This window comes from Chanos chanos, chromosome 10, assembly GCF_902362185.1.
Source record: "Chanos chanos chromosome 10, fChaCha1.1, whole genome shotgun sequence".
NCBI lineage: Eukaryota > Metazoa > Chordata > Actinopteri > Gonorynchiformes > Chanidae > Chanos > Chanos chanos.
The window spans coordinates 28521868-28593956 of NC_044504.1; the positions used below are offsets into that span (position 1 = coordinate 28521868).

At 39.8% G+C, this 72089-nt stretch overlaps 2 protein-coding genes across 4 annotated transcripts; one reads left to right on the forward strand and one right to left on the reverse strand.

The window, feature by feature from the left end:
• Window positions 1-4033: 4033 nt before the first annotated feature.
• klf12b (Kruppel like factor 12b) lies at window positions 4034-40646 on the forward strand. 3 transcript variants are annotated; one of them, XM_030787027.1, is made up of 6 exons: window positions 4034-4126; window positions 23268-23350; window positions 28488-28992; window positions 34196-34322; window positions 39462-39619; window positions 40220-40646. In XM_030787027.1, exons 2-6 carry the CDS (start codon window positions 23285-23287, stop codon window positions 40399-40401), a joined length of 1038 nt encoding a protein of 345 aa, XP_030642887.1. In that variant the 5' UTR covers window positions 4034-4126; window positions 23268-23284; the 3' UTR covers window positions 40402-40646. The 3 variants fall into 3 exon arrangements, with proteins under 3 accessions (XP_030642887.1, XP_030642888.1, XP_030642889.1); XM_030787028.1 differs by lacking the exon at window positions 4034-4126 and adding an exon at window positions 4973-5097; XM_030787029.1 differs by lacking the exon at window positions 4034-4126 and having other exon boundaries at window positions 23202-23350; window positions 28488-28991; window positions 34186-34322.
• Window positions 40647-51555: 10909 nt separating this feature from the next.
• On the reverse strand, window positions 51556-54396 carry klf5b (Kruppel like factor 5b). Its single transcript, XM_030787137.1, has 4 exons — window positions 54355-54396; window positions 52755-53574; window positions 52081-52140; window positions 51556-51734 (listed from the first exon to the last, which is right to left on the reverse strand). Exons 2-4 carry the CDS (start codon window positions 53572-53574, stop codon window positions 51556-51558), a joined length of 1059 nt encoding a protein of 352 aa, XP_030642997.1. The 5' UTR covers window positions 54355-54396.
• Window positions 54397-72089: the final 17693 nt, after the last annotated feature.

Genomic DNA, 72089 nt, shown 5'->3' on the forward strand with positions numbered 1-72089 from the left:
CATTGCATTTATACTGAACTTGCACCGTTCATTTGCAAACTATTTGGCCACTTTCACAGAGCAGAGAACTTGGTGATGCAAAAAAGTTCCTTGTGAGGTACAAAGGCTCTAGCAGCATTCAGTTCCTAACTTTTTTTTAATACTGGGATTAGGGTAAATGAAGGAAAAGTAAAGAGCAGAATCGCCTGGTGTGTGATGCAGTCATCTGTAACACAGCCCTCCAGATTTCTTTGAGATTACGTGGCACCCCTGTTACTTGTAAAGTCAAAGTCATTTTGCAAACTGGATGATTTTTTTTTTTTTAACTCAACAAGAAGGAGCCTTTGGTATTTTAACTGACTGTTTCTTATTAAACAACATGTAGGTTTGGTTCAGATAAACAGGACGTCTAACTACAGAATAAATTTGATCAGTGCATACATTGAGGATATCTGCAAACTTCAGCATTAGTTACAATTAATTCGTGAGTTTACAGTGTACAGAGCAGACATATTTGTATACAGTTGCTTTGAAGCTGTGCATTTTGAAAGCGAAAACTCAACACTACACACCTGATAAACATTTGAATGTACCATCCGTTCGAGATGTATTGTTTGAGATTATGCATTCACAAAACCAACATTCACATCTACTGTAATAGATATTTGATTCACCCTGCTCTCAAACCCTGCTCTGTCTTTGTGTGAGGCATTTTGTTTGAGCTCATGCGAAAGAAAGACACTAGCAAATTTGCACATTTCGTTTCAGTATGATAAAGGTACATCAGACTGGTGACATCGTGTTACATCAGAAATAACAGAATTTTGCTGAGTCTATATCAAATGCATTTTATGTTTTATATCAAAAAGAGAGGTTGCAGGGTATGTCACACCAACAATGGATATAAACGAACAGACCACTGTTTATTGATTCTCAGCAACATCATTAGCAATATTGATATGTAAAAGTTATGATCCCCACCTTGACAGTATGTCAAAGAACGCCTCATTACTTTACAAAGCAAAGTGAGTCCCACTGAATATCTTACGGCATTCTGCTGCTAAGCCTTTTACAATTCATTCAAATTGTGAAAATAGTTTCTTTCTAAAAGAACTTTTCCGCACACAAGTTGAGTAACCGTAAAAGAGTTGCCTTCCACACACCCCCTCCCCCACCCACCCTCCTTTTTATTTTAACCAAAAAGGATTCATTCCTTAATGTTACAAACTATACTTAGAGAAATACACATCAGGGGCATTTGCAAAATATTCACATTATTCATAATACACAACTCTTAAAAGAAAAAAAAACAAAAAAAAAAACAAAGATTAATTTCTGGTTAGTCCTCATCTTTGGTCTGTAATGTGCTGTGCTGTGCTGGTGGCCAGACAACAGGAAATCACTTGTTTTTGGAGTGTGACGGTAACACTCTAAGGTAATGTCTGTGCTTTATATCCTATGGAAGCATTTGTCCACAACTCTTTTCACCCGCCTCATTTCATTCACACTGTTAAAATGATTTAGCCGACACTTTGCAAAACGGGGCCTCGACATGCCGATGTTGGGAAAGATTTGTACTGTATTCTTTTGTTTTTGGGGTCATATGCTCTGTTTCTTGTGTTAAAAATGATAGATTTTAAAATAATATTAGAAATACTGAAATATAAAAGGAGGCATCTCATTTTGTGTTTTTCCACAAAAACACAAGTGAGGTTTACAGACCCTTTCCTCTTGTGGTATAAGTGAAATGTTGCTTGTCCAAACACAGCTTTATCCAAACACAGTTGTTCTAGTTTTCAAAATGAATCATGCTGCCCTCTGTACAGGGACATATGAGAGAAATTTATAAAACCTTACTGATGAATCTTTGTACTTCGTTACTGTATTACTTTATTAAGTTACTGACTGGCTTCCACTCCATTAAGACTCCTGCTACACACTCCATAATGAGGTGTTGTCTGTGCTGATGGGTGCTCAGTTATATGTTGTTAAGGACATGATGTTTCTTGATGGATATTTCTCAATTCAGCAACCTGGAGACACTTATTATTCTGAATCAGCCATTTCATGCTACATGGTCAGTTCTGTGTGTAAACCTTAGCGTCTGGCTTAAATTACCTTTAGATCCACTCTCACTGAGTAGATTCAACCTTCATCTCTCTCTCTCTGCTTCTCTCCTTCTCTGTAGAGGGAATGTATCAGGGCTGCCTAAGGATGGGGTCTTGGTGCTGGTGATTCTTTCACAGACTCTGCTGGGGATGCAGGAAGAGGCAGGGAAGCCTGGCACTGATCCACACATGAGCTTCCCTCCTGTCTGCTCCAATCCAGCGCAGCTCTTTACAAGACTTGCCAAGATCCTTTGTGAGCCAGTCGGAGAGCTCAGTTCTAGCAATGGCTCTCCTCGAGATGTCATTATTTTGGGGGTGGAAATTGCAGCTCTTGTTCGTAGCTGCAGCTGGACAGTTTGTGTGCTCTAAGGCAGAGTCATCAGGGAGAACTGGTGGGAGCAAAAGGCTACACAGAACAGACATGAAAAGACTCTTTTGTCACACGAGGTGCCACCATTTTTGTGTCATGTTGTTGTAACAATGATCATTCCATATGTCATGAAATCACAGGTTTTCCAGTGATGTTCATTTGACATTGTCACATGATTTTCATGATTCTAAAAATAAAAATATTGAGACGATTTTGTGTAGTGTAAAATGCTCTGATCAAAATGTTCACCTACATCCTAAAAATCAAATTTAAGATGTCTTTTATTGTATTTTGATGCCCTATTACGTAGAGGCAGACTTCAAAATCACAAAATACTTTCAATATGTATTTAAATAGTTTCTTCAGAGTGGTAATTTGAAGATGCTTTAGCACCAGCAGAGAATATAATTTGATCATTTGCAGGGGATCGCTAAATTGTCTGACCAGTCTCCTATGAATATTCACAGGTGTTTCAGTGGATGGGAGATTGTGTTGTCAGTTCAACCTTCAAATCATCCATGGAAATCCTATCAGTTAGACTCTACACAGATAGATTTTAGAGGGATGCAAATTAGCTCAGCTTCCGATACATTAATTAGATTTCCCAGAGGAACTGGACAGCTTTCTTCTCAATGATGATCCCCAGGACTTTGGAGCATTTCCATGTGCAATTATAAACGTATAACAGATTTGAGCCCAATGTATACCTGAAATCCTGAGATACATTTGTTACTTACGAGAAAACACTGGAATGAAAGACTGATCTAAGTCAATTAATGATAAACAAAATACATTGGAACAGCATGCTACATTTGACTAGGGTACGCTTTAGATACATTTGACTCTAACTGTAATCAAGTGACATACATCTCCTTAAGACGATTTTAAAAGACACTTCTAAAAAAAAAAGAAAAAAGAAAGAAAGAAAAAAAAAAAGCAAAGCGTTGTAACATCCTCACACATAAATACGCGCACAAACGGACTCAAACAAATAACAGCAACAAGAACAGCTATTAAAAATGACAAAACAAACCAACTGGACCCTGAGCAGAATGTTAGACCCTGCATACCCCCATCTTCTTATCTTGATTGTCAACTGGGGGCTTTTAACATGTTTTGTATCACAGAGAGCGTCATTTCGAACAAGTTCAGCACACTTTTTGGAGTCAGAATCACTGAGGGTCTGTGCCTTCCTCCCTTACGCTCCCCTCCCCTCAGAACGGAGAGGTACTCTACCGCTCTCCCCACTGCTCCGACAGGAAGACCACAGCTAACCCGACGTGTCGGAAACCTCCCACGAGGGGCCCCGTGTAATTCGATGCATGCTGTTAAAGCTTAGAGTATATTGTCTTCTCTTGCTTATGAAGCCTCCACCCACTGGCCCACCCTACATTTAAAGGATCATGTGACCGCGGTAAGTCATTTGCAAGTACAACAGTTCTCTGTGAGCTTCCATTCATTTCCTGAGAACTGCCCAGAGCAGCTGAGAAGTGGAGAGGGGAGGGAGTCACAGAGAGAGTGAGAGAGAGAGAGGCAGAACGAGCGAAAGAGAGAGAGCGCTGAGGGGGACAGGGAGAGAGAGAGAGAGAGAAAGAGAGAGAGAGAGAGAGAGAGAGAGAGAGGACTGTATAAGGAAAACAGTTTCCTCCGCTCTGCAGCTCCTGACAAGGTCTGTACATTTTTCTCACGTTCCTGTTTTGCTCTTCAGTTGTGTGACTGCTCTTAATTCTCTCGTTATGTATTTTCGATTTGCGTGTCTAGCTCAGCTGTCATTGAGGTGTCATGTCAAATGACAAGCCCTCTCACCTCTCTCACACACCGTTGCTCACGCTTCTGTCGCTGCTCTGTATTCCTGTTCATGAACAATACTGTGCAGGTGGTTTTTGAGACGGTGACATCCCGTTGTTTAACAGAGTCTGTCTGAAGTGTCCGCGCGGTGACAGATATTCGTGGACGTCTCGCTCGTAGCATCACAGTACTTCCGTTGGACTTCAGCCGCTTGCACATCACTTACGCGTCCAGTGAATACTAGAGATATCTATTGCCACACTAAAATGAACTTGCTTCTCTTGACTGTCGAAAGGCAGAAAATGTTTTCCTGAGTTAAATATTGACCCACTGTCGGAGAGGTGCGCTGAGAGTGCGCTGGGGGTGGGAGGGGGTATACTGCTGGAGAGAGGGTGGTAAAGGTTCATCTTGAGGTCTTGCTAGAAAAGTTTTGTCATTGTTTATTGTCATGCAGCCACTTGCATAGATTTGCGTGTGCGTAAGCGTATGAAAATGGGTGCTTGTTTTTGTATGTCAAGTTGTCTGCGTGCATTTCCTAGGCAGTGACAGGCAAGCTTGGTATTGAAGTTGCCTTGGCGACACATGGGTTAAAGATTTGGAAGCCTGGGTGGTGGTGTTGGTGGAAGGACACCGGGGAGGGGGCGTGGGAGGTGTGTGGGGGTGGAGGGGGGCGTTGCAGGGGTGGTGTCTTGGATGTCATGTGCGCCGCTCTCGCACTTTCAGTGGAACAGTCATTGGTACTGATGGCTGGCTGTCAGCAGCCAGCTCACTCAGGCTCTGCTAGTGGCTGAGAGGCTGGCCCATGGCTGTTCTTTTCAATTAAAGAGGACCTGGTTAGAGTTGACAGAAAAGGTATTCACATGCAGGGAGGGTTGGGGGTGGTGTCCCTGTGTGTGTGAGTGTGTGTGTGTGTGTGTGTGTGTGTGTGTGTGTGTGTGTGTGTTTGTGTGCATGCACACGCAAGTATGTCTATGTGTGCATTTCGGGATTTTATGAGTATGTTTCTCAGCGTGTTTGTTTCTATGTGAGGCTCTGTGCACATAGATGATTGCATGTGTGTGCAAGTTTCCTCGTATGACATAATTATATTTTTGTGGACATATGTGTTTATACATCTAGGCTCTGTAGTTGAATTTGTGTGTGTATTTGTGCATGTTTCTGCATGCGTGACTGTGTGTGTGTGTGTGTGTGTGTGTGTGTGTTCAGGCAAGCAGGATTCTGGTTCATAAATTGAGTGGTCTGCTGTGTAAGCTGAGAGCTGATACATGTGACTGTAGGATGTGCTAATAGTGAGCCCCTCCTTTACCTGTGTTGCAACCTGGTCTTCAGCTGCCCTCCTGCTTCTCAAGGGCTACTCAGCCAGGAGGAGTAGGTCCAACTGAACCCTTCCTCACACTGCATTTTACACTGCACAGACTCTCTCTCAGGGACACCTGTATGTTTGTGCATGGGCATGTGTGTTTGAGTGTGTATGTGTGACACAACAAACACTGTCTGGATTAACAATACACCCATGCGCTGTAAACTAATTTTAACTAGTTATAATGTAAATGAATTTATTATTCACAGGATTCTCACGAATGTACACACCCACACACACACACACACACATGCTGGTATATAGTTGCTTTCATACAATCAGTGCATTTGAGGGGAAAAAATGGTTTAAGCATGTCATAGAAACAGCTTGCTAAAAGGACTGCGACGTTTGCTTTGACAAATGCAGATTCACAGATAGAATAACTAGCCTATTCCATTTGATTTTGATTTATTAAAAAAAAGAAGAGAGAGAAAACATTACTCCTGTTTTTGATTCCCGGTGGCCATCAGGAATCCGTTAAAGGATTTTGTTCCTAGGCTCTAAGATTGCTATCAACCGGGAACCAATCATTGGGAGGACAGCCTATCTGCTTATCAGCAAGCTTTAGACCCGGTCCATTAAATTGCACTGGAGGATTCCATTAAAACGGCTGTCTTTTTCCACCATATTGAGCCTTGATGTGTCAAGTAGGGGGTGCTTAAGGTTAGCACACATAACTACCTGATATCTAGAGAGCGACACAGGTGGGCTGAGAAGGTCCAAATTCTTGATGTTTTTTTTGTTTTTTTTTTCCCATGGCTGTATTGTGATCAGTTGATGTCACAGATACGCTGAAACCTTCTTCCAATCTCAGCTAACTGACTCTGTGGTAAATATAAGGTGGGTGAGCCCTGGACCAGTCCTTTCTGAGTTGGTTTTGACCCCATCTTGGACCAAAGGAAAACTAGTCTTCACAACTGTTGGTTGCAACCCTACGTACGAGCAGTGGAGTAAAACCGTTTCACAAAAGAGCACGTCACATACAGAGTAGATGTACAAATAGTTGACTGTAAAATCTAACTGTCTCAGATTTATGTGTTAATCCTAAATAGGATTGAGTCAGGACTGTATTATGCTATGTAGAGGAGCCAGAGAATCTATCTCAAAATATTTTTATCCTCCCATCTCGTCATATTTATCCTTTCTACCCGAAAAGTGTTATGGCGAAAGTTTATTGTAATGTAAGTTATTTGTTAAATATTTTGAAATTGCAAAACATTGTACTTTTTCTTTTTACACGCAAAACGTTTGAGTCAGACATTTTTGGAGTGTGGCTCAGAGAGTGATCTCATGTTTGTTGTGTCTTGGTGAACATCTGAAAGATTTCCTCAGAGGTAGATGGAGACTCATTGTGTATAATCACTCTGAAACAACTTGAAAAAGGACTAAAATGTAGCTGTGATGGTTAGTTTTGGAAGTTTGTTTCAAAGCAACAGACCTTACAGGTTTACTCTGGGAGCGGGATTCACTTTAGACAGATTCTCTAATACTAATGTAATTACATATTAGAAGCTTAAGTACAGTAGGTACAGTCTTATCTCTGGGTACTAATGGCCCCTATTGTTACATACTTACAAAAAAATTATTTATTATGACAGCTCATTAGTGATCACACGCATTTGTACAGTGTACAAGTGCAGTCATTATGTAAACTGAATAACAGGACCATAAAGTAAAGTGCAGTCTTAATGGAAAAGTTATTTTAATGTCTCTCCTTTACAAAGGATAGTTTGAAATAACATAGCAGATATGTAATCACATTGGTCTACATCCAAAGTATAAAAAAAAAAAACCTTTGAGTTTTGTGCGTAACAAATTCACTCATTACATGAACCCTGATGATGTTCATATTGTCTCACTCTGGTTGAATGTGGGATACCATAAGAACTCTTAGAGTCAATTTCATTCAGGTTCATTTACTGCATGCTGTGTGTATTATGTATACAAAGATGCTGCAACTTCAGGCTATGTCACTGGATTACAGGTTAAGGTTGGTGAAGAGTAACATTTGTGTAAGTTCTCTCTGTCCTTCAGTGTTTCAACATTTTCATTAAGTTGACAGAATCTTATGTCCTCTGGTGTATTCAACCCTTGACCCCAGTGTCCATCTCCTGCATGTTTACTAAGGCAGTGTTTACTGTGTACATGGAGGAAGAGGGGATTGTGCAAACTCCAACAGAGCTTGCAAATGGGTGGGGGTGGGTATGGGGGGAGTGGGGGTAGTGGTGGTGGTGGTGGTGGTCTGTATTCCCTGCAAATGTAGTTTAGCTTACTGTCTGTCCAAGTAGTGTTACTTTTAAATTATTTTACATGTCTACCCTTTGAGTCCTTAGGCACTAATTAGAAACGCTCACCATGCAGCTTAGAAGGTTATTTCCATAAAATGAAGTAAATCCAAATGGTGTAAGAATTTGTTGTTTGAGGAGTATTCAGGGCAGTTTGCAGTAGGTTTAAGTTTAGACCCAGGTTTATTTAGCATTGTTAAACACATGATTCACACCCTAAATTGTGTTGCCATACAACTAATCAATATAGTTAAAATAAACAGATAAAACAATTAAATGGCACTTTGACCTACTATGGAGAGTTCATCATTAATTCTAGAGGTGGCCAAATAATACAACACACGGATGAATAAATAACATGACCTACTTGCACAAGTTAAGAGGTCTTGTTGGAATGATTTCTGGTGTGTGACAGTATGGCTCGTATAGGCTTTATTTTCTTATTTAAAATGAAGCAGTTTATATATTTTTTTTTTCTTTTCTTTTTGGTTCCTGCAAAAACCTCGCTGTCTGTGATATATCGACTCTTTGATGCGTGGGGTCATCTAAGGCTTCTCTTAGTGGTTACTTTGTTTTTCTTCATGGAGAAGCGTGAGTGCAGCACTGACTGCATCACAGAGGTCAGTCCATGTACCTGCTCCTCAGAGTGTTGTTTTGCATACGCAGTTGAAAATGCCTGGAGATCAAGTGCTTAGACCAAATGGTGTGAAGTTGTCAGCAGTTACACTGTCTTTTGTAAACGTCCTGTTTCGAAACCTAGGTGCAGAGATGTAAAAAAGAGCAGAGACAAGGCAGTTCAGACCATGAGGAAGGTGTGTGTGTGGGGGGGTCTCATCCAGAACTACAACTCTGCAATCCTCAAACTGATGAAGTATTTTTCTGCTTGATGAAGCTGATGAAGTCTGTAGCTGTCAGTGTAAAAGTCTGTCGCACTTCTCTGACCCATTGGTAAAGATTATACCCTAGGAGTAGGAACGCAGCAGCCAAGTGGGCTTGTATTCCTCACACCTTTGTCGCTACACTAAATATACAGCCACTGGTTTTTGCCGCTCTTAACAATTCATCAGTGTTATTTAAAGAAAGCAAACTTAGATTGGAAAATATGAAATTAGGCACAGAGGGCTTACATATAGTAGTAACAGAAGAAACTGAGATCTCACATCTCAGGTTCTGTCATGCTTTATTTCTATCGGGTACGCGTAGGCGTGAACCTGTCAGTACTGGGGTGTGGTGATGGGAAGACTCTATTCCCGCTGTACAGCAGCAATCATGTAGTAAATTATGCCAACTGAAGGCTCTCTCTTCAGGTATTTATTAGAATGTAAGTCATAATTAGGCCTACTTCTTCGGTTAGAGCATTTTTTTTATATCTCTGCACAGAGGTGTGAAGGTATGGCATGCAACAGGCCTGAAACCTCAGGGAAGCTAGCTTTGACTTTGAACAGTGCTGTTTTATTAAATCATCAGTAAATAATGCTGATTGATATGTTTGTAGTAAAAATGTGTGGATGGATCTTTTAGTCAAACAAGATGAAAGTTGACATTATAAGTCTATGCGGTTACTTAGAAAACAGCAAAGCAGCCATTATGTTGACTCAACCCTCACATTTCACAAGGTACATTCCACCCAATCAAAATCTTCCAAGTAAGATTTTGATCAGCTTCCTACTGTTATACACTGTATATGTCATTTTAACTGTAGGAAATATCACAGACAAATAAAGAGCCTTTTCCTCCGTTGGTCGTCATGACAACACCATCAGAGCACCTGAATCTGAGGTGTCCACAGTCCTTAAATGACTCCTTGAAAGCTATAGGACATCATGCTCTGTAGTCATGGGAACTCTTGTCAATTCGTGGGCTGTCCAACAGTTAAACCAACAGTATTGTATTTTAAGTGAGTCCTACTAGTGGTCAGTGTTTCTGCAATTTGCCTGTGCTAAACAACAACTCAGATGAGTGTGAACTTTGTCTCCAGTTGTAGGTCAAGCATGGGGGTGGGTTGGGGGGGGGTGTATGCAAACATGTGGAATCAATTTGGCATACCGTAAGATAGCTCAATGTCTTTTTTCCCCTTTTCTTCTTCTTCTTCTTCTTCTTCTTCTTCTTCTTCTTCTTCTTCTTCTTCTTCTTCTTTTCAAATGCCCCAGTCACATTAATGTATAATCTCACCATGGACCAAAATTTCTCCCTGTTAGTTAGCTAAGTTTTGACATGGCACTTCAGGCTGAAGTTCAGCTGAAAATGGGGAAAAACACATACCTAAACCAGACAGCCAGTGTATGTGAAGCATGAATGTAAACACAGCTGCTTATTCTATTAAGTGGGCTATGAGTGCTGGATTGGGTCAGATTTCAGTTTAAAAATACCCTCAAAAGGACATCCTGTATTACTTAGCGTTTCAGTGCTGTGCATAGATATTTGTTTTAATGCTTGTTTGTCTGATTTACCAGTTTAAATACAGTTCATGCCCGGTGAAGGGATGGTCTGTAACTGTTAAAAGGCTATTCGAGTGAGCAATCCCTGAAAACTGTGTGTGAGACAGTCTGAATGTTTGTGCGCATCTCTCTCTCTCTCTCTCTCTCTCTCTCTCTCTCTCTCTCTCTCTCTCTCTCTCTCTCTCTCTGTCTCTTTCTCTCTCTCTCTCTTTCTCTCTCTCTCACTCGCTCTGTCTCTTTGTCTCTCTCAGTCTTTCTCCCTTTTTCTGTGTGCGATTGTGTGTGTTAGAGACCACATGCACATCAGGGTTTGTAAATGTGAAGTTTTGTGTTTATGGGCATTAATTTGTATGCTTATATAGTGTGTAAACAGTTCAGTCTGTGGTTTGCATGTCTAGGTGTACAGTGTGAATGTCAGACTGCAGAACGGACATACAAATGTGCATGTTTTCACATAGTGTGAATAAATATGTGCTTGCATTTAACTGTGATTTTGTTCTAGAGTTCTCTGCTCTAGAATTGTTCACACTGAATGAAACCAGTAGTATGAGGCTCTGTTTTAGAACTGTGTATATATATATATATATATGTGTGTGTGTGTGTGTGTGTGTGTGTGTGTGTGTATGTATATATGTGTATGTATGTATGTATGTGTGTGTGTGTGTGTATATATATACACACACACACACACATGCATATATGTGTATGTGTTGTGTATATAACTTACTAGATATACTTATTCCTATATATGTGGGAATGCCCAGGCTTATCTGAGGCTGAGAATGAGAATGAATGGGAGATATGAGTGTGAGAGAGAGAGAGGCTGTGGGAGGCTAAGACTGCCTGCTTTAAGAATCGCTGCATTAGGACTGGAGGATGGAGCCTGGCCCTAGGGACTGAAGAGTGGGTTATTGTACTGATGATAATGCACTCCTCTACCATCACCTCCACCTCCCACTGACCCCTGGTCTTAGTCTCTACAGTCGCTCACCACAAACCACCTTCACGTATGCACACTTTCAAACGTAGCAGTCCTCACGATTTTTTCATTTTAAAAGTGAAATGAACTCCTGGAGATAAACAGAAAGGCTGCACTGTCACTGTGTGTTTTATGTGATAGCATGTCTTGCTACTGACTGAGCATACTGAATGGCACATCTGACGTTTGAATTTCAGGAGATGTATACGTGCACGTACTTACTGAATGTGCTGGCAGCCCACCTCATGTAACTATGTGATTTACAAAAGCAATATGTACAATTACAACAATTTATTTTTTATCAGTAAATAATAATAAACAACAATAATAACTATTATAGATAATAATAAGGAGTACAGTGTAAATGCGATGTAAATAATAATACCTACTTATATATGCAGGTATGTACAACTCACGAGTGCAACGGGAGTTTTAACTTACCATATTTCATAACCATATGAAAACCATTTCCTAACCTCTTTTATTAAACATTTGAGATGCTAGAAGAGTATTTTTGTTTGCTACATCTGTGGTCTGAGGTCATATTGTCTTTGGAGAGAAATTGTACTTTCTGAGCAAAAAAGAATCCCCTGCAGTCTACAGCTGGTACTCACACACAGATGGCTCCTAAAAAGTTTGCTTTGGCCACTTTTAAATGGATCCAGTTAAAAGTAGAGGGACAGCTGTGATATCCAAACAGTTCTATCAGAGTTTACCCCGCCTGGCCAACAGATATGCCTCTCAACTGTCAGTCAAGCAGTGGAAGCGGTTGTAGTTGGGTAGCTGATGGCATATGGGTTACAAATCAAAATAGCTGCATTTTGTTATGGCTGTTGGGGACAGGCTTTCAATCGAGCAAAATGGGAAAGAACATTTGTTTTGCCCATGGGTAATGTAAATCTATGTGAATACAACTGTTGTAACAGACAAAAGACTCGCCTTCTAACTGCGGTGGCACCTTTGAGATGTGTTGGACACTTGAGAACATATGACAAAAATGACAACAAACACTACCAGAGCTTGAGCATGTTAATGACATGACTAATGACTATACGATTACTTCAATAAAGAATGATTAATGACATGTGAATTAGGATATTAAGAACCTGCTCGTTAGTCACTATGATTTGGGAAAAAAAAAATTGCAATTCAAATGCAGCAATGAAACTTGTCGCATCTGCTTAAGGTTCCCAGGCCTACACAGTAACCAGACTGTCATAGGTGTCTTTGCCTGGCTTGTGTGTCTGTGATCCATTTTGCCACTTTGAGAACCATAGACTGCCGTAGTGGCGGCTGCAAACCATTTCTACAGTGATGGAAAAAAGGTGACAGTGACATTTGACCAATTTTTTCTTCTTTCGCCATAATAGTATTCACCTATTTCATGAACAAATGATAGGCTTTCAGTTAACGTTTTACTGACTTTTAAAATGAGTGTGAAAAATATGTGGTCTACAATATTTTTAATTTTCCTTTTAGACAATAATAGACTACGAGTAAAATGATTTCTAATGTTGCTGCACGTTTAATATGCCTCGCTAAGGCTACAAAGTGCCTTGATTCTTCAGACGCAGTTTTGGCTGACTGTCTGATCTGCAAGATTATTTATGCAAAAATATGTTTTCTGCGTCGACAAATGCATATTACGACCCAGGATGGAGGGCCGTCTCTCTGAGTGACTGTCTCATGCGTCAAACCCAGGGTGGAATTGTGCTCCAAAAAACAAAACTCTTTACAATGAATTAGGTGTTGATGCTCAACTCACTTAACGTGGGAGAGAACAGATTCAAGGTTGTTATTATATGTGTTATTTTTCTGTTGTTATTATGACCTGAGGGTGGTGTACCATGTACGTGTGTGTGTGTGTGTGCGCGCAGGCATGTGCACATGTGTTTGTGCTTATCACATTTTAAAAACATCCCAGGAGAGGGTAGTGGTAGGAAGTCTTAACAAACATTATTGTCAGGGCTGTTGGTTGAAAAGTTTGAGAACCAGTGCTCTGCATCGCCCGATTCAAGTACAGGTATTCTATGTTTATTTATATACTTATCACTTATTTAGATTTTCTAAATACACACGTTTTAGACACTTAAGAACATGCGGCACCTGCCAACCTACTCATAATGTTTTTTGTTTGTTTGTTTTTTTTATTATAAGAAATCAGGCAGACGCTATTCAGCATGGACAGTTTATTAGGGGAAGGTGAATAACAATAAATACTGGGACCCTCTCTCTCTCTGTACACAGTCTTTCACTGCAAAAACCTCACCTAATTTTCCTCTGTGACTACTCTTCTCTCAGTCCAATTGAGGTTTTAGTGTCAGATCTATTTTAAAAGCCTTACCACTGACACCACTGCTCTTGAACATAGGGCCGAGGGGGTGGGGTGGGGTGGGGCGGGGCTAGGAGGTCATCTCTTTCTACTGTTTCTACTGAGGACATCTCTTTCTACTGTTGGCTGCAGTCCACTCCTCTTAGCTTATGAATTGCATATCAACAGAGCGATCTTAGAATCAGGCATCCTCAGAGGACTGATATACATAAAAAAAAAAAACAAAAAAAACACAGGGTTTAAGCAGAAGTACTGTAAATATCGACCAGAACGAGGTGTCACTGTTAGCAGTTTGGTTGCCATGCAGTTGCTGTGTTGGTGGGTTTTTTTTTTTTTTTTGAACTGAAAGGTTTCTTGTGCTGAGGCAGGTTATTGAGCAGGGAGGGATCTCGCCGCTCAGAGACAACGGGCGGGCGTGCTGGTGGGGTATGAGAATAGGAGAGAGGAGGGAGGAGGGGAGGGTCAATCTATGTGCCATGGCCAGATTTAGCAAAGGAGCCCAGGGCCCAGGAAGTCAGATGTGTTTATGAGAAGTGGTGAAAACCGCATAGGAAACAGCAGTTGCGTTTTGACTGGAAACGTGCCGCTGCACATTGTTTGTCTAGACAGTTTTTTTTTTTTTTTTTTTTTTTTTAATTTCAACCTTATTTTAACATTTTATCTCAACAACTTTGAACCAATAACTGGATTCGAACAAGAGCAAATGGTTGCGTGACATGCTTGCCTTTGTAAACTGTGTACTTTGTCACTTTCTGGCCACTTTGTGTAAATGCTGTCAACATGAATTAAAAGCAGGGCTGGCTCAAGTTGAAAACTGAACACTATAATTTTGTAATGAAATGAATGCCTAAGTTCCAGGGATGCACTCTGGTCAGAGAAATTTTCCTCCGTACATTCTCCGCCTACATAAAGAGATCCATTGAATATTCCAATTTTACTGGACTCTGTCCTCTGGTTCGATGCTAAAATAACTTTACCCTCCTACAAGATTGCCCAATGAGTGCAGGAACTCACCAGACCCCTTTATCTCTTAGGCAACATGCTGTGGACATGAATATATTAGACCACGACCAGCGTATACTAATGACAGACCTATGAGACCTGGTTAATTACTTTGTCGTTCTATAGTAGTTCCCGGCAGACGAGCAGTAGATGTATATTGCTTTCACAGTATTTATGGTATTGTTGTCCAAACTGAATCACCTCGGGACCTTGGTTTGGCCTGACCTCTGGTTTGAGCCCCATGTGTTTGCAAGTAGTGTGACCATGTAGAGCCAGAGGGCTTCATCCAGCCACTTTATCCCAAGCAGATTACTGTTACAGGATCTCCGGTGATCAGAAATAGCTGGACACCAAGGGCAATCCAGTAGAATATGGCCATTTCCGTGTGCCCGTATAATTTCAGAGGGCTGACGTAACATTTACACGGGTATCAGGACTCTATTAATGACCTCTGGGCTTCCTATCAGGTGATGGGAGTCGGGGTGGGTTGGGGGTAAGTGTCAGAGAACCAGGGGAGAGGCTGGTAAGTAATGTGCAATACACGTCTATTTTATGTGAGTCAAATGTTAAATGGCCCTCATAGCTTACTTATTTGGACAGATTGAAATACTTTGTGGTTTACAGAAGATGTTTCAGCTTTGAACTCTCATCTATGTCTAGGTTGCAGCAGGTTTGCTGTGCGGAGCCTACCTCCATTGGCTGTTTTTATGTGTGGGGAATTCATCCAACCCTAGTCATTCTCTGGATACCTGGTACATTTGTCATACTTTAGAGAATAACGGCAGTAACAAGACAACTACAATCTACAATCAAATCGATTGTGCGTCTGAGTGAGAGGAGTGCATTGTTGCTTGGATCTCAGTGGCAGTTGAGTTTTAGGGAAATGCCAGGGAGGATAGGTTGTTTCTATGAAGTTAAACTGACAGGATGGAGTGCACACACAGGCGCGCACACACACACACAGACACACACACACACACACACATACACACACACACAGACACACACACAAATACAAAAAAACACAGACACACACACACACACACACACACAGCAGCTCTCACTGGTATCAAGACAACCTATCCCTCTTGAGTGCAATTCAACAATGTCCCAACAGCATCCAAAGTCTCAGGTCTAGATTTGCCTGCCAAGGAAAATGTGCCTTATGAAATGGAAAGTCTGAAGTCATTCATTGTATGCCAGAGAAGATTAACCAAAGAAATCCTCCCGGACTGTGTCCACTGAGTACATGTAGGCTAAGGCAAGACTTTACAGTGTCAGTGGACACAAATGGGTTAGTCAAGGTGTATAGAATTTCACTTTTGATTTGTTAAGAAGGAGCATGAATCCAATTCTGCTGATATATTGTGTCCAGAGCTTTCAGTTGAGCATTCTGAGTTTTACACTGTTATGATCACTTGACCTGAACTCTCTGATAGTTTACATGGCTTTTCTGCAAGGGAAGTGGGTTGTGGTATGCTACAAAAAAAAGAAAGAAAAAAAAAAAGAATAAGAAAAAAAAAAGAAAAAAGAATCACTGACCTGAGAGTACAAACCTTGTCTCTGTCTGACTGAACTCTTGTTGCATCATTCAGCAAATTAAATGTGAAGTCTGGTCAATAGGGTTGCTATTACACTCTCCTTGTTATGCATAAGTAGCTATAGAGGTGATTCATCATGATTCATCATGTTTTAAATGTGTTTTTTTGTGTTGGGGGGGGGGGGGGGCGTTGGGGGTTCAGGGTGACAAAACGGAAGTTAGTGTGAGCCTGGCTTCTTTGCAGATATGTGGCCCTGACCGGAAGAAAGTATCTCCTCCCATTTTCTGAGAACTCTCTAACGCAAGTTTGATTCTTGAATATATGGCTTACAACACTTTGTAAAAAATCACAAAACAAAACAAAAATTTCAACTGAGATTGTGCAGCACAGCATAGTATGAAGTAACAGCCCTGTACACTACTAGAGAACAAGAAATGATCAGTTTAATTAACTGAGAAGAATGGAAAGGTTGAAAAAAAAGAAGCATAAAGTTGAAAACACTCCACAGAACACACTGGTTTTTAGTTCACAGAAAAAGTGGATCTTTTCCTTGTGATAGCTAGTCACCAGTTATTGAAATATCCTGCTCTGAACATTGAACGTAAAAGGCTACTATTTTATTGCAAGTCTAAGAGCAGATTTTCAGCTCTGTTAATGTGTGAGGGTCCTGGCAAGGCCCCACTGTCCTCCTTCCCTCCTCTCCACTCCTCCTTCCCCCACCCCTGTCGTGTCTCCCCTTCGGCCCATGGCAGCAGGACTGGCCTCTGTGCCACAGATGCCCACAGTTGCTTAGGGCGCTCAACACAGGAACAAAGCACTGGCTAGGGAAAGCAAGGTCCGTCTGTTTGCCATACTCTCTTCCTCCTCTTAACAACTACCAAAAAAAAAAAAAAAAAAAAATCAACAGCAAAAAAAAAAAACACGCAACTTCTTCATTCATCTTGCTCTCTTTTCGAAAGACGGATCACCCCCACATTCTAGAATCTCTCCTTCCTTCCCCATCTTCCAAGTACATTTTTTAGATTTGTGATCCTGGAAAATTTTTGCGCAATGACTAATCCTAATAAAGACACCCCCTCCTCTTAAATTCCTCCAAACCAAAGAGACTCTCAGAAAATACTTAATGAATTTACACTTTTCTTTTTCTTTTTAAAAAAAACATCAACAAACAAATCTTGGATTTAAGCAGAGGAGCTCTCTGTACCGTGCATACACAGACTCTCACACACACAAACACACACACACTCTTTCTCCCTCTCTCTCTCTCCCTCTCTCTCTCTCTCTCTCTCTCTCTCTCTCCCTCTCTTGCAAACCTCAGTCATACTGATGCCACGCTAGTATTTGAGAGCAGAATGAGATTAAGTTTGGCAAGGAACTGCTAAAAGTTGCACAATGAGGTGAGCTCCCTGCTCTGTGAGAGCCCTACTGAATGCTCTTTGAATCTTTGTGTGGCGGGGTCGGCGTGGGGTCGCCAAAGGGCAGACGTTTTCCGCCGTGGCCTGTCACATCATATTGATTTGCTTGTCATGCACTGGGGCCGGTAGCCCGATATCTCCTCACCGCCGCAGTAGCCGCCTCCATCAGTGCCGCTAGTCATCAAGGGAATTTGTGTGGCACATCTGAGATGGAGTAAAGGGAATGCCTGCCATCCCCACCCTTCACTTGTCGCCAACCCCCCACCTTCCTTCAGCTAGGATTGAATCCCGGTGAGGACACCCCTTCCTACTGCCTTGTTTCCAGTTGAATTGGTCTCATTCTTCTCAAGGGAGTCTCTCTGGAGACAACTCCAGTGGTGCATGGCAATGAGATGCCTGTGCCCTCAGCTGAACACTCCCACACCCTATCTATAGATGCAGACACACACCTGGGGTCGCAATTTCATTTCAGAGCCTTAGTAAATGGAAAGGGAATGTTAATTTCCACCTATGGTTTTTCTCTCTACCCCTACTTGCTCTCTTGCTTTAGGTAGTATTGTCTTTGGATGTCACGACTGAATGGGAGATCTCAGAAGGGCCTAAACGTAGAGGTAAATTCTAGTATTTCTAGTTTGATTTCGAAGGGAAACTGCTCAGTTGGATTGTTTGGCCTTGACTGGGTGTCTTTGGGTTGCTCTCCATGACCAGATCGGAGCTGTGACAGCTGGTTGGAGTAAACAGCAGATGCCCGAGGAACCTCTCACAAACCGATCTGAGTATTACAATGAAAGATTGTTCACTTTTTCTCCACGCCTTTGAAGGAAACACAGCCTTCTTTCTGCATGTGATCTTTACCTATTTACATCTCTGTCAGATTAAAGATTAAAAGTAGATAGCAATTGGAGCCACAGCCACACTGCAGTCCATTATGCTTGTAATCTGTATAAACACACTGTTTATAAGGTTGTCATTAATGAGGCACCTGAAGGCTTGCTCTTTGTATTGATTTCCTATTTGTAGCTCTCTTATGGGAGTTCATTAGTGAGGTTAGCTTGAAGGAAACAGATGCAGTGGAGCTGCTCTTAATTGCTGGCTTCCCATCAATGCGTGATGAGGGTCCATCAGCTTGTGATGATGATGATCCGTTGCTTAGGTTTCAGATATGTGAAATGGCGGATTGTCAGACAGCCTGTGTGTCTGGTCATGGTTGATACCTATGTGTTGGTTCTGAGAGTGGGAGGGACAAAGACCTTGGTAGCGCCAGCCTTAGTTGCTATGACAACAGTTTCTTAGTCAGCCAATGCCTAAAGCCATTGGACCTACACTACCAATACCTAAAAGTCCAATACACACAGATTACCTGGAGGACAGTGCTCTGTAGGAATCAAACTTGGCTCAGACTGGATTTGAACTAAAATTACATTTATTCTAGGAACTATCTGACGCGCACTTATCTTGCTGGACAGTTTTGGCCTTTTCTGGGAGGAAAGGGTTAATGCTGTAACCGGTGATGTCTCCCCTATACCAGAATAGGTCCGGCTGAATGCTGACTTGTGTTTCGGGCCACGTTTCCTGTTCCCCATGCCAGGTTTGAAGTGTAATAGAGATGTTTGGAGAATATCTGCTTTGCTTGCATTCCTTCATGCGCTGCTGCTAAAATAATAAGAGGCTGGGTTACATCAGGACAACCCTGACTGAGGGAGATTCACATTGTTGGAGAGTGGCTCTCTCCAAGGTTTCCTGACATTAGACACCCTGTTCTTTTGAGCTTTCACTATCTGTATGAAACATGTGTCAGATGTCTCTGCATTCAACACATCAACGGGGGAAAAAAAAAGATGTGTTTGACTGACATGAGTTCCTATTTGGGTGTCAACTCAGTATTTTTCATTTGCCTCAATACGTGCACTCTTCAATACACTTTGAGGATGAAATTGTCCCTTAAAAATGACAAGCCTTACAAAACAGAAGCTGTCAGGAAAAATAAAGCTAGCTGTTTGCATTGTTGAGATCATTATTCTACTGGTTTAAAAAGCAGAAGGGATCAGTGAAGCATTTCATCTTCACTTCATCCATTTTTTCAGGCACAAAGAACTACACCAGCTTGTAATCAGATCTAAGTAGCTCATTAAACCTCCAAACTCCCTTAAATGTCGCTTGACAACACATTTTCTGTCCATGTTTGTTGCCATTTAAGGTAAACATCTGGGTAATAAACCATAACAGGTCAGACAACATTTATTCCTACCTCAAGCTATGTCAGGGAAGTTTTTATAATGATCCAGTTTGAAAAAAAGCCATGTTGAGATGATAATAGAGGGTAAGTCATTGGCTACCTCCAAAAAGCAGAGGGAACCGTGATTGACAGCAGGGCATGACAGGTGATGTCTGGTTGTTTGCTGCTTCAGGTCATTGCAGCGGTGACTGAGTGGGTTTTTTAAATCATGACAGATGTTTTTTATGTGTCGGAGGAGGAGTTATAATACACAATATATAATACATTACAAAATTACGGCCTTGATTAAGAGCTTATTGATCAGTTCAGTTTAGTAAAGGACAGCAAATTCAATTCATCGAACAATGCCTATACTGTAGCTGTAAAAACATTGCTAGAAAGCTGTGCTCCAGGCCACATTACTTATAATTACTTACACACACACACACACACACACACACACATATATATAATTTTTGCAAAGTCAAATCAAAACCATTGCCAGCAGAATGAAAATTTGATGTTGGTAACAATTTCATAATAACAATATGACACTCTCTTGTGTGCTAAATTGTCAATATTATTGCAGTTATAAGCAATAGTTGCCTGAACCCTGACAGTAATCACCATATACCATAGCCTGTGCCTTATTGCTTTGATTATAAGAAGAGGCTAGTAGCCAACATGAGCACCAACAGGATGTAACTGCAAATGCATATACACAAATATAATTTGCTGCTGGACTTGTGGATTACGTTCACTGTTGTGCATTGTGTCATTTGAACCAAGGCTTAAAAACTGTTTTTATTCGTCCTCTATCTAATTTTTTATTTCCCTTTGAAAAGTGTTTTTGGATTAAGTGACACATGTTAAGGGGTCTGATATTCTGGTTTCCTAGTGATTAGTGATGCACCGATCTGACCTTTTCTGTCCCGATACGGATACCAATACCGATCTGATACCAGTGTTTAATTAATAAGCTGTATGCCTCACTGTCTGAAAGAGATTGGGATCATTCTTTTATGTGTCAGGCCTCAGGCTTGACTCAAACATTACTGTCCTAACTTTGTAAAACAAAATGTAACAAATAAATACATATTATATATATATATTTATTGAATCGTTATTTATAAATAATAAATAATCATGCACCAGCAACTGAATCTGAGAACCTTTTCTGTTATTTTTGTCGCTTTCACACTATCACCGAGAAGTTTCTCGTGTCTTTGCAAGGCACCCAACAAAGTTAACTGCTTCTTCATAATCGTCCCTTTTTTTTGTTTGGTCGAACTCGTTGTGTTCTTTGGCATGATGCTCCTGGAGGTGCTTGCCTTGTCCACACTAACCCGGGTAAATTTTAGAACGCGTAATTATTTCTCTTCTGCCCTTCTGTCCACATTAACACAGCATTTTCTGCCACCGACATGGATACTTTTCGAAAACGCTCTCTGAGGTACATCAGTCTGAAAAAGCCGGGTTCTCGTTGTAATGTGGACAGGAGCCATTTCTCAATATGAAGTACGCCAAGTACGTACTCCCATTCTTGGGAGTTCGGTCTCGCAAGTTCAACTCGGGAGTATGTCCACCCGATGATGCGGGAGGATGCAGTACGCTCAAACTGCATTTGAAACAGCAGCGTTCTTGCTGGCTGGAGGCCCTGGAGCTAGCTAGCTCAGTCAGCTAGTAGATGTCATATCTCAGAACATTTAGAACTTTCAAGGAGGCACTATTGACCCATAGTGGAATTACGAAATATTAATTTCTTGCCTGGAAAATCGTAAAAACTACATTTGGTGACAGAACAACAGTCATAATATGAAACTTACACTTATGTGGTAGCTCGCCTGCTGCCATTGCCGTTATTTTGTGAAATTTGGGTGAAATGCACTCTGGGAAACTTGTCTCCCCAAGTCCACACAAGTCACCTCTTGATGCATCCTTGGTAAAACCCACGAATCAAGAACACATCCGGGTATTTGGTCTGTTCTTGGCTAGACGTGAACTTTGAAATGGAACAGTACTTTGGTCGTGACTGATGACGTTTCGCAAGTCCACGAGAACGCAAGTACAGAGAAGAACACATATAATAAACAGCAAGGGAAAACGGAGAGTTTCAGAAATGATGACGTATGGTTGCCATAACACTGGCGAAAGTTTGTGCTGGAGACACTAAAACATACATACAGGAGAAATGCATTCAATGCTGCTCTGTCTATCAAATTTGCTAATCTATTTTCAATTACAGATCATCATACTATACAATGCATATGCATTGCTCAACGTAGAAGACAAGCTTTATATCTGCTATGTGTAAGAGACGGAAAACAACCGCAACGGTGGTTCGAACCATACATGGAGTGGCGATTTTAGACACGACCTAGCTGAACAATTAGTTGGTGGGACAACTTCATAATTGCGTAACAAGAAACACTATAAGGTGTTTCAGCATTTTGGTGTTGACGTAAATCATTTGGAAAGTGGTGCGAAGATGATTGTGTGTACAGAGAATATAACAGAATTGAATAGGCTATATCGGCCCCTAGACAGCCCTATTCTCACCGATACCCGATCCAGCTATTTGAGTCAGTATCGGACCGATATCCAATATCAGTATCAGATCGGTGCATCCCTACTGGTGACGCAGTTTCCAAATGGATTTCTAATTTATTTTTGGCACAATTTGCTATCCCTTGTTGTATCATTTGCTTTGAAAGAATAATCAGTTTACTTACTTTGCAGTGCTTTTTAATCTATCTGTGTAAAACACAATTGTAATTACCAACCATCTATCCTCTCATACAAAGAACAGAATGATCACCGAGAGGCAGTAGTCAGTATATCAGTTACATTCGACCAACCACATTCAACTATATATCCAGCAAATGTCCTGTATCAATTACATGTACACATTTAGCTGATGCTCATTTGTAGAGCACCATCTTACGTCTTACTTTTGACCTCAGAGGTCATGTACTTTACAGGCAGTTTTGAGCTTAAATGTCTTGCCCTGGGCACACTGACAGTAAACCATCAGGGGATTCAAACCCACATCCCTCTGGCTGAAAGTCTGTTTCCCTCTCTACTATGCTGTAACCATCAGTAATTAGCTACTGTGTTATGATTACCAGATACAGCATAGCAGCGTAGTCTGTGACATACACTTTCCACTTTCCACTGTAGCTAAGAAATACTACCAAGACAGAGTGTTTACAATGAGCTATAAAGGTGCTCTGTTTACAAATTAAATACCATGAATGACATCACACTGGTGCCCCATTGTCGTCTGTGTTATAGTTATGTGAGTGTTGGGGCCTAGCCAGGCTCGCTAAAGGTGAGAGGAGTCACACGCAACAATGACAGCAACAGGCAGACCTGATAAAGTCATGATATAGCTGCCTCACCACCTCTCCTCTCCTCTCATCTCTCTCTCTCTCCTTTTCTCTCTCTCCTCGCAGACACCGTCAATAACAGGATGTTAATGCTTGACGGAATGCCTGCGGTCCGAGTCAAAGCAGAGCCCCTGGAATCCGAGCAAGGGGTAAGAGAACAGTTGTTTTTCAGACAATTCCTTTCCCCCTCCTCCCGCTCCCCTCACTCCTCTCCTTGCTAGCGATAGCCTTAATTACTCCCAGGCGTGGAGCTCAGGGGCTCATCGGAGCAGGCCGTGATGGAGCACAGGGCTGTACTGTATGTGTGTGTGTGTGTGTGTGTGTGTGTGTGGAGAGCCACAGCTGGAGCAGGAATGCTCGCAGGGCTTCCAGTCAGGCCCACTGCAGCCAGAGCGGCCATCTTGGCAGGGCGCAGGCACCAGATGCACAGAGACAGAGCTGCAGGGAGATTCTCTTTCTCTCTCTCTCTCTCTCTCTCTCTCTCTCTCTCTCTCTCTCTCTCTCTCTCTCTCTCTCTCTTTCTGTCTCTCTCTTTCTTTCTCTTTCTCTTTCACACACACACACATCTCTCTTCCTCCCACCCCCACACCCCCTGCTCTCCATCTCTCTCTCTCTTTTTGCTCTTTGCCTTTCACTTGCTTCGCATTCCCACCTGTGTTGTCATTAGCGTCAGTTCTTTTTCGTACTCTCCGTAAATGTTTAGTTGCACATTAGAAAGCATTGAAAGTATAAAAAGCTTGCAGTTCTCAGTAAAGAAACATTGAGCTAACTTTGTAAACTTATAAAAGCATGTATATATGGCAGACTCACTAAGACTTTTTTACTCCTCAAAAATGACCAACAGTGTCAAATATTCATTTACAATTTGTAAATGGAGTACAGCACTGCCCCAAGGTCTGTGCAAAGATGATGAATGAAGACAGCAGTTTCCCACACAAAAAAGTATTCCCCACAGGATGTAGTATGACCTGAGAGGTGGAGGTTTCTAGCTCCCTTAATAGTTTACTGCACGCTTTGAAATTTTTAACATTAGTTCTTGAGACTGTCTACTTAAGTCGGCTTAAAAACAACAGTGTTCTGTTCTTTAACATGTTTCTTCTTCTTTTTCTTCTTCCTCAGCTTTTATGCTAGAGTCATGAACAAAGAGGCATCTTCTGATAGTTTATGAAGTTGCCTGTTAAATATTTCAGATAATTCTCAAAAAATTCTCATAGACTTACATTGACAACAGTACACGACCTGCAGTTGCAACACTACAGTGCCCCCTATTACTCAATCCACAGTTAAGTCTGGTTTATTCTCAGTCCTGTCCACAGTTAAACCTGGTTAATTCTCAGTCATGTAGTCTAAGTCTACAGTTTAGCCTGGCTCATACACAATCATCTGTAGAAGTACAGTCTACATTTAAGCCCTGTTTATACTCAGTCATGTAAGTACAGTCTACATTTAAGCCCTGTTTATACTCAGTCATCTAAGCACAGTCTACATTTAAGCATTGTTTATACTCAGTCATCTAAATACAGTCTACAGTTAAGCCTTGTTTATTCTCAGTCATCTAAGCTTAGTCTACAGTTAAGCCTGAATTATTCTCAGCCATCTGCACTTGGTCTTCAGTTAAACTACTATCCCATCCGAATGGTGGGATTATTGCAGCACTTTTTAAAGTATAACAAGTTGGACTAATGAGAATAAACTGGCCCATGAACCAGATTTTTTTTTTTAATGTACTCTTACTGATACACCCCTCTTTTCTCTTTTATATCATACCTATCAATACATTAAACAACAATTATTCATAGATAAATCTGTTATTACAGTTGTTTCCATCACTTTATCCTCTGTAAAAATGATAGTTACATACTAACTTGTTATTCTTTCCTTTCTGCTCCCCTATACTCTGCAGTGTGCATTCAATATACTCTTCTTACATGCTGTTACAAGCAAACGTCCTCTTGGTCTTCTATGTGTTCCCTTAACTTCACCCCTCAACCCATCTCTGCATCCAGCCAGACATACATTGCACCTTTAAGAGCATATGCTACTTTGCTCACTTTGTGAAACAAAGTTATCTCCCACCTAACAAAACAGAAGTTGTGGTATGTGATGTAGTCTAGTGGCTAGATGTGTGCAGCCTACACACGGCTGCTTTGAAGTGCATTGCATCAGGACCACAACACCAGGCAGCTCAGAGCGTGGCCTGCATTTTGTGTGGCCTTGTGCCAAAACCTCGCTGGGAATGGTGTTTAGCCTCCAGCAAAGGGCATCATCCCTGAATGGCTTTGGAAAAATAAGCCCCTCCTATGAAAAAAAAAAAAAAAACGGATCCCCAAATAAAGTGAAAGTCATTGGGAAAAAAGAAGCATGAGGGTCGGGGCAGAGAAAGGGAAATAAGAGGGCGAGGGGCGGAGGGAGGAGTGTGTGTGTGTGTGTGTGTGTATGTGTGAGGCGGGGGGGGGGGTGTATGTGACAGAAAGGGGGCGATTAAGGAATGGAAACTGCGTCTGTTAAGATGACATTCAAACTGCAGAACCACTCCATGCTCACACAAGATGCACAAAACAATGTTTTTTTTTCTTCCCCCGAACTTCCCACAACATAGTTTCAGATTTTAAGTCATTCTGAAAGACGATGAAATCTGCATAATATGTATAACTCAACAACATGGCTCCATGGAATCATACAGATGTTTACAATGTTATTTGTGACATCTGAAGACTGAATGCTGATGACTGAAGCTGATTTTCCAATTTTAGTTTCAGTGTAGAGGAAATGTTAAGTGTATATAAATATATATATATATATATATATAGAGAGAGAGAGAGAGAGAGAGAGTGAGAGAGAGAGAGAGAGAGAGAGAGAGAGAGAGAGAAACCACAAACAACAGAAAATACTCACCCTAAACTAAATCCTCTTAAACATGCCCTGAAGGGTACATCACATGGAACTCAAGAGATCTGAGAGTGAGAGCAGAGAGTGAGTTCTCCATAGCCAGTCCCACTCAGCCTCTCTTTCATCACAGGAGTCCTGTGCATAAGATTTTTTTTTTTGACAGGGTGGACAAAAGAGTGAGCATCTGTCGTAAGCTAAACTTTTTTAATGAATAGACTTAAAATTAGGAGTCAACCAGATATGATGTGTTTTCTGAGAAAGACATGACTTTTTTTCCCCCCTCATTGCAGTGACACAAGCCCTTAGTCAAATGTTAGTGGTTCAGTTAGCTGGAGAAGCTGAGAAATGATCTGGAATGGGGGGCACCTCCCTTTCCTTTCAGAGAAACTCATTAGCAGGTTGCTAATTGCCTGCTATGCAAATGGGACTTCTTGTTAGTTTTGATTACTAGCTGCTCTGAATGTCTGGAATGCAGCAACTGCTTAGGGATCGAGAACTCTGGCAATGATTTAAAGCAATGAAAATATAAAGGAATGTGATTATATTCAGTTTCACTGAATGATAGATTAATGAATTAAAAAATAACATTTGAGTGTTGCTTTTCAGACCCCATGATATTACTGGTTACTTCAGCTGAGCAAGTTCAATTTCAATTTTTAATGTTCTCTTCTTGAATTTGATATTTATTAAGCCACTCTTTTTCTCGATTCCATGTTCAAGACTCTGTCTTAACATTCACTTCCCAAAGAATACAGAGAGTGAGCGAAAGAAAGGAACATTCAATTAAACAAAAATCACAAGAAACATTTCTAGAAATGAAAAAAAGATGCAAAAATTACCTACATCAAAGTTCTGACTGATGTCCACATGTCTAAGACAAATGTAGCTTTTCCTGCAAAGCCTGTTCTTGAAGTTGAAAATTAGCCACTGTTAGCAGCATCATTTCTGCACAACTAATGCATTGTTATAGTACTGACCTTAAGGTCACACACTTTGACCTGTGTCATTGGCCTTTGACTCCAGAACGATCCAGATTGGGGTTTTTAGGTCACATGTTGGTGCGGTGGATAGCCCTGCATTTGGTGATTTGACCTCAGATTCGGTTTAGTTGTGCCGGGTGACGCTGATTCACGGAGCTGTAATGTTTCCTGTGGGCTTGAAGTGACTCCACACGTCTGGCTGTAAAAATAGCACAAGCAGAAAAACAGTAATCCACCACAGACCCTTTTTTACGTGAACCGCATTACGGCTGCACAAAGAAATGTGAGTCTGTAAACAAAGGAGAGGCAAATTTCTGCGGTGGAACATTTTTCAGGCCTGCTGCTGTGCTTATAAGAACTTTTCCCCTCTGGTTAATGAGCTTCTCTGTCATGATTAGAGGAGTATCCTGGAGCTAAGATTCTTCTGGATGCTTTTACTGTCTGTCTGCCAGAAACTGAAGTCAGGGCCGCTCTAGCTAGAAAACTTACCTCGTTTTTTTTTTTTTTTTTTTCTGGGGTAGCTGACCGTTGGCTATTCACAAAATTTCTCTCCATCATTTTCATCATCACTTGCCAGTTTTTCTGCATTTTCCTCTCTTCACTTTCTTACTAAAAATATTTTTTCAGCTTGTCGTTTTCACCATTCGGAAAATATACGGTGTGGATCTGGAATGATTTAAACATTATTAAAGATACCAGATTATACATCCTTGGAAATGTAGAGGTTAGTTTTTTATTTTTATTAGGGTGTGGCAGTTGTTTGATCAGTGGTAACTTTTTACTTTTGGGACCAGTGAAAGGACCCATAAGCATAGTTGTGGAGTCTTGAGTAAGAGGGACTATAGGGACAAGCTGACTAACCCAGCAGGCTTGGCCCTCTGAGGCACATGATGATGCCAAAGCAGGTCAGGAAATTGGGCCCATATGATGTTTTCCCAGCAGTGGGGGGGGGGGGGGGGGGGGGGGGGGGGGGGGGGGGGGGGGGGGGGAGGGGGGATATGTGTGAAGGGAAGAGTCCTTGTGCAAATGGTGAAAAACTAAAACTTCATATCCCCACCCAGTGATGTCATTGCATACAACTAATCAAGCTAATCATCTTACTCTTCTGCTCATTATTATCCATAAAAAAAATGACTAGAAGATGAATATTAAATTGCCCACAATAAATTTTTATTAGTTGGCATTTTCTATTATTTTCTGTGATATCAACATTCGTTCAAAATTCTCATTTCTACACTACCTCTAAACTTAAAGCATCTGTGAAGACAGAAGAAACCAGTTGTACAAAAAAAAAAAAACACCACCACCAACAACAAAAAAGATAGACTCACTGGCTGAAGAGATCTCAGTAAGGGAATTAGGCTCACTTAATGAAATGTCTAATCTCCATCCATGTTTGTTTACCTTTTTCCCACAGTCTCCTAAAGTCCATACTTACCCTGACATGGAGGCAGTGCCTCTAATACTGAGCAAAGTCAAAGTGGAGCCTCCAGAGGACCTGCTGTCCTCCCAGCAGTTCCAGACCCAGACTGAGCCTGTGGATTTGTCAATCAACAAGACCCGCCCATCTCCACCCTCAGCCAACGCCTCACCCATTACCTCTGCATTTTCTCCATCCTCTTCATCTTCCTCTTCGTCGTCCTCACCATCCGTCATCACCCCCATCTCGTCGAACATGCCCTCAGTGTTGACACCGGGGCCACTGGTGGTTTCTCCTGGGGCGGTGCGGAATCAGCAGTTTTTGCACATTATCCACCCCGTGCCCCCTTCTAGCCCCAGCAAGGTGACCAATCAGGTTCACCGAATTCCCGTAGTGGTGCAGTCACTGCCACTAATGTACACCACGGCTGTCCGCTCGCCTGCTAACCTCAACTCCACCATCATGTTACCTCTACTGGATGAGGCCAAGGCCCAGGGCAAAGGTAAGACCCCAGATTCAACCTGAAATTAATTTTGTTATTCATCCCACTGTGTGTTTGCACTGTTTAAAACAGATCATGACATAGATTGTAACCTTGAGCACGGATATACTTATGGGTGCCGTTTCAAAGAATATGTGAGAATGTAGGTCATTGTAAAGTTTTTAATATGAGAGAGTTAGACTTGGAAGCTTTGTTATCAGTAATTACTGTTTGGGAACATTAACCTATGGGCTTCTCTTGTCACTACACGTCATTGGAAATTTGTCAGTTTATGCTTTGGAGATACGCCCGCTTCCTTGTCTAAGCTCTCAAGTGTAAAGGGAATTTTCAAGGAAATGTCTTTTCAAGTTGAACGGAACTCTGCACTTTTTGCAATTTGTACTTGCACGAACCTCTGCTCTTTTTAGTTCATCTTCACAAAAAAAACTTTTTTTTTCTAATTCTTTTTCCTTACATATTTACACACTTTACTTCAATCCAAAAAAGGTCGATTAACAATAATATTATTTTTCATTAGTGCAAATGGTAAAAACACATCAAACCAACCACAACCCAGTTGTACATTTTACAGTGTAGAAAGGTATCCAAGATTTTGCTCCATATTGGGAACTCTCTGTAAAAATATTCCTTTTCGGAGAATTCTTCCAAAATGAGTAGTAAAGAAGGAATATGGAATTTTTCACAGATAATTTGATTCTAGATTGAGGAGTTTCAAGAGAAGTGTGAAGAGTCCAAAGGAGGAAAGGGTTTTTTTGGAAAACCTTATATGTTGCAACTTTTTTGTACCTTTGCTCCGTTCTTTGCACTGACCTCATTGTCAGAAACGCAAAAGGAAGATTTAAAGTCAAGGTTTGAATCCCCACAACCCTGCATTTCTTCTTATACTCCTTGGTTGTGACTTTCTCTAGGTGTGTGGCTTTTTTGCACCCTAACTAATTGTTTCTGTGAAGTGCATACTTGGGGTCATGCATGTCAAAAAAGAGTGAAAAAAGAAATAAAAGAAAGTGGAAAGTCAACACACTCTTAAGTTAAATGAAGTTCTCTCCAGCACTTTACTGAGAGGCATGTGTCTCCTGGCACTAATGCATCCCTGGTGAGAGAGGAGATGAGATTTAGAAGATGAAAGAACTTTTTCTAAAGTACGAGATTTCTTGCTCCTAGCACCTCTAGATCAGGTAACACAGACCAGCCCTGGCTTTGGCTAGGGCCTAATCAGAAGCACACATCTCAGGCGGCGGCGTTTCAAAACTCGGCCGTAGATGTGGACCTCCCTGACTGCTCTCTTGGGCTGCTGTTTTTGGAGCTGATTTCCTGCTGGGTGGGGTTTTATTGCTCTGTCTTTAAAAAAAAAAAAAAACACTCAGAATGACAGTTGGGTGTTACTATCAAATGGACTCCAGTCAGAACATGAGTGTAAGGGAGTTGTTTATTGTGTACTGCTTGTTTATAACCGAGATTTATGTCTCTAACTTTGGGATAGGCGGGAAGCTGTCCTATGAGACAAGCTTTTCTTTTTTAAATACTGGGTGTCCTCAACAGCATAGGAGAGGCAGAGAGAGGGAGAGAGAGAGAGAGAGAGAGGAAAAACAAGGTTTGCGTAATTGGGTGGGGCGGATGTTGAAGATGGGTGGCAGGGTAAGCAGTCAGGCACAAAGCAACATGGACTCCACCCAGAGAGAGTCGCAGCCGCGCAGGGGAAATGGGGTCAGTCTTGGGTGGTGCCCAACAGAATGGCAAACTATGATATGACACCGAGATATGAACTGAACATAGCACTTTTTATGTTTTCCTCGCTGCACTGGGCTGGAGATTACTGTAAGGCCTTGAGTTTGTAATATTCTTTCTGGTACTGCGAGGTTGTGGTAAAAGGTCCACATCCACACACATGCATGCACACACGCACACACACACACATGCGCACGCACACACACACATTCATACACATGCCTGTACGTTAAAAATGTAGATGTTCTGGGATGAGGGACATTAGTTTGTATTCAAAGATATATGATACACTAACTATGAAGAGCAGGTAAATACTGTCATGAAATATCTTGTGAGAAAAGTACTTACCTGAGTTGATTAATCCCCTTTTAAGAGGTAGTAAGCAGCAGAGGGGAACAGTAAACACGAAACATTATGAACAGAAGAAGCACATGAGACATTCTGACACTACGCCTCATGTTCACTGCTGATGTTTGGTTTAGTGTCTATTGTGAGAGGTTCACAGGAATTGATTGTTGTACTTGTCCTTGTTAAAAAGGCATTTATGTGCAGCTATGTTGTCTTTTTTACTCTCTTTTGTCCCGTCTGTTCATCAGTGTTACATACCGTCTGTGTTTGTCTTTTTTAAAGGAGTTTTGGATAATGGTTTGGCTAGAGTAATGGCTGTGAATACAGAATGTTTTAGAGGGTTATTGTGGATTATTTTGTGACTTGACTGTAGTTCTGCGCTCGGCCAGAGTGCAGACTATTGTGATTGCTTTGGATCTGTCGTCTCCCGTAACCTTCAGTGATTTCCTCCTTTATTCATTTGTTCATACACTTTTTCTTTTTTTTTGTTTTTAGCAATAGTCAGTGTGATGACCCCGGCATTAATTTCAGCTGCATTTAAATCACTCATCACTGCCTAGATCACAGGGTGGAATGACTCTTTGGTTTTCTTCCTATGCAGCATTCAGACAGACAGTAATGCATAGTGATACATCAATTAATTTGATATTGACTTCAGACTTTATTTTGCTCAGCTGAGTATGTTGATAGTTCAAAATTGCTGGATTTGGATGCCTGGCATATGAAACACGTCAACAAAAAAAAGAAACGATTACTGATTTTTCCCAGAGATGTGAAGGCATGCCTGATTAGATCATTAGGTTCTACACACAGATATCTGTAAGTCAGGATAGAGCAAAATAAAATCACAACTAATCTGTTGTGTACACTGACTGCTATATAATGTGAACATGCAAGTTGTGGACAACAACAGCTAAATGCCCATAGGGGATTTAGAAAGAGAGAGAGAGACAGGGGGGTGGGGGTGAGGAGGAGACAGATGCACACTCACACACACACTCACACACTCATACACACACGCGCGCGCACACACACAGGTCGGCCTACTCGGGGGGAGGGAGGGGTACCCTTCTCTACAGCTCTGCCTCTGGTGTGGTTACCATGGAAACAGGCTTTGGCTGGAAACAACAGAAGAGAAAGAAATCACGGGGTTTGCTGAACTACCTCTCATGAACTCCCTTTTCTCTGGCTACCTTTATGCGGACATATTCAAGAATATCAGGCCCATCAGCGTAGGTAAACTAGAGGGCTTCATCGCAATTTAGTGTCACTGAGGTACACTTCACAAACAACTTCAGGAAGATATATTTAGTTTCGCTACTAACATTATCGTTTGATACTTTGTTTTAAAACTACCGTTTAATTCTTTCATGATGGTATTTAGAGCCTTATTTTACGGCCTTATTTTATAATGAATCATTTGTCTGGGGAACATTTGTTTTCATGTGTTTAACATAGACTTTAAGACCTAATGACTGTGGGACAAGCAGCGCTGCTCAGACAATAACCTATTTAAAGTCTGCTTAATATGTATGCTGTCTTAATGCCTGTAATCCACATATTCATGTGAAAGTGAATGAGGTCGTATTTGATCATTTTTCTTGAACTGTCTTGTACTCGGCTATATGTGTGGGGAATGTCTGGATGCTTTTGTTCAGTGTGCAGCGAGTTGAAAGCGCTCGCTGAGATTGGACTGCTCCAGGCTTTTGTACAGCATCCAATGAATTTTTCATTGCAAGAGTTGTCATAACTTCTGCCGAGCATTTGTGGTGTTGTGCAGTGGACATTACCGCCAGGGCCTCTCCTCCTAAAGGCACAGAGAGACTACGTTTCAGAGATGGTCAATGAGATCTGACATTGCTTCATGAACTGAATGGTTACCTAATGAGCACTGAGTAAAAGGACAGGGAATGATCAATAAGTAAGTTCGTAGCTTCTTATCTCTGAATATGCAATTTTTCACAGCGGTTGGGTACTGGCGCATGTATCGATCACGACAGAGTGATATTGTGTGTAGTCTGAGCATTTGGGACCATTTCGGTAAGCGCAGAGACCGTTCAAGAGCACTGATGACAGCGTTCAGAAATGTCATTGTATGTGTCGCTAACTGAAGAGTAGTTATAAAGCACTTGACATTGCGCGAGGAAGGTTGATTGTGTGCCATTCCTACTCTGACATCAGCAAACTGAAAATGTAACCTCGTCACAGATCCAAATTCCACTTTAATTCCACTTTAGGTTTCCCAGTCTAAATATGTAAAGCTCTGAAATAGAGATGAAGCCATATCTATGCCTCAAAATCCTCATAACGGGGTGGATCCCATTATGCAACCTTCAAGAGGACATGTGGCCATATCAGCTGTGTCGGGCCTCCATCCGACAGATAATGTTGGACGGTGCAGAGTTGAGTCAGTGTTGTCTTTAGATATTGGGTGGAGGCGTGCGATAAAGATAAAGGTGAATGGTGCAGCGGTGAGTTGGTGTTTTTCAACAGAGGGTGGAGGAGGTGTGCTGATAGTAGACCCATCGCTTCTAACGCTGACGTGCCTGTAGGAGTCACTGAGTCAGACTGATAGAGAGACGGTTCTGGGGAAAGACTTCCTGGAAGATTCAGAAAACCCAGAGTCAACCCAGAGCCAAACGAACTAATAAAAAACATACTGTTAACAACTCTAAGTAATGGCAAGGGGCCTATGTCTACACTCTATAAAATTACAAGGCAACTTACTTTACAGCTTTTCTGAGTAAACTCAGCTTTTAGGCATATAGGAACTTAAATACCCAAAATGTATTTGTGTATGGCAGATGTGATATCAGGTATATTTTAAAAACACTGTTCAGTTACAATGAATAACAAAGTATAATCTATTTCACAAGGTAAATGTATAATTGCTTTCATGACATAACTGTAATATTTTGAATTTTAACTTGAATTGCGGTTCTGTTCAAGTGACACTGACTTTTGATTGTGACTGGTGAACTATGGTCAAGCTTTTATATGACTGCTCTGGTTCAGTTTACTTGACACATACATCATGACACTACATGTTACTAACCGACCCTTTGTTGCCCTCCCTGCCCCCTCCCAAATTTCCCACCCCTCCCACCTCCCACCCTGACCGCACAAACAGATCCCAGCAGCTTGTCGCCAAGACAAATCAGAAATGACAGTGATGATGATGACCTGCCGAATGTAACCTTGGACAGTGTTAATGAAACAGGATCCACTGCGCTGTCTATAGCACGAGCAGTGCAAGAGTGAGTATGCCTTTCAACCACACACACACACACACCCACACACACACACACACACACACACACTCCCACAGAAACAGACACATGCACACACCACACGCGCGCACACACACCACACGCGCACTCACACACACACGCACCCACACACACACCCACACACACACACACACACACTCTCACAGAAACAGACACATGTGCGTGCACACACACACACACACCAAACATGCATTTACACACATGCCTCTCCACGCCTACTGTAAAACGTGAGGTCTTGTCCTTACGGCTGACTCATAACCCTATATGTTACTTACGTGTCAACTTTAAAGCACAACCGCACTGTGTAGATCCTGTCCAAGTGGCTCATTCTGACTGACCACTTTACCATAACACTGTCTATTCCATAATTACTTCGCAAAAACCAAATCAATGCACACAAGTTTTAGCAGTGTGTGGTATAAATTACAAACTTCTCTTCATTTTGTACTGAGAAAGTAAAGAGGTTTTTTTTTTTTTTTTTTTGCAAATTATCTCCCCAAGTCATTAGTGAAGAGCAGAGTGCAGACATGGTAATCTCACTGCATGAGAAATTCTGACAGAAGTGTTAGCTGAGAGGATTCCCTCTGAGCTGGTAGGTGTGCTGCCACTGGCAACAGTAGCTGTCATGTCCCCATCCTGATGACTGAGACTCATCTGTTTTTAATCAGATGAGGTAGGTCATCTCTACTCGTTATCCTCAGTGACATGATCAAAGCCAGAGGCCCAGGAATACCACGGTACTGCGCGGTAAAAAGACGATCACTGAACCTCCCCTAAAAAAAGGAAGCGAAAAGAGGGAAACGAAAAAGCCTTTGGGTCCTTTCACGCTCTGCAGACAAGGGCAGTTGCACCGTCGGGACTGTTATTTAGGCAAACTGTTTGGAAACTATTTCAGGATTCCTTTTTGTGTTCATACCTCAGACGACGACGCAGTATAAACCTTTCCCTGTACTCTGACTGAGTCCTGCATGAGGTGCACTGTGACTTTACGCCCCTGGAACGCGACGAGCACACACACAGTTTAACCGAGAGGTTTAAGAGTACAGTGTTATAGTTTCTCTATATGTGTGTTTACACCACTGCTCAGAGAGTGGGAGGTAGTGTTTGTGAGAATGTGTGTGTGAGAGAGAGAGAGAGAGAGAGAGACAGAGAGACAGAGCGCCTGTGAGTCTGCTCTTGTGATGTGTATGTGTGTATTTATGAATGTGTGTTCATATGTTGGTGCAGTTGTCCTTACTTTGATGCATTTAAACAGGCTTTTCACAGTAACACATTGATACTAACAGTGATTATTTACTCACACAGTAATAACCAGGCATCAGCTCTCAGTTTTAGTACAAAATCAAGGCTGCCAACTAATTATACACAAAAATGATTCACATGTGTTCAACCCTTTCTGCTACACAGAACTTTGCCTAGTTTTAAAGTGAAGCTAAACCATGGCAACATATATGACATGATATGAGATAATTTTCTTTCCTTTCGTAATCCTAATAAACACAGTTGTATGGGCCTGACAAATGCAATTGCATGGGGCAAGCTTTTCCTAGATCAGTACCCTTGTTCTGAGATAAATTGTTACATAGATACATATGAGCTGCCTTCTGAATGCCACTGTATGGATGGAAGGTTGTCTGTATGGGTTTGGGGGGCAGGGGTTGTTACTGCCCAACCCCCCCCCCCCCCCCCCCCCCCCCCCCCCCCCCAGAATGGAAATAACTTTGCGGCACACAGACCTGTTAGAGCCCGGTGAATCTGTCATGCTCCTGTGCTCAAAACAACTGGTGTCTCGTCTCCAGGAGTCCAAAATCAAAGCAATACAGCCTGGGAACCAGCACCTCATTCATAGTCTATTGTGAATTCTGTGTTTCGGACAAATGTCCCAATATTGAAAATGCTTTCCACAAACAGCATATAGTGCCATACTGAAGCTCAGAGCAGACGCTATCACTGTAAATGTCACGCTTTATGAGATGTGACTCATCAGATAAGCCTCATAGCAGAAGTATTGTAGAGGTGTATCTGTGTGTGTGTGTGTGTGTGTATATTTGTGTTTGTATGTATGTGTGTTTGTGTGTGTGTGTTTGTGTGTGTACTTGATGAGAGGTGTTTGGTGAGTGAGACTAAGTGCCTGCAGCACTATCTGAAGTACCCACCCACATGTGTAAATGGAGATGGTGTGATAGGGCTGTTTGTGTGTACAAGTGCATGTCTGTGTATGTGTGTGCGCGTGTGTGTGTGTGTGCGTGTGTGTGTGTGTGTGTGTGTGCGCGTGTGTGCGCGCGTGTGTGTGCATGTGTGTGTGCGTGTGTATGTGGTTTCTCCATATTCATAAGTCCCTGGGCGAGTGCAGGCTGAGCTTCTGTTAGCACAGCCCTGGCAGACCCTACTGTGTCCCCTGGGCTCCCTAGGGCCACTCAGTCAAAACAGGTATGGAGGCACAATCACCAAAATACCCTGCACCTCTCTCTCTCTCTGTCTCTCTCCCTCTCTCTTTCTGTCTCTCTCTCTCTCTCTCTCTCTCTCTCTCTCTCTCTCTCTCTCTCTCTCTCTCTCTGCATGTATGACTATGTGTCAGTTCATTAAAACATTGTGCCCAGCCTCTGTTATGGTCTGCACTGCTTGAATGGGTTTTGAAGCTTAAGGCTCTTCAACACTAGCCTCTCCTCTGGTCTGACGGCATAAATTACACTCAAACCTGCTGGGTGGGCAACAACGTCTCCTCTCTTCTCCTCTCATCTCTCCCAGAGGTGTTTTCCTAATCCATTTGAACCTCTGGAGAAGCTTTGTCCATTCCTCCTTGTTACTGCCCCATTTAGACAGGGTGCTTGGAAGAGGCACACGGTTTTGCTGTGACACCACTTTAAGAAGCATGCCAAATGACTGGCGGTGCTTTGTAATGGCACTCTGTGAGCAGAGAGCCACCAACTCACACATGACTCTGAGGGAAACAGTGAAACAAAGGAACAAAGGCAGGGTCCAATCCTATTTTAAACCGCTTGTGCTCCTCCATTTCCAAGCAAGAAGAATTTTAACAGTCAGACATACAAACTCGGAATGTCGAAGTTATGACAAGTTCAAGGTGACGGATTTGGCTCTGTTGCTTGCACAGGCTGCTCTCACTGGCTAAAATAGTGTATATTTTTTATGTTATGTAATAATAAGCATTACTGAAGCTGAAGCAGTAGCCGTGGTAGCTAATATTATTATCGCTAAATTCACGTCACCTGATAGATTTATGTCCGTCTTTTTTAGTGTGTTTTGTGAGATTAACGTTCCTGTGTCGTTATTTATGTCTAAATGAATCAGAGTATAAACATCTGCTTCTTCTGTGGGGCCTCAACGTTGAAAGTGTTTCCACTGTAAATCCTGTCACTCCTGACCCCCCCTTAACACACCCCACTCCCTCTCTTTCACACGGCAGCTCTCAGGAGCTCTCCTTCCAAACCCCTCCCTCCTTCTCTCTTGCTTTCTCTGACTTCTCAGTCCGCTCTCTCTCTTTCTCTCTCTCTCTCTCTCTCTCTGAGACATTCTCAAACACTGCTCTCTTGCGCTCTCTTTCTTTCTCTGCTCTTGCACTGCTCTCTGCTTCTCTCTCTCCCTTAATCTCACCCAGTCTCACTTCTTGCTCCCTCGAATTCATTTTCTCTCATTCCCCTGAGAGTTTCAGAGACACTTCCAAGGTCTTTTGGCATCTCTACCCTGCTTCACATTCTCTGTCGCTGGCCCAGTCTTCTCTCTTTCTCTCTTCTCTCTCTCTCTCTCTCTCTCTCTCTCTGCTGTGGGACAGGGGAGCTGAAGTTCAGCTTCATTTCTGAAAGACTGCCTCATTTCCGCTAGGCCTCAGCCTGGCAGGATGCCAAGAGCAACAGGTGATCCCTGGAGCTGAGGAGAAACAGGAAGTGGGCTGCATGTGGTGGAGACAGTTCACTGAAGGGGTTGTCTGATCCCGCCCCTCCCCTTAGCCTCTTTTGCTGGCTTAGGCTGTGCCAATCACAAAAGCAGAGGACATCCAGGTCTTCTTACTGTTGAGAACCCAAAGAGAAAAGAGAAGTCAGAGACACATTCCCCCGCCACTACTTCTGCACCTCTTAACATATAGAGACAGAGATACGTATAGAAAGCTTACTCTCTTCCAGATAATGAATATTTCATAAGATTGTTTGATGTTTATAAATTCACAGACATAGACTTTTAAAATAACGTGACGTGGCTCTCTTTACCTGTTCCAGAATTTCTCTATGCTCTTTGGCTGATTCATGGTGATAATCCTCTCTCTGAGAGCCAGAGAACTCTGTCACCGTTTATTTCTCTCTCTCTGTTGGAAACAGTCACTGCAGTAACACAATATTCCCATCAGCCGAGAGCTTCAATGCGCATACAGGCAGACTGGTGGAGCCAAAGTCTCTTGTGATTGATGTATGATACACTCATAAATGGACTGTCTATGAAATATGATACTAAATTTTATTTATTATTATGTAAACACTCTTCTGTGAACTAATATGAGTGATACAATTTGAAACCGAAAGAAACTTCATTCCTTGTTTTGGAAACTGATGAATGCAGTGTATTCAACTGATTAGACCTCTGTACATCAGAAGTCTTATGCCTTGTAGTAAAGTGATAAAGCTCCATCTAGTGGTTGATACAACTCATCTCAGCCTCTTCAGTAGAATGTTTGATTGAACGGTTTAAAATAACTGATGTCTAGATTTGTTCTCTTTGGCCAGCTGTTCAGACCTCTCTTTCTTTAGCCCCTAATCCATTTTCTTGAGGCTAGTTTTTTTATGCAGTTACAGATGTCCAAATGCTTGTCATGTTTCCCAGTCATAGGGTGAACTGAAAAATCATGAACATTCATCTCTCCTCTGGTTGTTTTGCTCTTAAATTACCGAAAGACAATGTCACACTTAATAAACCACCACTAGGAGGCAGAAATGAGCTGTTGTGAAACAATGGTAGAGTAATTGCTTGATCTGAGTCAAACAGATGTGACATGACACTGGCGCTGTTTTCTGCTGAGTTGTCATGAAACTTGCAATGAGTAGTCCACTTACTGCTTGCAAATATGCTAAGTCATGGTGATGTCCTGTTGCATTTCAGTTCTACGTCACCATTCAGTATTGAGAGCATCAGACGCCCGCGACGGTCCGAATCCCCTGACTCTAAGAAGCGACGCATTCACAGGTGTGACTTTGATGGCTGCAATAAGGTTTACACCAAGAGCTCCCATTTAAAAGCACATCGGAGGACGCACACAGGTACATAAACACATAGACACATCGCTTTTTGTTGTTGTTGTTGTTGTTATTTTGACAGGGAACTGCAGAGTAATTTTGATCGGAACTAAACTAATTTTATATCAACACATCAAAAAGCCTGTTGAAATTCTTTTCTAAACCTGTTGATATTTTCAGTGTGAGGGCTTTTGACCCACCACTAGAGATAGTGTGGAGCAGAAATTAATAAGAGGTGTGATAAAGCCTTTATTTAAAGCCCATAATTATAATGTATCAGAATTATTATTATGAACAATTATTATTCCTTATAGTCAAATGTAAGCAGCATGCTCAGTGAGTCCCTCAAGGGACAGATACTCAAATTGACTCAGATTAGCCAATAAAGATGCAAGATTTTTTTATATATTGTTAATATGACATGCTGAAAGCTGATATGACAGCTTTAATTAGTCACAGATGTCTTAAAACTCCTTTGTGATGCAAGACAATTAATGTCACCAACATTTTGAATGGTATATAATAATATACAAGATAGCATACAGTTCAGTGTAGGTGTCCTTGTTTTTGCTAGTTTTTTTCTGTCTGTTATTGATTATGTGTTTGTGATTCTCACTCTAACAGGTGAGAAGCCATATAAATGCACATGGGATGGCTGCACATGGAAGTTTGCTCGCTCGGACGAACTGACACGGCACTATCGCAAGCACACGGGCGTAAAACCCTTCAAATGCGCAGACTGCGACCGCAGCTTCTCCCGCTCGGACCACCTAGCCCTACATCGTCGCAGACACATGCTGGTCTGAGCCATTCATCCCCTCTCATACACCTGCACCCCACACATGCACATACACCCCACCCCCCTCCCCACACACACACACACACACACACACACACACACACACACACACGCACACACACACACACACACACACACGGGAGAGCTGGGTCTTTCCCTGCGTATGTTCAGCTGGGCTGGACAAACTTAATGCTGCTCCTGCTCTCAAAATGGAAGGAGAGCGACAGGTAGAGGAGCATACACAGAGCAAAAAAACAAACAAACAAACAAACAAAACAAGACAAGACAAAACAAAAAGGTCTGCTCCGAAGAAGACGGAATTGGCCGGAAAGACAGGCAGGCGGGCAACACATCATTACTGGAGTCAAGGAAACTCCCAACTTCCTGCACTGCCCTTAATTATTAACCTCTATTTGTTAGAGTTCTTCATATGGACAATTTTTTTTGTGTGTTTCACAGCATCCTTTCTTTTCATATGTTGTCCAGAAAATAGCTGCTTCTAAGCATCTATAATGTGAAAAAACTGCGGACGCGGAATCGCTGTGTTCACATAGGATTTCTGGGTGAGACCTAGGATAGCCTTGAGCTAGGACAGCATGTTGGAAATGGACCTGTGACATTTCTCTATAAACAGTATTGTTGCACAAGTCACTCGCACTTCATCCCCTCCATCTGCCTACATCAGGAGCCCAACAAAGATCCTCTGGGGTCACGGAGTCGTTCCCATGGCAATGAGAGAGACACCCCGGAGAGCTTACGGGCCAGTGATGCAGAGGACGAGACAGAGAAAGGTTAAAGATTTTCATCCTTCACATCAGCAAACCAGCTAATGAGATTACCCCCACAACAGTGGAGTTAACAGCTTGTTTTCAAGTGTTTCCATTACCCAGTATATGAAATGTGTTCTGTTTATTTTCTTCCTTTTTAGCTCTGCTTTCATAATAATCCTGGTTCTATAAACCCACAATCTGGAGTGCATGGGGATTGTTTAGAAACAACAGGAGTTTCCTTTTGTAATACTTCATTTAAGGCCATTTACACTTTACTGACACGTCATGTTTCACTCAGTGAGACACACCAGGGCCCTCTAGTCTGTGATTAGGTTTCAGGAAAGTGCAATGTTATACAGGTAATGATTTTTCAGTATGACCGTTTTCATTTTTTAACTATGTTAAATTCTTGTATCACACTGAGGCAATTTTTAAAAGGAATTTTTGAAAAGGAAAACAATGGAAACAATCATGAATCATCTTTGGTTCAAATATGATAGCATCATTTGCAGGGACGAGGTTCATATTTTTAAAGGCCTCATTCTATCTAAATTTTCAAGACCAACTATTGATGCAGTAATTTGTCCATCTCCATTTTTTTTACAGCAAAAATTGGGATGACTCTTTTTTTTTGTATCAGACAATGTAGGCAAGTATTGACATCATTTCTAATAATGATCTCTTCCTAATCCAGTGGTTCTATCTGAATAGGAAGAGCATGAAATGTTGTCTGTCTGGCCTTTAGTCTTGATATAATGTAAAGGACTTTTCTGATCATATTTGCACTTGCACAGTTGTTAAATGTTGGAGAGCAATACGCAATACACTTACCACATAGCAGTGGAGTGGTAGAAAGTTGGGTTTTTTTTGTTGTTGTTGTTTTTTTTTTGTTTTTTTTTTTGCCTCACTCCTTTATGCTGATGTCAGAGGGCTTGGGAACAGGGACAATGCTTTTGGATTTGTATCAGTGCCAGTTTGTTTTCTATACTACAGATTCTTCTATATTTGTAATGGATTTGTAGATCTGACATTTTGGACATTCAGAATATGACCTCTCCCCCTACTGGCTGTGCAGTAATATTGCATTTTGACAAGATTCCATGAAAAGGGTTTTTTTTTTTTCATTCTTTACTTTTGTATTTTTTTTCCTTTTTTTTGGTCAGCAGAATAGGTCAAAGTGGAAAGAACTTCATTCATGTCCCAGTTTGCCCTTCATTCACATCCTCTGTTGAACCTCTCTGTCAGTCAAACCCTCTGAATTTATTTGATGTATTTATTGAATGTTTCTTGGGGGTTTAAATATTTTTTTAATACTTTATAATGCAACATTGACATCATGACATCAAATTTGGCATATTTATTATTCATTGGCTAATGGCCAGTTTTAAAAATACATATATTTCCTTTTCATTTTATGAGGGCACACATGTAATCATCTAAAATACACAGGATCAGATGAGGGCAAGAAGTTTTTCCCTCTGTGTTAACAATTCTCATGTTTTGTTCACGCAGTTTTTTAAAGTGGTTATCAGCCTTTTTCACGTGGGGAAAATGTACAAAAATGAAATGAGTAATGTATTGAGCCATATCCATGATGCTGAATTTTTGGAATTCACCTTTTTTTCTTTGGAATGTGATTGGTTGTCCAGCCTAAGCATAGACTTTTACTCTACCACAGATGAATGGGTAATGAAATATTGAATGAAAAGAGAAAGCAATATGAAAAACTTGACAATTGAAGTCACATATCAGATATTTGTCAGATCCATTTGAGGTGTGAACCAAGACTAACCTGAGCCTTGTGACATACTGTTCGTATGGAGGTCACGAGACAGGTTTTATGATTGAGTAATGTTTCTGTGTTAGGAGCAGGTGTTATCTCTAAATAGCGTGTAAACTCTTGGCTTCTCTTGATGATATATAAGCACTTCTGAAATGGCCAGTATAAGTGTCTCTGATCCTTTCTCCATAGTTTACACGATCAAAGTCAGGACAGCCACTTTTATCTTATGACACCCCTTACACACACACACACACATGCATGTATTCACCCACATCTGCCCATACACAGATGTTCAGGCCCACACTTGAAGTCCCTCATAAACACTACATAACACCCTCATATGCACTGTAGAAACATTCATAAATGTGTAGGGCATGGTAACAACCACCCAAGGCTCGTGTCCTCCATCACCACCTGTGACATTGGCATGATACAGCAAGATCACACTTTCCCATTTGGTTCAATGCTGGTCATACTGCACTAGGTATTATTTGGTGTTTAGAAACACATACTCAAAGCACCGTGAAACGTCTCACAGACTAGTGTCTTCATCACCTGGTCCCCGAAATATTAAAGGAAACTATAATAACGTTGAAAATCGAAATGTTATGAATTACAGTAAAAAGTATTAATATAAACACATACTCTAAAAAAGAAGAAAAATGAAAATCCTAGTAAGAGTGAATTCATAGTTACTGCAGAGATAATATAACAATTTCTTTTCTTTCTCTCTGAGGTGTTACAATCTGTTTGCTTTATATTTATGTTGTATGTATTTCTCTACGCAGAAGTGTTTCCTGGTTTACTGGGCTCAAGCATATTACCAGCACCTTGATTTTATTAAATATGATTATAAAGTTAATTATATTCACATGAACATAATAATAATCACCAATGTATCTTATCATCTTAGTAACATTTCTTCAATGTGCAGCACTTCATCTTTACATTGGACTATTTTGTGTAAAAAGAAACGAGAGAGAGAGAGAGAGAGAGACAGAGAGAGAGACAGAGAGAGAGAGAGAGAGAGAATCTTTGAAAATATTGTAATATATGTGCAAGTGAAAAGTTATACTCAGTTTTACATGCTGTACATACCTACTGAGATAGGGCTTATTCCTATTATTATTATTATTATTATTACTATTATTATTATTATTATTTGTTTTGTAATACAAGGATTTACCTTTATACATATGCAGATATTTTCAGAGACTTTAATTTACGTAATTTGTTATAGTGTACAATGGGATTATATAAATGAGTACTGAAGATCTTGTCATCTTTAGTGCTCATCTTCTCATTTCTAAATGAAGTGTGGCTAAAAAAAAAAAATCCAGCGAAGTGCACAGTCCTGCTCAAAACACAGTGTTCAGGGGCAATTGTCTCCTCAAAATATATATATTTAGTGAATTAAGTACGTTACGTTCTTGGAGGGGATTAAAAGTGATTATAAAATGAACCAGCCTTTTTTTTTTGTCTGGATACAGTATTTAATATCCAATTCTTACTTATTTCCATGCGTTGTCCAGATTACAGAATCCGCATAGAATTTACATAGAATTGACTTGGTACCCTTATGTATCTACCTATAGTCACTCTGTTTAATCAGACTGCTCAAGGTTTGGTCACTAAAGACTTAAACACATTTTGCTTTACAGGTCCCTCTCTCAGATCCTCTCTTTCGTAATGGTTTATTAGTCCATGACTAATATTTTGCATGGATAACCAGCTGTAATGTTAAAGTGCATGTATTTTCCCCTTTTTTGGCATTCTGACTCATTTTTGTGGCATAATTTTGTAACGGCAAACAGGGTCAAAGTTATGCAATAACAAAGAGTGCCTCCTATTACAATTAATCATCATATATACACACATAAACAATATACCCTCAAATCATTGGGTTGCCAGAGACATCAAGTTGTGCCTCTAATCAATCAATACTATATAGGATCCTGAAACACACAGATGCACACACATAGGCAGACCCCTATGAACAACTGATTTTATAAAATACATTCATTCAATTCTCTTTTTTTTTTAAAAAAATGCACTGAGCCTTATGACTAATTTCAAAACAGCATTTTCAGCATAAGCTGTGAACATCCCTAATGGTCCATTGTTGAATTTACTGTATGCGTCTCTAGTAGAAGTGATACATGATTTGTATGGATGTACTTACAAAAAATAAAAAAATAAATAATAAAAAAAAAAAAAATGGAAGAAAAACCTCAGTTGCAGGACTTTAATGAGTTCATTAGGGTTCTAGCAGTACCTCTCCAATATTGCACAGTTTTAATCATGTCCACTTGGATTACCACAAAATCAGGTGTCTCCATTGGCAGAGCAAAGGGAGGATTTGAATTAAATTTGTTTCCCCACAGAATCTGTTGGGAATCTTCTTGCTGAATGTGTTAAAGAGCGGGGACACAGACCAGGTCTATGGGTTACTCCTCTGTGAATAGCCTGTTTTGTTTTTTTGTTTTGTTTTGTTTTGTTTTTGTTTTTGTTTTTGTTTTTTCATTTTTAGTCTCTGTGTAATATTGCTTTTGTTTATTTGGTATCAACTCTCATTCTCTCTGCATTTTGAAATCTAAGTAGTTAAATCAATGCCCCCCCCCCCCCCCCCCCCCCAGTTTTTACTGATATTCTGTGTTCTTGTTGTTCTTGTATTTATGTATAGTGTGTGTATTGTAAATATTTTCAGAGCTTTTCATTTTACTGTAAAGTTGTGATATTTTACCCTGCCATGCAAAGGGAGCTCCCTGCTCTTTGGATCACTTGGAGGATTTGAAGTCCCAGTCATTGCAAAAGTTGAAAGAACAAGTGTTTTCTCTTTATTTTTTGGTTCTCCAGAAGTTGTCTAAATATTTTGTCTGTGCTTTTGCTTTTCTCTGTACTTTTTATTTTTTTTTTTCTAATTGATTGAGCTGTGAATTGAAATTGGTTTCAAACATTTACGTGTATAATTATCTGGTTGGAGGCATGAAGGTTAATAAAGTTGCATTTTGTATGGAATGACAGCTCTCAAATTCTCAACGTTATGAGTGCTGGACTTCTTTCTCTGACTTTAACCTTATACTTATACGGTAATGTCTTTAACACAGAATTATTTCTACTTGATCTTAGTTTTGTAAACACTTTTCCTGCTGCTTCCACCCAGCATGACGCTGTTTAGTATTACTATGGAAGACGCTGATGGTATAAGCTCCTTTACACTAAGAGATACTAACCAACTTGGTTCAAGCCATTTCATCAATCTGTAGGCGGATTTATATTTCATTTCAGTAGACATGTCATGGGAGTGGCGCAGTGAATCATAAGCTAACATAAGCTGCAGGTATGGAATATACTTTTAGAGGATTATTCCTGTCACGATACACTGTCACGCATTTAATTTTTGTGAAAACTTGTCATGTACCTTTTGTATGGTTGTGGAGCCATATTTATAGTATATGTTATCATCTGCCCACAAGAAGCTGCTTACATGCACAACAACATAAAGCCCAGGCTGGTGTGATTGTTCCCCCTCATTACAAGTGTCAAGGAGCTTTGTTTAGAGAGATTTCATTTCCGTTTTTAGCCGTCTCACTTACAATAACATTCACCACAAGAGATTGAAGAGGTATTGCGAAAACTTAACTGATGCCAAATAATTATTATAGGGGGCAGCCTTTAACCCTCAAGATGAATGACAGGTATCACCGATAGGCTCTGTTAAACATGTTGTAACATCTCTAATAAGCAGTCTACAGATCGCTGTTGTTACAAAAGGCTATGACAATCAACTGCCAATGCTATCCCCTCCATTTTCAGTGAGTCTTTTCATTCAAATGTCAGTCATTCTCACACTATAATTAGACCGAAAGGGATACTGGCATCTGGACTGGCAAGTGGGTGGTGCCTTCTTGAAGGCAGTTTAAACATGATGGAAGCAAACACATTTCACAACCCACAATAGGCCTACACTGTTCAAAGTTAAATTCCACAAAACATTTTTTACGTTATTGCTATTGAGCCTAACTAAAATATGTCTTATTACTTATTTTAAAATATAACCACTCAGACCGGAGGAGTAACAGCAAAGCATAAGTTTAAATCATTTGTGATGAAGAATGTCAACTGCAAGCAAATTATAATTATATGTATGGCTCTTATTTAAAAAAAACTGAGGAGGCAAATGTCGATATCTATGTGAAAAGTGTACAGTCAGAAAAAATATTTAGCCAAATGAGAATTTAGTATTGTCAACTGAACTCAGTTGAGCTTAGAGTCTTGGAGAAACCAGTATTTCCAGCTGTCCTACATTTACTGTGATTACACCTTAGATCTGTCACACCTGTATGAAAGACAACCACAGACAGAGCAGACGGCAGCAGTAGACTTTGAATGGCGTCACTGGTGATAAAATACCTGAGTCACTAAAACTCACAAATAGGACGGGACACCATGACCACATGCTGATGAAAGTATTTGGAAGATGCCCTTTGGGAAGTTTGGTATTTTTTTTTTTTTTCCTTTTTCCTTTTTTCTCTTCTGCTGTACCACCTGAGCACTCACCCTTGTCTACTTGTATTTATAGCATTGTGCACAAAGCATGCGTGTTAAGCATTGTATAGCACTGATGTTAAATTGGGTTTTGTGTTATTATGCATCTTTTTAATGAAAAAAGTGACAGATCTCTGCATCTGATGATATTTGTCAAACAAATTTATTTAGGCCTATGAGACCTGGATTGATGGAATATCTAGGCAAAGTCCAGAGCTTTATGAACTACAGTAATTGCAATGCTATTTTGGTCACAGAGGTGCAGTAGTCACAATGGTATGAATGGTCTTAACATATGACTACAAAAGTAATCAGATTGAAAGAATAACTTTTTGAAATGCAATCTGATTGGAACGCAAATTTAATGCAACATAATGATTGCCCTTTTAGCTGACGTAGATTGCTCTAATTTTCTCCATAATTGTTCTTACATGCCAAATCTCCCCCTTTTTACCTGAACATGCACCTATCGAGATTTAGAAAGACGGTGTTGACCTAAATTGCTGCTAACCTTTGTCCTGTATGACAGAATGAATGATTACACTTCCATAAGAATGTTTGATTTAATGAGGCAAGCTAACATTCAGAGGCTCTGATGAAGCTAAACTTGCTTTGTGACAAAATGCACTGGTATTTGACCTCCCCAAACTCTAACAAGTTGTTTCCTTCTTCCACTCTCTTCTTTAGCTGCCTGTGACTGCAGCTATTCAATTGAAGAACTTGGTTCTCACCAACAGTGCCATGAAGGGAACCGCACCTGGCTACCCACAGGCCACAATGTGTCCTTCCACTCTGGCATAACACCTCTGTTCTGCTCCATCCAGGCATATGGCATGTTCTTGGATCTCATTCCCCCAAGGATTCAACTATTCATAGTTCACGCACCTTGGTGGTGGAATAAACTTCCTGTTAAAGTGGGAAGTACCTCCACTGCGTTTATTGCAATTGAGAACCCTTCACTTCAAGACGTACCTCAAAATCTCAAAGACTTTACTTCTAATAGTTTACATTAAATAAATAAATAAATAAATAAATAAATAAATAAATAAATAGACAAATAAAAGAAGAAGAACAAACACACACAGTACTTACCACTGACACTTCTTCACGTAAATGTTCTATACTATGAAGGTGCCATTCTTGTTTTCATTCTCAGTTTCGATTAACCTCTTGTAAATTATTCTGAATAAGGGTATCTGGCAGATGAATGACAGACAATTTTGCATGTAGCTGTAACGACAGTAACCCAAACACTCTTTCACATTTACAGCCTTGTTGCCATTTTTTATTCAGTTTCTTCTTTCTAGGTTAAATTTGTGTATGTTTACATTAAAAGGTGAAAAATTTCAATTCAGAGTTGGTTCAGCTTTCTTTAAAAGCGCGCAGGTGCGCACGTGTGCGCGTGTGTGTGAACAGAAAACAGAGAAATAACTGAGAAATCATTACTTAAGAATCCACTTTTTGACTGATATCAAAAGCTAAAATACGGATGTGTGTCAGTGCTCCTCGGGAGACTTACCAGAGCTTGTACATTTCTGTAAAGAGGAACCTTCCTATATACAGAAGACTACTTACGCTGTACAAGGTTGACAGATGAATGTACATCCAGCATAGTTTTGGCTTTGCATTTTTCATTGAACTTATGATAATATTTTGACTGTATGTGTGGTTTATGGTCTGTGACATTATGAAAAGGTGAATGTGGGCAACTTTACCAAGTTTTTACAATGCGTTCAAATAAACACTTCCATGTTGTCATTGCGTATATATTGTTGTTGTTTTAAATTAATTTTTATTGTGGAGAGTGCCTTTTCTTATTTTTTTTTTAAACTTTGAGATGTGTTCAGGTGTCAACACACTTAAAATGATATCAGTCATAGCTGTACTAATACCAGTTACAGCCATCCTGATCAACCAGTGGCTAACAAGTGTGGGCAGGTCTGACAAGAAAACCTGTGGAACAGACAAGTGATTCATTGATTCTTATTTCTTTTTATTGCATCAATCTTTTTTTCTGCTGTTAGTCCTATGAATCATATGCAGATGAGGAATAAAATTTAAATTTCAAAATTTTCACGAAATGTATGCTATGTGTTTTAATGCAAAGTGTCGGTTAACTATTTCAGTCATATTCAACAATTAATCCTTATAAATACTTAAAAATAAATATTTGAAAATAAATATTTCACAATATATTATTTCCTATTTATTTTACTGCATTTTTACCCAAGCCTAGAGAAACTTTGGAGACCTGAGTATGACCATTTGAAGCTATGTTTACCAGTTTGCAATGCAACAAACATATATCAAAGGTTATACAACATTTAGCTGTATTTCATAATGGGCATGCCAGTTTTATAGTTGTGTAACCTTCCAAAGAGCTTGGAAGATGGCAACTGCTCTAAAATGTCTGACAGTTTTAGAACGTAGAAAGTTCACATTTATTGGGTACACAAAAAAATGGTGTCAAATAGTTTACTCAGCCAAACAGACAAATCTTTAAATATCCTGCCTCACCTGTCACCAAAGAGTCAAATATCTGAGAGAATTTAGATCTCATATCATTGATCAGTGCAACTGATGGGTATCTTCTTTCTCTAATGGGAAAACTGCATTTTACAGGTGCAGATATTTCAAATTACCAATAAATCCATCACTAAATTTGCAGCCAAAGTTTATAAATATTGATGAGTTTGTAACTTTTTAATGTTGATGACAGGACAAATATTCTGGTTCTGGTCTAACTAAAGACTGAGTTTAAGATGTGCATACAACATTTACTTGAATTTTATTGGTTGTAACACTTGGATTTTACAAACGAATTATGGTTAAAAGCAGACTAAATGGTGACAAATCTTAAAGTTTGAAAAATAAAGTTAATCTAACAAACAGATTTTTAGTACTTTTCTTCTAAATGTATTAAGCTAAGCTGAATAAGTCTGATGTGATAGTTTTTGTTAATCAAATACCTGCTTCTGGTTATTCAATATATTTGCACATATGGACACCATTCTTTCCCCCAAAACAGTCTTTAACCTTGTTCACTTTTGATGTCATAATTTCCTCATTAACTTCAACGGATCTTGCCTACTTAATGTCTATACTATTGTCTCGTGGGCACATCTCTGTAAAATTTAAAGAACAGAAAAGACCGATCATGACTTCTTAAAAACACACACTACCCAGTTCATTTACAAGCAAAGCCATAACAACTCCATGTCAAACATCTCACATAATTTCTCCATGCATCTCATTCGCGATAAATAAAATCAACCAATAAAAAGGCATGTAACTGATCTTATTACCACAAAAATGCAGTTATAATACAACATTTAACCATTTATTGCATTTGACCAAAATGCAGTGGTTTAAGTTCCAAATAAATGCTTTACAAAGTGGACAACCAATTGTGATTGACATCATAAAAGGTGAGCATTATCAATTCATGACACGGGATGTTGCCAATGTCACCAGTAAGAAAAAGATCAATCTAACCTTTGCTTCTTTCGTTATTTTCTTAGATTTCTCTGTGGTTTACAGAAATGTATATGTCACTGTTCACGAACACTAATTCAAACACATCCTCTATTTGTGCATTTATGAGTGAAGTATTTCTGAGATATGATTTTCTGCTGAATTAGATAAGAGGTAACACAGCTTAGCATTAGTATCAGCTTTATTGGATTTGGGCTATAATTTATGGCAGCAATCCAAAACAAACATAAAACTTGACAATGTAGTTCAACACGTTTGAAAAACATTAAACTTATTTGACACTAAGTCTGTTTAACTTTGGCAAAAGGCACCTTTAAAAGATTCAAACAACATGAATAACATAAAAAAGACATACCTTTTTGGTAAGTGAAAAATTGTCAGGTGATGAGGAAACTACTAGACCAAGACTATAAGATGGCAGCTCAACTTGTTTTTTATAGTACCTGATGAATTGTCAATATCCAAATGCTACCAGTTCTAACACTGTTAACTACCAGAGTAAATGAATCAAGTTCCCTATTGGCTCCCTGCAGTCTTGTTTAAAAGAGTGAACAGTGTTTTGGTTCTAGTTCTGGTGTCTCTTCATGTGGAGAGCCAGGTGGTCGGAGCGTGAGAAGCTACGGTTACACACGACGCACTGGAAGGGTTTTGCCCCCGTGTGCTTCCTGAAGTGGCGTGTCAGCTCGTCGGAGCGGGCGAATCGCCAATCGCAGCCCTCCCATGAGCACTTGTATGGCTTCTCGCCTGAAATAAAACACGACACGATACGGTTTCAACGGTCAGGACACATTCTTTCTTATGTTGAACATCTTATGCATAAAAACCACAGACGGTAAACGTAAATTATAATATATTAAATGGGCTGAGGAGACTTTGGTGGCGATGAAAGCATATTGTTATTGTGTACAGCCTCCGCTGACCGTTAGCAGGGACCGAAATGCTGGACAACTCTGAGGCGGCATGGAGAATGCAGACGCATGCCTGTGACATACTTCTGTGTGCCAACATCACAGGCAAGCCATGAAATAAGAGAGCTAGACACCATAAGAAACCAGTTGATAAGATTCATTATAAAAAAAAAAAGTCTTACCCGTGTGAGTCCGTAAATGGGCCTTCAAATGTGAGGACTTGGTGTAGACTTTCTTACAGCCTGATGCAAAAGAATGCAGTAAATGTCAGTTGTTATATGCAATTACATAAACCCAATCATTTATGGACCTGCCAGCACTGACATGCTCATACACTTTAAACTAGGAAAAATATGTTCTCTGGAGTGGAGAGGTTTCCTGAGATATTTATCTATACTAAATACATATAAAATGCTTTTTCATCTGTGAAATCTCAAACTTGAATGACTACACCATCTTGATTGCTTCTGGGCTGTAATTATACTTAAATCCTAAAACACCCTGCCTTTGCCTTTGGGGTTTAACATGTCATGACAAACTAGGAACCCCAAAGATATTGTCATTGTGTAATCCAACCTCCACCTGACGCTTCTCCCAAAAAGAAGGTTACATCACAAACCTGAAGTGTTTTTCTCATTGTACTAGCTCATAAACCATTATAATACTCAGCAAAAATAAAAAGTAATATAACAGTGCTGAAGTAATGTGAATCAAACAAGACCTGTGTAGTGAATTGAAAAAAAAATGTGACGTTTTCCTTATGTGTTACACAAAACAATATTTTTTTTTTTTTAAGGGAATTATTTTCTTTATATATGTGTAAGCACCCCATGTAGTTTGCATCTGTACATCTCACCTGGTATATCACAGTGATGTATTCTCCTTTTGTCCAGATCTGGGTTGTTGCGACGATTATACCTGACTGACGGGTCCTGACATGGGGCTGGCATGGTTACCCCTTGGTTTGGTGCCGGCACAACCATTTTGGAGGCCATGCTTACTGCATAAGATGGAGGTGGTGAAAGGTTTTGGATGAGTTCTTTACGTCTGTCTGGACTACCTGGCTCTGAATTTGGAGGGGACGGTGGGAGATAAGATACCTTCTGCTGCTGTTGCTGAGCGAACCGATGGGGTGATGGGGAATAGCTACTGCTACCCATGTTACATATGGATCTCCCTCCAACCTGATTGGCTGATACATGAACATTGTTAAATGTGGATACAGAGGAGCATCCAGCATTGGGAACCTCAATACCCGGCTGTGGTCCAGGCACAAGTGAATCCAAGTCCGAATTTAAAAGCTGGAACAATGGAACGTCCTGAAAGTCAAAAGATGGCATCTCTTGTTTGATAAAAATATTGCCCGCTGTTCCTGCAGTTGAACTGAAAGAATTTGAGAACTCTGGGTGTGGAGCAGATGCTGCTACACTGTTAGGGCAACTGCTGTAGTTGAGAGAGTGGACAGATTCTGTTTTTATATGGGGCACCGTAGGCCTCACAGGTCGGCATAAGCCAGTTCGCAGGTAGGTGACATCGGGCAGGAAGACATTCATGTTGATGCTATATGGGGAGCCTTGCCCCATGCCAAGGGATTGGTCCATAGCCATACAACTGTCCTGACAGAACTTCTTGTCTTCTGTCACTCCATGGAATTGGGGTGCTAGGTATTTTTCCATCTCAGAATTAATCTGGAGACACAAATCGAGAGACTGAATTATGACCCATGAAATAGTGAGGATATGTTACTCTGGATGTACTTTTTCATTTTATCGCTGACAAAACACGCAACCCAAACTGAATATATTAATATATATTTATATATTGCAGTGGTTACGTGTAGGTTCTATGAATATTGTTACTCCATGCTATACCCCCAGATATTCAATAGCTGAAAACATTACATCTCTCAATCAAGGCATACACTTTTCTATTGCTAAATATGGTGCACAGAATAATGAACATTGCTGCAAACTCTATATATTGAATTTGCAAAACTCATAGATAGATGAAGACAGCACCTTCACAGAAGATGAAATGCTTCTGGGACCTATCTCACGTCTGCCAAGCACATGAATGAAATCCCCTCAAAGCTCTCGCAGTGCCAACCATAAACTATGAAAATCTATATCTGAATTTAGACCTTACAGCTGTTCCTCTGTCATAGATAGCTCCCGCAAGTTTTCAGATTAAGGTCTGTGTCGCTGAGAAGTTTCACCCCAATTCACTAATGTCCAAATAGAGTACAAAACGACCAACCAAAAACCACCACAGAAAAACGTCAACAGAAAAAAAATAATAAGAAAAATATTTATATGCGAGGATAAATCACAGATGTGACGCGAACTATGTACATTTTAGTCTTCGAAATATGTTACTTCTTTAAAACCTAGTTGGGTAGAATGAGCGACAATCAGTGGAATAAGCGAAAAAATCTGATAGCGTGTATAAAGCCATACCAGAACGTGGTCGTTTGATGGTGTGCCATTAAATGTAGTCCTCCCCGTATTGAAGTCGAGAAGCCTGTCGTCTCCTTGCAGCCCGTCAGCCAGTGCAGGTTTGAATGCTATGTAAAACGGCTCCTCTAGTCCTTGAGGGATACCCGCGCTGTTCGCTAACAAAGCTGTGGCCATAAACGCTAAGCTACCATTAGTCTATTCGAAATTTGTTAATGTTAATTTATTGCTATAAATTGCGAGGGTAAAGATTGTTATCAAGCGCCCAATCGTCTCATTTCGCGTTTGACATGACAAATTACGCAACTGCCTTATTTCTATGCCTCAAGATGGGGCGGGGCTGGACGTTCACAGACACAACAATTCGGTTGTATATTCAGATATTTACATTATTGTTTTGTCCGATGTAAATAAGAACAGACTTTGAGCTCCTCTTTAACACACAAATCTGATTACTGTAGGTACGGAGATATATTATGCTGATTGTTTATTAACTTCTTTATTATAGTACATTACGAACGAACTTCAGCTTTTAAACATACTTCTGCGACTTGGTATTTAGGATCATGTTTATCAGTAGGCCTCGTCATTGAATAATGTTATAAAATGTAGATAAATTAAAAAAAAAAAATTAAAAAAATCTGTCACTAGCGGAGAGCATTAAACAGGGCAATTTGGGGTCAGATTTAGGGTCAAAGTGATTCTGAAGGTCCCAAAGAGTGCCTTTCTCTTAAATACTGAATGCTGGTTATGGGTTCTGCCATATCTCCATCTCCGTGCCTCAGGTTATAAATGTGCTGGTATGCAAAATGTGTGACTGCAGTGCAGCTGTCTGTGTGAACTGCATGCTTTATGCCACTATGCCAGGGGAAACAGTGAAGACCCAACCAGAAGGAAATATTAAGAATAGTTAGTTGGAAATGGTGCTAGTTTATGAAAATATATTGTAACTTGCCCAGGTTTAGGATGTATATTTATTAGTCAAAGAATGAAAATGTTAATAAGAATGTATTCAGTTGTTCAAGTATCCGTTCAGATGGGCAGTTGAGGTGAAATGTTATGTTCTCATTTGAGAACATAAAAATAACCAGCAGTGGTAAGAGTCATGTACTGGCAAGGTAAGTGAAACGTGACATTAAAACAAAGCCAATCACATCATTCATAGAGGATAATACATAATCCCAAGTAAAGGAATGGTCTGAACATGCAAACACAGGCAAGCACAGGTCCATGTAACTAAACCAGGTGGTCAGTTACGGCAACTGAAGTCAGGTTTGAAGAGTGTGACTTGAAGTGGTTAGAGCTTACAAAGTATTATTTTGTGACAAAGATTGCTTGAAGGGTTTTGGAGAAGGTAACAAAGTCATCAAATGCCAAACATTGCTTGTAGATGTTTTTTTTTTCTTTTTTCCCTTGTTTTGTTTTCGCAAAATCCCTGTGGCCTTTTATAACTTGCTTTATATCACTGGTTTCTTGTTGGAGCCTTTGATTAATCCTGATAATGACCTGTTGGCACATGAGGTATTATACATGAGCCAGCATGTATACTGACATGAATCAGCAGGTTCACTGAAAGACAAGCTGTCACGAAATGTGCGTGTGTGTGTGTGTGTGTGTGTGTGTACGTGTGGTCATGAATGTGTTAAGTGTTAGACCTGGGGAAAATAAATATTTGATGTATTTGAATGACTAGGCCTTCTCCCAGTCTTCTTACATGACTTCTTCATTCCTCTCTGACTAAGGTTACTAAAATGTAATGGGACCTGCATGTGTTGAAACAACAAGAAAATAAATTAATTAATAAATGTGAGTGCCTAACAGTGTCTTCATCCAAAGTATAAATTGTCATGTTAATTAAGACAGCAGAGTCACGAGAAATGGGAGAACTGTGGAGAACTGGGACAAAGCTTGTTCACTGAAATTCACTGAATATTGATTTAAACTAACCCTGTGGGTGTGTGTGATTTGCACAATAACTTTCCTTTCATCATGTATTTTTTTTTCCTCTACAGAAATCAACATATGTATACAGACTTCCAAAGGTTGCATGACAGTCAACCAGACAAAGCTAAGATGGGAACGTTTTTGCCTTTTGTAAATTCTGAGGATCATAGCAGATAGGGAGCATCTGTTAGACTTGGTACATTTGTTATCCTTATGTGTGAATATCATCCATCAGCATTCCCTGCTTTAAAAAAAAAACTCAGAATATGCCCAGCAACTGCTATGTAGATCTGAGAGAATGTGAGGCATGTGCTCACAGCATCATTGCAGTCTGTCCTCATCGACATGAACAAATAAGGCAAACCGAGCATGACTGGAACTGCGGTACTGAGAATTACCAAGCGCACATTACACATTACAATTGTTGTATTTGGCCAAAGGCATGCATTGACCTTCTCATTACTGTAATATTCTAAAGGTTTTAACATTGCAGATGGCTTTATACTTTATAGGTTTATGTTGACCTTAGAGTTAAGGGCACACAACCAAAAATTGAGCTGCCGGGTGAACTGTTGCACAAATCATCCAGTGATAATAAACATCTAAATCCAAGAAGCTCTTGTGATTTCTGTAGAAGAATGAATCACATCCGGATTGACACGCCCACTGGATTAACTGGATTTACCACGAGCATTTTGCGCAAGGTGAAACCATCGCACGCAGTGCAAGAGAGGTAATGGCAAATACAGCTCTCTATATGGGAATTTATTTACACATAAAACATTTTTGTCAGTATATCAGTTGCAACAATAGTCTGGATTAAAAATGATAAAGGACTAGGGATATGAATGGCCTATAAGTCATTTTAGGACCAGACCAGTTTAAATGACCATTATTATACCCATGGAAATCCACTGTCAGTTATTCTCAGTATTTTTGTATTTGTTGTTGAGATATTAAGCTCATCTCTCAGTGTGGTCAGCTTTAAACTATACTGATCCTTCTACTGTGATAATACAAGCAATCTCATAGCAGTCCCTCTAACAATACAGGTTAAATTATGTCAGGAAGAGGTTGATTTCATACAAATTTACATGATTATTTTAATGAATAGAGATATCACTGGTCATGTATTCACTCTTGAAATTGTATAACATCAGAGGAGTGGCACATCTAAATGCCAGCTGGATTAAAGGCAGGGCTAATTACAGAGTCGTTAGGAGTGACATTTCAGGTTTGCTGGCATTTAACAGAATATCATTTCATTCCCACATTTTTCATTTGTTTCTCTCTCTCTCTCTCTCTCTCTCTCTCTCTCACTCCCTCCCTCTCTCTCTTTCTCTTCCTCTCTGTATGCACTTAAGGTTGAGAGAGAGAGAGTAAGAGAGAGAGAGAGAGTTGAATACTGTAATCTAGCATTCTATTTCACATGTGGGTACCATGTTTGACTCAGGTATTAAAAACCATTTGCTAGAAATCCATCTAAAAATAAAATGAAATAAAATAAAAGCACATAATCACACAACATTGTGGAGGTGCAACGTTCAGTAATCCAGTACTCAATCTGAAATGACACAAGGCTAGAGGAGACCATCCTTTAATCACAGTTATTACACTTGAAGTGGAAAATTTCAAACGCCCAAGTGTAAAATTACTGGGGAATGTTGTCGTATAATTGTGATTGATAGTTTTTGGTGCTAGCTTGTGAGTTAGATAAACTCCATTCTAAGAACTGTCTGTGAAGGTATTGATTTTACCAACTGATCTACACAAGCGCTGTGCATTAATACTCTATTAATTAAGGACCACAAGAAATAATAAAAGAAAAAAAGAGGGAAGCTGTGATCCCGTGGCGTAGACAGAACGACAGGTAAGTAGGACTGATTGTACTCTGGGTCAATCAATACAGACAAACTTTTATCCTTTCAACAAGTTTCAACAAAGGCTCTGTTTGAAGTTATGCAGCATCGCTAGCTCCAATTATGAACCCTATAGCAATTACCAAAGTGGAATAAAGAGGGGTCTATCTAATTTAGCAGACAAGAATATGGAATAGATGATAGTACAATATAGCAAATTATCAATTATCAGTTCCCCAACTGCAAAATTATACACAGCTTCACATGAGCTTAGAGTCCGTTTCAGCAAAATACACACCCATGCCAGCAGTTAACCTATAACTCGCTGACCCTATAAAGTACTAACCTGTAAACTATAAGATTGGCTTGTCTGACAGACACTAAAACTGATCATATCTTAGCCAGGGTTAAAGAGTTGCCTGCTGTAAAAGAAAGTTGCTCTACAGGAAAATGGTCAACTGAGAGCCCACTTTGCATTGCCTGCTAGGTATTTTTTTCAGAGACTTACAGACTCCGAATGAGGTTTTGGTGATGGTTGCTTTTTGGGATGTATCCCAAGAGCAGAAGCTGTTTCCTAAACCTTTTTGTTTGAAAGCTGAAGGCCTCAAACTATATGAAAACAGAGCTGGAGAGGTAAGTGTCTTATTGATACTGTCTCAACATACAAAAGTATGTCTGTTGTAGTCTATTATTTGTGTAATGTTTCACTTAAGTATCAGAGCACTCTAAGAACGTAATGTTTGGTTTGGCGGGAGGACACAAAGTCAACGACTTAACGAAACATTTACGAAAAATAGCGTTTTGACACTCTTCATGGTCTCTCTTGAATACTTTCCGGGTATTATTTCCTCTCCTTCTGCTTATCACACATCCATTATTCAATGGCAAGCTGTATTTTTTTGTTTTTATCCCCTTAATACATTTATAATCTTAATTCTTTACCTTCAGTTTACCCCAGTTTCTCAGTTTTTAAAAGAAGTAGAATGTTGTCTCCCACTAGATGGCAATATTTAGTCGCTGCAAAGACATCTATTCAATCTTACATAGCAATGCTGTTTTTGGAACTGCACAAACCTGGTCTGTTTAAATATTGAGATTATTTGTGCTACGTCGTAGTGAATTAATTTGTTGTATAACATTTATGTATGTATCGCTTTAACTCCAACCTCCAGTGGTGGCAGAGTGGCCTTGATTTTAAAAGGGTACTTTTTATGTCGACAAAATATTGATTAGAGTGATTTACTAAATTCTCTATTCACTAATTGTTGAGCAGTGCAAATCGCATATCATGGGACACTGAACATTTTTCTTCTGCGACCCCCCCCCCCCTTTGTTGATGAGCACAGAGGAAAGATAACGCGACTGATTCATTGATTAAAATATATCTGTTTCTCTTATTCCACATCAGATCATAAACATTTACCTTTGAGTAACATTCAAGTACGAATGCTGGTTTGCTCCTAAGCAGCTGCTTAGATTCCTATCAATTGTACTTGAAATAGAAATTCAATTACCAAACTTAACAGACAACACAATAATTAACTGAAGCACCAGTTTACTGCTGTTGAAAGCTAAAAGTAATTAGCAACTGGATGTTTGTGTCTAAACCAGTTGACTGAAAATGCAGAAGAAAACTGTAAATCCACTAATTCTTTCCTCTTATGATTCGATCCATATTTACAATAGAGAATTGTGTGTACCGTGTGTTTGGTTTGTTTGTACCACTGTATCTGGTCTAACACAATTTCATTTCCCTTTGATTGCTCCTGCAGTACACAATATTATTCTGCCCTTGTTTGTAAAACAGCAGATGAGGCTAATGTCACTCTCCAGGGAGAAGTTCAATATAATTTGTTAATTAAATGGAATAATTTAATTACTGTAACTCCAAAAGCATTCATCAATATAATTGTTTTTCAAGTCCCCACTATAATTGATGTTTAAGTGAAAACAACTCAGTTTCTAATGTACAAAATGCATTCCAGCAAACTCCCACACCCTCTTTCCCTTTCTGTTCTTTTTTTTCCCTCCCTTTCTCTAATCTTGACTGTACAGGGCTAACCATTGTTTGTTTGATTCTTAGTGATATCGCATTGCTGAAACCAAACATTTATTACGCCAATTTAATTTAACCTTTCTGCAAGCTTGTACAAAGAAGACAAGGAGAAGGGATAGTATCAGTGAAAGGCATTCAGTGTTCATTTATTAATCTGACCCTGCTGCTGGCCCTCTCATAAAGGAGACTAAGCATTATCCAAACTCCAAACATACCACAGCTATTTAAACTGTCTCAAATTTCATCACAATGAAGACCAGATAGAGTCCAATTCATCCACGCAAGCCAAAATAATAAAACATAATTTTGGCTAATCTGCCCATGGAATGTCTAGCGTTTGATGTAGGCAGTGCTTTATCTTCTGTTGAAATAATTGCCTATTGACTCGAACGAGACAGTGAGCTGAAGCAAAGCTTGCACCTTGCAGGTGCTCCAGTGGCCAGACAACCCCAGCCTTGTTTCAGAGAGAGAGAGAGAGAGAGAGAGAGAGAGAGGGAGAATCTGAAAGGATTCATCTGACGGTGGAAAGTGCTTACTCGCTGAGCACTGGTAGAAACAAAATGATGGGGAGTCATCAGGTGTGTTGTGTAACCAGATTCAAACAGTGTTCACATTACAGTAATTCCTTCTGTGTGATGAAGTTTTCCAGGTCTTGTTAAAAGTTGTGAGGTTTAAGTAGACATAGGCAATTGAATTTATTTTAGTGTTGAATTAGATCACCACAGTATACTGATGAAACTGTATCAGAATATTATATGTCATTTATTGCTTGTCTCACTGAGTTGGCTGTCCTCAAATATTGGATTTACAGTATGAAGTGTCGAGTCTGATGGTCGATGACTTAATCACAGCTACTGGATAACATAATTGTATTACCTATGCTGTGAATTTCTCTAAACTCTGCTGAATCAGTTTGGTCTGTCTGTAAACATTACGCATTACACAACTCTGTAGATATTTGAGGAAAACATCACTGAATAAGTTTGGTCTGATTGTAAACATTATACAAACATTATATAACTCTGTAGATATTTGAGGAAAAATAGTTTATCTGAAATAGTCTGGTGATTTTATGAAATAAACATTTGAGTAATCTGTAGGATAATATTACCTGTACATCAAAATAAATAAATAAATAAAATCAATAAAATTAAAAAAAATAACATTGAGAACATTGTAATATGTGAGTGTACCTTCAGCTGTGCAAAATCTGAGATTATCTGCTTGTTTGCACGTTTCTCAAAAGCACATGCAGGCACATGTGTAGTGACTCATTCATTGTTTTCTGAGTATGTAGTCTATGCTGAGGTCGCTTTATCACTATTACAAACTCTGTATTTTCATTGGGTCTATTTATCAAGGAAAGGAATCTGTTGGCTCATGAGCATTCTAGGGGAAGCTGGAAAACATCTGTCCAAACTGTTAGATCATATGGAGAAAAACATCATCACGCTGGAATAGTGTCCAAAATCCCAAATAATCAAGCCACTATTCAGTGCTGATGGGCAAATGCAGATGCTGGTGTTCTAGACTGTAGAGATGAGATACGCTTTACTGAAAGATGTGGGTGGAAGTTAAATGTATTGTTGTAGTTTCAATCGGTGTGCAGGTGTTTAGATGTCTTAAACAGAGCGAATGTGGTTAGAGACGCTGCTTGACGAAGAACTAATTCTAGATATTTGGACGGGGTTTTTATTTTTGCACATAAAATGTTTTTCCACAAATGCCATGTAAATAAAAGTATTTATTTCCTGACTTACCGAGAATATTAAACTACCGATACACAGACTTTGTCTTCTGACAGTAAATCTGATCTTCTGAATTTGAAACTGATGCGAAATTGCCTTATGCTGATTTGATTTCCAACCATAGCACAAGAATTCAATCTCATGATAGATTCTTAAAGACAGACCCACTGAACTCAAGAAACATTCTTCATTTTAATGCATAATCGGTCTGCCCTCAGATGTTAGACCAAGGTTTAAATATAAGGTTCATATCAAACTCACTTGGATACCTTTCAGCTTAATGCTGAGACAGATATGTATAATTTATTAGGCCGATGAACCATTTACATACTTAGACTGACAGTACAACTTTACAACATTACATTGATTACACCTGCTTGGTTTTGATTTCGTACTATAATTTCTTGTAATTTATGTAGGTTCCAGTTGTTAATGTTACAAAAATCAAAATATGCTGTATGTGTCGCTATGTCCCTATGAATAACTATTTAAAGAGTGCTAAGTATTTAATGATATATTTTTCATGTGATTTGAGAATTAAACTGGGAACTGGAAAACTCTAAGAGGTTTTTTTTTTGTTGTTGTTGTTGTTTTTTTTTTTTAAACCAATACAGACTTGAAATAATATCATTGAAATGTGAACTCACAAGTAGATTTTGACCCTGTGGTTCAGTAGAGGCAGAAAGAGCATTTTAGCCATTAACTGATCTGTCCTCAGTTCCTCCACTACAGCCATAGTCTGCATTCTTTCAGCATGAGACGCTATACAAAGCCGTCTCTATCAGCCTCTGTTCCTCTCCACTGTCTCCTGTGCTGTCTGCGTTTGGCAGCATGCACAGAAAATCATTTAGCTATCGTATTTTTGTTGTGCATATCAATTAGTAAATCAGCAGGGTTATTTACTGTTATGAGAAATCCATTAACTAAACATATAGAGCCCAAAATGGATGCTGAAGACTTAAGAGAATAAGCTGTTCTGTGGCTCCAAAGTCAATGAATTCAGAACAAAGAGGCACCTTCATGATTAAAGCGATCAGCATCCCTTGAAAAGCAGACCTGCCAATCAATGGGATGCTCCAAAGGAATTCATAGCCACATGTTTTACATTCCAAGCAAAAAAATGAGAGCGGCAGAAAGACAGAGCGAGAGGGAGAGAGAGAGAAGGGGGGGGGGGGGGTGACATTAATCAGATTGCATTAGAAATATTACAACAAAGGACATCTATAAGATTGCTTAATGTTGTTTGGGAAACTTTCTTCCCAGGTCATTCCTAGTAAAGCATTAAAAATGTTGATGCTCCTTGGGGGGGGAAACAAAGCATATCAGCCCTGTTTTTTCAATCAAATGTCCTCTAAACAGCATAACTGTCATATATCATATTTAATATTACACTGTAAATATCAGACAGGGTCGAGTTCATATAACTTAACATTTCATTTGTGTGGCACATTGTATTAATTTACTGCTATTTTAGTTCATGATAGAATAATTCCTGTTATTTAATATGTATTACTATTACTATGCTGCTTTTTTTTTTTTTTTTGAAGAGGTCTGTTAGGAGAACAAAAATCCCCATGTTTCTTAATCACTTACTTGTGCATTTTACCTGATTTTAATAATTAAGAGCACTTTAATATCAAAGAGTCCGAAGGTTTGTTTAAAGGTATTAATTAGAACTTTATTTATGCAGATTCTTGCAATATTAGCATGAAAAGTGATTCCACAGATGGGTTTATGGGAGTAATGAATGTGCCAGTTGGTAATATAACATCTGCTTCATCACAGTGGTGCACATTCTGAGGGAAGAGAGAGAGAGAGAGAGAGAGAGAGAGAGAGAGAGCGAAAGAGAAAAACAAAAAAGAAAACATGTTCTCTTTAATGAAGCAGGTGTCCTAGTTCATCTTGAAAGCAACAATGCAAATATGTTTCAAAACTTTTACATAGCAAACAATTTGTGTTATCAAATGCCTACTTGACAAAAAGTAAAGGACTTATTAGGACTAATTCCTAACTTCTTAAAACTTGGGCAGTTTACAATACGTCCAAAAAGGAAATCTTTTAATACAATTTTGTTTAGTTTTACATTTGAAAATGCATTTAATCATAATCTTCAAACTGCCAGGGCAGAAATTGTGAAGTGTTTTTCTTTTTTTCTTCAGTGGGCCTCACAGAGTTCGTAAACAAAACAAATCTCCCTCTTCAGCGAAGCACTGCACATATTCAGAATATGGAGAAATATAGTGCGCATTTGAAGCAGTATAATCCAGAGGCGCTGTATGTTCATCCGCCACTGGCTACAAGGTCACTCCAGTATTGATAAATCACACAGCTGTGATTCCCTCCTGACAGCTCAAACTAACATCAAGCTGGATGTGAGAGAACAAAAGACCATCAAGCGGCCCTTTTTCTGACACTTTTATTCAATCACAGGCAGATTGCCTACGACAGCAGCAGCAGCTGTTTTGTCTTCATCTTTCCCCATTTGATAAAGCGTGTCAAGTCATATTTTTGTAAGTACTTCACTTCACCCCTACTGTGCAAGGAGATGGCTCCCGTTCGGCATATGCATTCCACATGAGGAGATCACCAAATGGGTCAGGGTTTAATGACATCCCCCCTCAAGGTCATCGGGAATCTCAAAGGAAGCCGTCACAAAGCAACAAGCTGAGGGTCAAAGATAAGAACGTGCACCGTGATATCTTAGATAGCGACGAGAAAATTAAACAATGAGGCAACGCAGGGCCGGCTTTTTTTTTTTTTTGATTGTGTTGTTTGGTGAAGGGGTCTTTGTGATTGTTATTTTGGGACCACCATTTTGCAGAGCTCCTATGTTAACCTTGTCCCCGCAGGATAGAGGTTACTGATAGGAGTGATGCTGTAGATGCCCATTGTTTATTTAAGAGCTCTCAGGAATGGGATTTCCATTTGCTCCTTTTAAGTCGAGATTTAGATTGCATTTGCAGCAGCTGTTTTTTAAAGGATGATGTGCGATCACAATTACAGATGATTGAGCGTTCAGTGATGGGGGAGTAATGGGGTAAGTACAGTTCGCAGGGTTAGAGTGGAAAATATGAAGTATGCTAGGTGTATGCCTGATGGATGACTCTGTGAGAGCCCCATAGTTCTTGCTGAATGTGTTATCATGGATATTCTTTAAAAAGAGATGTGCTTCTTTACTGGAACACTTTTTTGCCAGTGGAGGGTGCTGAAAGACAGAACCTAAGTCATTTTGTTGCGAGAGACGCTGTGGTATGGATTACATATGTTTGATGAGTCAGACGAAACCTGATCGATCTTGATTGCTGATTCTAGCCCATGTTGGGAACTGCACATTCACCAAATGTACCAAAAATAAAATGTATGTTCTAAGAACAGATTTTGGATCAGATAATCCCAGGCTAGTTGTTGTGTTGAAGAGAAAGTTACTTTTGGGATATTTTCAAACTCTGCACAGTAAAGTTCACGTTTTTAAGATATGTAAACATACCAAACCAACATTAATCTCTGACTGAATTTATGACCATCATGAAATCATGATTGCTCTTACTTAGCGATTTATATATTTATTTTTCACCAACAATGTGAAAGCTCATGGTAAGCACTCAGCATGGAGTTTAAACACTTTCAGATGCTGTCTTGAATACATGTACATCGTGATACGACAAGATGGACTTAGCCCATTGTTGGACTGTGTCCCAAAAAACTCTGCAGAATCAGCTGACTATTTACAGAAAGCAGATGCCTCAACCATATGCCAACCACCAAGAATTTCCACCAATCCAATGAGTTTATGATAAGAGATGAATGCAAATCAGGCCTTTCACTTTGTATGTCTTTAGAGGTTACTCCAGTACAAAGACTATGCTCTGAAGAAATGGGTTGTACACCTGCATTTCAGATTATGAATGGAATGTTAAAAAATACATAATACTGACTATAATTTGCAAAGGAACATAAATTACTCGCAAATGACTGCATAAAAGTGCAATGTGAAAATGAAAAATAGATTAACATTTACATCAAATTGAAGCACATAGCATTCTAAAATTGTTGTTTTAAAATGCTGGTTTCTGTGACACAACATTTGACAAATACGACATATGCTACCGTGCTACTTTTTAATCTCAATTTGAGTTTGACCTAGTTGAACGTCATTGTTTTTTTTTTTGTTTTTTTTTACTTTTTTCTTTTTTTTTCAATTTAATGCTTGTCATCGGTTATTACAAATGCAATATTATATATTTGGGTCAAGTTGTCTCATGCACTGAGCCCACAAAATAGCTGCATTACAAGGATAGGGTTTAGTTGGGTGAGATGTAGGCTAAGGTGAAAATATTCAGCTCACCACAGCCTGTGCAGCCCAATCCTGTCCCAGCAGGACTGTCAGTGCAGATCATGGGATATTAGAGGACTGCATTGCTATGTAGTGCCACTCTTCTCACTCACCGTAGATCCAGCAGCAGCTGAAGTTGTTGTGTAGTAAGTCAATGTAGTTTGTGCTTAAGTGGACTGTATGATCCAGTGTTGATTCTATGTTGGACATGGTCTATGTGGGAGTATTCTTTTTCATGCTTCACAAGCTGCTTTTGAATTCCTCCAGCAGCTGCAACAGCATTTACTTCATACCTCTTTTAAGACTCCTGCTGGTATTCGACAGCTCCTGCTCCGTCTGGTCCCCAGGTCACAGGGCCATTCCCTCACTGTATACACACATGTAGGCTACTGCTCCCCAATCGTTTTCTTATGTGCAAAAAAAAAAAAAAAATGAGAAACTGCATTTGTTTGTAATTTATCATTTGAATACTTACTCAAACAGTATTTGAATCAAATGAATAATTAATGCATTTTTGTTTGTCTCAGTTATGGAGAGGTCTGAAATAGATTAATTTAATTTTTTTCTGTTTGTTTGTTTGTGTTTTTAACAGAGGGATCTTATAAAACTTCTCCCCACCCCCACCCTCTTTTTGCCTTTAATTTTCTTTCTCTCTTTTCTTTTCTTTTCTTTTTTTTTTTTTTTTACTGTACTTAAAGTGTTCACAAAGGACAATTAAACTGGATCTCAAGTGCACCTTTTTGTACTCTATATACTGTAGACCATTAATTGCTCCTATAAAGTCTGTGTGTCCCTGTATTTGATATGTAAGCAATTCACATGAGAATTAATTAAAATATATGTATCCAGTTTAAATCATTATATTTTCAAGACTTGCAGGGCTATGGGCTGCGGACACCCATGTTGTCTGCAAAATAAAAACTGTGGCAGCAATTAAGGAGAGAATACTGTTTATTAGTCCACAGATATTATTCTATGATGCCGAATGTGTCAAACCAATGATATTCCTCAGTACAATTACAGTTTTATTAATATTATTTCACAATGACAATCTATGCTATTCTTATAAATTTGTACTGTCAAGAACAATACTGAGGGATTGACAATGTGTTCATTAAGGGCTGCATTTTTACGGGTTCAGTGACATCTTGCATTTCAAAATGACTTTGAGAATCTTCAGATAAATTATGAACTGCTATGTTTTTTTTGTTTTTTTTTTTAAACACATGCATGCTTAGCATGAACAGTCACGAATGGATGTCCATGCAACATTTTTCAGGCATACTTCACCTTTTCACACAGAGGCAAGTTGTCTAAATTAGAACCTTGTTTTTTTTTTTTTGCTTAGAACCTTGATTTTTTTTCTTTTTCTTTTTAGAAATGTCACTCACAGCCTACATAATCATATTATTTTTTTTCTTTAATTGTTTCTTGGCAAAGTAAAATGGCTGGTTGAAGTTTTATAAACTTCATAAACTCCTCCAAATGTTAGCTAATACATGCTGATAATAGCTAACACATAGTGTGTAATTAAACGTGTGATGAATGTGTTTGACAGTGATTGTTGGTGAGTGATGTTACCTCTGCTAAGGATCAAACTGAGCCTGATACACTGTGGCAGATGATTAACATAAACTCATCGCCCTGTGCTGGTATACAGTCAATGTGCTCACAGAGACAAGCTGCATACTTCTAATTACCACTAAATGGACTCCTAGCTCCCTGTGTCCAGCTTAGAGCTGCTTTTAAAACAAATTAATCACTCCACAGATGACTTGAATCAACTTTGAAAAACACTAAAACAAAAACCTATAAAATGATTACCAACGCTCCTGAGAATGACAAGTATTATCAACAAAAATTAATCAGCCGCATCTTTTCATGAACTCAATTAATAATGTGCAACAACAGGGTCTTTTTTCTTGGGATGAAAATTAATTAGCAGTGGGAAGGTCACTCTAAGACTCTGACATCACTCATCAGAATAGTGTGGCAGTTCTAATTATTTGTCTTCCAGGCTTGGGTGATCAAAAATTATTGCAATACCTGAGCAACATTCTGAAAAAAAAGCCTTGTTTAAAGCTTTTTTAATTAGACCTGCTATTTGATTAATGCCTTGTAAGCGTTCAAGATCAACCTCTTATCAGAGTCCTGACAAGTCTGCTGGTTATTGTTGTGTGAAAGACGTTTCATTGACGCTAACCGACTGTTTAGTATCTAATTTGCTCACTTTGCAACAATTAAAAAGCTATTTACTCCCTGAGCACTTGTTGATACCAATAAAGACATTGTAAACTTTGACATACCACCAATATTCAGAACCACAGTGTAATACAATGCCCTATGATAGAACAATAATTACAGTACATTTACCCCATGCGCCACTCCAGAGCACTGGCTGATCGTTGTACAGTAAATAGTTTATTAGTGTAGCAGCAATTTTTCAATCAATATTAGATAAAGGACAGACTCCATTCAGCTATTAAGCAGGCGACTCTCCACTGAAGACAGCCAGAGCTCCTTAACACAGCTGGTGTCCTTGAGTTGCATGATTCTGAAATTCATAGGCACACTTTCCCTCTAAGAGGATATCCACATCGTGAGTAGAGGTTACTGGTCACATAGAATTCCATGAAAACTGATTTAATTAACACTCGAAACCAGAGGTAATTATTTCACGGCATGATAATTCAACCCGTAGCTTTTATACTCCAGAAAATGTCAACATCAATACCTGTTGGCCCCAAAACAGAAGGAACATGTCAAGATCATGCCAGCCTGGATAGAGGAAAGGTCATATACATGTAATGTATCAGAAGCCCCAACAGACTTCTGCTTCAGTAGTGTCGGCTCAGGTATCCCCAACCCTAACCACATCAATTCTTATTACCTGCAAATTAGCAAAGTTCTACTTTCTAGCTCACAGTACATTTGATCCAAATAGACTTTAAATGCCAGTTCTGTTCCTATTAACCTACAGATCGCTATGGCAGATACTTTCATGAGCATGTGCGGGGGTAGGAAAAAAAAAAAAAACACACGCGCGCGCACAAGGCTAATGGCTTAGTTGTGACAGCACTTTTCATGATGATTTATGATTCTGTGTTTAACTTGATTACTCCACTGCTGACTCCGAATACTATTTCAATTAGTGCACTGAAGGTCACATCGCAAAATCCCTCTATAATCTATTCCTATTAAAACTAATGCAGAGAGTATCCCTCTCTGTTCACCCTTGTTGATTCAAATCATCCGTGCTCCTAACGGCCGGCTTGTTTACCAGTTTACTGGTTTGGACGTATCCGAGATGGTAATTTTCACTCCTTAGCGTATCATTAACGTCTCCACTTCTGACATTTGGCTTGAAGGGACATCTCAATAGAGCTCCAGTGAGTTTCAAAGCTGTTGTTTTCTCTAATTTCTTTTACAGACAAAATGATATTTATGCTTTGACTGATTTAGAGTGGCTGATGTAGTGTAGTATCTTCAAGGAAATTATCAGTTGGCAACCACGCCTTGTCAAAATAATCTCAGTTGTCTTAAGAAATAAAATACTACACTTCATTCAAACATTTTGTACAATTAGTGAGTTATTTGTTCTGATTTGATCATGCACACAGAGAAGAAATATTTCTGTTTTATTTTAATCATAATTTACAGTTGTGGGACTCACTTTTAAAAAGTTTGAGTTGTTTTGATTTGCATATTTTCAAATTTAAGACCTCTGGCTTCTGTAAACAGTTGAATTTTATTTACTATGAAGGGAAAAGTTAATGCAATGTCCAGGTAAAGAGTTGTCTAATTATCAGCTCATCTGCATTTGTCATTCAAAGAGGCATTAATAAGTTTTTTTTTATTTCCATCTCCTCTGTGCTAGTAATGTCCCTACAAAGTTTATATGACTGGTTTACTCATTAATTCAACTCAGCAACATAACCTCCAGTTGCCTGAAAGTGGAATGTTTGATGTAAATGCACATAACGTATTTCTTCCTTATCTCCAAAATTTTGCTGAAAGTCCCTGCATTCCGTCTTTCACCCTCAGCAATGCCTCATGACATTGACTGAACATTGCCATGTTCCACATTGTCAAGTAGTCTCTGTTTACTGTTTTAAAAGGATTGAAATATCGATGTAATAATTCATGTACCAGGTTATCACTGTACATTTCTAGCAAAAGTGAAAAGTAACAACACTTAACACCCCTTTGTGCACACTGGTCTGGGTAGTGCCGGTAGAGTTTCTGTGGAATGACTTGCATAAAAGTTTTTGCCCTGAGTTATTTGCTGTAGCATAAGTGTCCTGTAGTAGTTGCGTAGCCGTGCAGTAGTTCTTCAAGTGGAAAAGCCACTTTATGAAGAAAAGGGCAAAAATGCTGACATTGACACAAGATGATAGGGCTCTGTCGAGGGATAGGGTGAACCACTTTGGCATAGTGACATCAATTTTCGAGATGATTTAACTTCAAGCTCCTTCTAGTGAAGGAGAGGAATTTCCAAATCCTGATTTACCTCCACTGACAGCGGGACTGCTCACGAAACAATGTTTCCAAGGCTACTAGGGAATGACGAGTGGTCACGTCTATAGAGCCGTCCCCATTGCTTTGATTTATGGGCGTGGGATCCAATAAAAATGGCAATCAAATCAACCCAGCCACTTTACAGGTAGAGTGCTGTCTGATTGAGTTGTCGAAGGCATGGCTAAGGTTCAGAGTGATTATTCAGAAGAACTGGAAAGGGGACCATTCCCTGAGCCAACAAGGACACAATACATCTCCTGCTGTGTTCATACTCTGCTGTGATACGTATCCAAAATAACTGCACACCTACTGCTCGCTAGCCCTCGCTGAAGGTTATTTGTCGTCTGAAGGACTCCTCTTGTCAAGATATGATGAATACCGTGAACACAGACAGAGGAGCATCAAAACCGGGATTAGCCGGAAAACTCACTGATCTGTGAATAACCTAAAAAAAAAGGAACAGAAGATTAGCAATGATGCTTTTAGGAATGATCCATCAAATTCAACAGCCAGAGTCGTGTGAATGAATCATTCGGCTTGATTTTTGAACCTGGTCTTTTCTGCAGAAACAGTGCCACGAGGCCGCCATTGTCTCCAGTCAAATGTTATTAAATCACCACAATTAATTTCCTTGCTGATCATTTCTTATCTGGCCTTTCGAAATGAATTATTCACAAAATGATTTCTCAAATAATAGATTTAATCTTAGGCCTTTGTATTCAGCGCTGTTGACCATATAGTTTTAAGCAATTTCAATGATAAAAAAAAAATAGTTAAGAAAGTAAGAGCAGCAAAGTATCTGCATTATTTTCTCTCATTCAGAATACTGTTCAGTTAATTGAGTTTTTCAGCATTGTGCAGAATGAATGACAAAATGGTCGTGAAGGGTAATTTCCCCAAAACTCATATAAGTGGCCTTTGTTTTTCTGAAACTATCCAGCACCAGTGTAAATGGTTGGTTATTCATACTGCTTCCTGCCAATATGCTCAATATTGCAATGAATGACTGCACTGTTGTTATCCCTCTATTGTTTTATGCCCTGCATTAGGGAACATGTTTGTTGGGACAGTGACGTGGAGGGCTTCCCTTACTCCAGTCCAGAGAGACAGAGACAAGTGGTAATATAATTATTTTACCAGAATTTTTCAGAGTTTGAGCGGATGACTATATACCCGAGGCTGTTTACTGCCTATTTTAGGAAGTCCATTTCAGGAAGAGCATTGGATCAAAGTCAGGGCACCTGGTGAAGCACTTAGTGTATGTGATAAGTCAAATGAAA

Bases quoted from the DNA above. Each gene is read 5' to 3' on its own strand.
- klf5b (XM_030787137.1), bottom strand. From the start codon at position 53,574: ATGGAAAAATACCTAGCACCCCAATTCCATGGAGTGACAGAAGACAAG. The intron at 52,141-52,754 runs GTGAGATGTACA...CTTTTGCATCAG, and splicing joins ACATCACTGTGATATACCAG to GCTGTAAGAAAGTCTACACC. The intron at 51,735-52,080 runs GTAAGACTTTTT...GTTTTATTTCAG, and splicing joins CCATTTACGGACTCACACGG to GCGAGAAGCCATACAAGTGC.
- klf12b (XM_030787029.1), top strand. From the start codon at position 23,285: ATGTTAATGCTTGACGGAATGCCTGCGGTCCGAGTCAAAGCAGAGCCC. The intron at 23,351-28,487 runs GTAAGAGAACAG...TTTTTCCCACAG, and splicing joins CCCTGGAATCCGAGCAAGGG to TCTCCTAAAGTCCATACTTA. The intron at 28,992-34,185 runs GGTAAGACCCCA...CCCACCCTGACC, and splicing joins AGGCCAAGGCCCAGGGCAAA to GCACAAACAGATCCCAGCAG.